General features: G+C 43.4%; 1 protein-coding gene across 1 annotated transcript; it reads right to left on the reverse strand.

Moving 5' to 3' along the window:
- Positions 1-14,038: 14,038 nt before the first annotated feature.
- On the reverse strand, positions 14,039-17,196 carry LOC128134105 (vacuolar cation/proton exchanger 2-like). The gene is made up of 10 exons (XM_052771525.1): positions 17,089-17,196; positions 16,628-16,711; positions 16,448-16,505; positions 15,713-15,909; positions 15,533-15,631; positions 15,402-15,454; positions 15,173-15,290; positions 14,992-15,088; positions 14,337-14,401; positions 14,039-14,119 (listed from the first exon to the last, which is right to left on the reverse strand). Exons 1-10 carry the CDS (start codon positions 17,194-17,196, stop codon positions 14,039-14,041), a joined length of 960 nt encoding a protein of 319 aa, XP_052627485.1.
- Positions 17,197-72,089: the final 54,893 nt, after the last annotated feature.

Raw genomic sequence — 72,089 nt, forward strand, 5'->3', positions numbered from 1 at the left:
TTTGTGAGACCCCAATCGATCCTGAGAGCATAAAGATAGAGAGAGAGAGAGAGAGAGAGAGAGAGAGAGAGAGAGAGAGAAAGATAATTTTCATCATCATGGTGAATTCTTACAAGGAAAAAGATATTTTGCAAGCTATCTTGGCTAGAGAGGTTCAAATCTACTTCCATTCCCATCTAAGCTACTGTTCAAGGTATAAATCTATACCTATTTTCGTATGATTAGTAGATCTCATGAATTAGGGTTTGTTTACCCTTTTTTAGTTGAATTTATGATGCATATGAACTCCCTTTGAGTCCTATACTTCAGATCTGGACCTTGAGAGGTCCAGAATGTCCCATGATTCAAGCTTTATGTAGTTACATAAGAGTATTAGGTCTAAAACACCATTATGAGAGTTATTTTGTCAAACAGGGCTAGATTTGCGATGCATGGACGTAAAAATTGGACCTTTACGTAACTATTGGGTGCTAGAAGCCTAGATCTATAAGCTAGAGTATGGATCTGACCTCAGCAGGCTAAATGAGAATTTCAGGGGGTTTACTTGCCGAGTCTGTAGGATGACTCGACGAGTCGTAGCGGGTTTGACCTGATATCTTTGACTCAGTATGAACTCATCGAGTTGAAGGGAAACTTGACGAGTTGAGTGGAACCTAGGGCGAGACTCGAAGAAATGCAACTGGAATCGCCGAGTGACAAGTGTGCACTCGGCGAGTCAGGTCGACCTGAACAGATTGAATTTTTCTGACTTCAGTTGATTAGTCAATAAGGGTTACTTGAGACCACGGAGGGGTAAAATGGTCTTTTACGCATTCCGAGAGATAGAAAGAGAATGAGAGGTTTTATGTGTAGAAGGATGGATAATGTACTATGGTGTTTGTCTAAATATGTTAGGCTGAGGCTAGTTCAAAAATCCGAGAGATTGACTATATTCATCTAGCTGCAAGGTGAGTCTTCTCACTATACTTTACCTGGAATGGTAACTATGTGTGACCGAAAGGTCTTATGTATTTGTATGAGTTATGTGACATATGTGATATGTTTATTATGATATGTATATGCTGTATGAATTGGGTAGAAGGCATACAAAGTTGGGGCCGAAAGACAAGTCATGGTAGGGCCAGAAGGTCTACCAAAGTTGTGGGACCGGAAGGTCCCACTAAGACACATTGACCGGAAGGTCATACAATGATATAGCCTCGAGACGCTAATATGTGTATGTTGTATTTTGGGGAACTCACTAAGCATTTATGCTTACCATGTCGCGTGTTATGTGCTTCAGGTACTTCAGAGGATCGCGGGAAGGCACCGACATGATTGTACACCTGCAACGAGATGGAGTTAAGATCCTGGATTTGAATGATTGTTTGGAAAATTATGATTTGAATGTTGAGAATTGATGATGTGACATGTGTTTTTATGAATTTAAAATTGAAAATTTTGGTTGAAAATTTTGGTCGTTACAATTTGGTATTAGATCCTTGGTTCAAAAGAAATGATTTTCCAAAAAAAATGAACAAATAATAATAAGAGATTTTAATAGTAAGAGGAAACGAGCAGTGTGTATAATCAGCCAACGCCCAAATGGTGATTCCGAAAATACCCTTACTTTAATTGTCATGAACTTATATGTGATATTATATGCATGCTAGAGAATAGGCTAAGTATTTCATGATTTATGAGTAGAGTGGCCTGATTTGTGATGCCTTAGCCTAGGGGTTGCTATCTGTGATTTGCTTGAGTGCAAGTAGGAGCAGTAACGAGCATGTGATAGATCTCCTATGAGAGTGGTTGATGCTTGATGAGATATAGAGTAAATATGAGCTAGGATCATAGGAGGAAGACTTGGAAGAAATATAGATGCGGTGTGGAAGGTAGTATTGGGCCCATACTACTGAAAACACCGGGTCAGTGCATATTCCAAGTAAGAATCCTTAGTGTGTGAAGGAACAAGGGGGAGTGAGTGATCTCGATCGAGTGTCTGATTATTTTATGTTGTGTTCTAGAGACATCATGGTGGTTACGCGCCACAACGCTGGGGGCAGCGGTACCAGTGGTACCACTGATGAGGAGATACACCGGATGATTTATGAGGAGGTGGCCGTAGCCATCCGTGAGGCTATCTCGGAGATGTTAGGATCTATTAAGATCACACTAATTGAGACATTTGATTAGCTGCTACCAGGCCTTAGGGGGGTGACTCGTTGCTGTACCTGGAGTTAAACAGCACGAAGCCACCATAGTTAGATGGGACCTAGGATCCGATTGCCGTGATAAGGTGGATATCTAACATGGAGGGATGTTTCTACACTTGTTCCTGCCCGGAACATCTAAGGTTACGGTTCGCGCTGAACCAGCTTCGCTTGGGAGCGAAGGACTGGTGGAAATTTGTCACAACTGGTTTCACTCTTGCAGAGCTCACTGGAGTGACATGGGAGAGGTTCACCACTATGTTTTGTGACGATTATGTCCCTACGGTGGAGAGGGAACGGTTAGCCCATGAGTTCTTGTCCCTCAAGTAGGGGATCGAGTCTGTGACAGTGATTACGAGGATGTTTCATGAGAGGGTGTTGTTTTGCCCTGAGAACATGTCTTCTGAGCAAGCATGGATGAGCCGATACTTGAGCATACTTAGAAGGGACATTCGTGAGTTCGTGGTGAACTCGTCATACCGGACATTTGTTGAGCTTTAGGAAAATGCCCAGAAGAGGTAGACTGAGCTAGAGACTCAGGCCAGGGAGGATGCGGAGTCTCAGAAGAAGGATAGGCAACCGACATAGTCTCAGCCGGAAGCCAAGCGGGCAAAGCTTGCCGATTCAAGGACTAGAGGCCACCAGGGCCGCACTTGTGGGAAGTGCGGCAAGGGACATGATGGGACTTATCGGGCGGGTGCTTGCTACAAGTGAGGCAAGGAGGGGCATATAGCCAAGGAATCCCCCAAGGGGTTCGTGGTTTGTTTCCACTGCAATCAGACTGGCCACCGGAAGGCCGAGTGCCCATAACTAACGCAGGGACCCACACATGGATCTGCCCATGTTTCTGCACAAGCTACAGAGAGTCAGCCAGTAAAGGTCGAGGTTCCGAGGACTCGCGATAGAGCTTTTCAGTTGACCGCGGAGGAGGTCTGCACAACACTTGATGTTGTGGCTAGTATGTATTCTCTTACTCATTCTGTTACTGAAAATATTATGCTTATATTATTATATGTATAGGTACTTTTCTGGTGAATTATGTACCTGCTTTGGTGTTATTTGACTCGGGTGCGAGTCGATCCTTCGTGTCGATAGTCTTTAGCCGTCACATTAGCATCCGACGAGAGGTGATGAGTCGACCTCTTTGACTTTCCATAGCCGACGAGCGCGCAGTTAATACTGTTGATGTGATTCGGGGATGTATACTTGAAATTTTCGGTGTTGAGTTTTCGATAGATCTGGTACCGATTGCGATGGGAGATGTCTGTTTTATTGTGGGCATGGACTTGTTGAGTCGATTCGGAGCGGTTATGGACTGCGAGCGTCTGTTGGTGATCATACGAGATCCTAGTGGGGGAGTGCTTACGGTGTAAGGTGAGGGTACTAGGTCCGGATCAGTCTTCTATTCTGCAGTCCGAGCGAGACTGAGTTTGCAGCAAGGTTATATGGGTTTCCTACCGTATGTGATGGATACGCGGGTTGCTAATGCCAGATCGAGTTCTGTTTCTGATGTTTCGATAGTGTGTGAGTTTGCTTTTTTTTTTTCCCCGAGGAGTTGTCGGGTGTGCCTCCTGAGAGGCAGGTGGAGTTCTGGATTAATCTGATTCTCGGTGCGGTGTCGATTGTCAAGGCACTGTATCGCCTTGCGCCACCAAAGATGCATGAGTTATCCTCTCAGCTTCAGGAGCTGCTGGGGAAGGGGTTCATTAGACCAAGTAGCTTACCATGGGGAGCTCCGATCCTTTTTGTGAAGAAGAAGGATGGTTCACATCGGATGTGCATTGCCTACTGGGAGTTGAACAAGTTGACAGTCAAGAGCCGTTACCCGCTACCGATGATCGACATTCTGTTCGATCAGTTGCAGGGTGCGTCTTGGTTTTTCAAGATTGAATTGAGATCTGGGTATCATTAGATGAGGGTGCGTGATGTGGATATTCAGAAGACAACATTTAGGACTCGTTATGGGCATCACGAGTTTGTGGTGATGCCTTTTGGGCTCAACAACGCACCGGTAGCGTTCATGGATCTCATGAACCGGGTGTGCAGGTCTATGTTGGATCGATCTGTGATCGTGTTCATCGACGATATCTTGGTGTATTCGAGATCCAGTGAACAGCATGAGGAGCATTTGAGAGAGATTCTTGGGGTATTGATATCGGAGAGGCTTTATGCCAAGTTCTCCAAGAGAGATTTATGGTTACGAGAGGTCTAGTTCTTGGGGTACCTCGTTAATTAGAATGGGATTTTAGTCGATACGGCCAAGATTGAGGCTGTTATGAGTTGGGAGGTACCGAGATCTCCCACCGAGATCAGGAGTTTTCTGGTGTTGATTGGTTACTATCGGAGGTTTATTAGAGATTTCTCGATGATTGTCGTTCCTCTCACCAGGTTGTCCCAGAAGGGTGCTTCTTTTGTTTGGGGTCCCGAGTAGCAGACCTCATTCGAGACTCTTCGCCAGAGATTGTGCGAATCGCCAATATTATCCCTTCCTGAAGGGATGGAAGATTTTGTGCTTTACAGCGATGCATCTATATCGAGTTTGGGTGCAGTGCTTATGTAGAGAGGGAACGTGTTTGCTTACGCTTCAAGGCAATTAAAGCCTCATGAGACGAGGTATCCTACCCATAATTTAGAGCAGCCGCACTAGTGGGAAGTGCGGGAAGGGTCACACTGGAGTTTATAGGTCCAGTGGTGCGTACCGCAAGTGCGGGAGAAAGAGGCAGTATGCGAGGGATTGTCTTCAGTCAGCCCCAGTTCAGGATATGAGGATTTGTTATCAGTGTCATCAGGTTGGTCACATGAGGGCCTACTGTCCACAGCTTGCTGCAGGACCGGTGCAGGCTCTAGCACCGGCCTCCTTGAGGATTACAGGTGGAGGTCAGGGTGGAGCAGAGCCCCCAAGGGCTCATGGGCGTGCTTTTCAGCTTATAGCATGGGAGGTCAAGGCAGAGCCGGATGCAACTGCGGGTATGTTTCCTTCTTGATATCTTGTTATCTTATGGTTGTTATGGAGTATTATATCTACTAGTCTTGTTCGCATAATTTATGGTATTGTATTCGTTCGATCATTCGGGTTTATGGTATTATTGAGGGGTCGGTAGTTAAGGGTTGAAATCAGTTAGCATCCAAGGGATTGATGGTCAGAGTTTGGTTGATTGGTCTTGTTGTCGGGTATAGCAATTGTGATTTGAGAAGTGTTCAACGGGGAGTCGAACTCCCTTTGAGTTCGAGATGCGCAATGCCGGTTGGGACACTGCTGGTCGGTAGTCAGTGCTCTAAGTGGGGAGAATTGGAAAATTCTCAGGAGGATCGACAAGTATTTGAGGTTAATTAGCTGTTTGGGAGTCAGCGGTGTTTCATTCAGCCAAGAGTGTGGGCCAGTTTGAGTAAGTGGCAGACTAGTGGGAACAGGGAACAGATCATGGATTCAGGACAGATAGTGTTTGATGTTAGGCCTGGGTTTAGGCCATAGAAGTGATTCCGGGATTGGACCGAGAGTTCGGAACCCCTAAGGGGCTAGAACAGTATGAATGGGAAGGATTCCCCGGAAGGGTAGTTGGAATGATGTATGATAAGTTGCGCAGACCGGGAAGACTGAAGGTCGGAAGGCGTACCAGTCAGGTCAAAGGCTCGGGAGAATGTTCCAGATAGGCTGAAGGCCCAGGAGGGCGGTCCAGACATGTTGAAGGTTCTGAGAACGGTCCAAACAGGCTAAAGGCCCAGGAGGGCAGTCCAGACATGCTGAAGGTTCCGAGAGTGGTCGGGATAGGCCGAAGGCCTGGAGGGGCGGTCCAGCCATGCTGAAGACTCTGTACGTGTTAGTGGATTGGTATGAAGAGAATGAGGAAATGCGTCGCTAGGGAATGATGATTGATATGGTCTAGCCCCAAGTGTTGATCATGTTAGTGGAAAGCAGTACATGGAATCGAGAGTCCTTGCGAGCAGATTTAGAGCATGTGCGATGCACGGAGTAGTAGTTACTCTACATGGGATAGTGTAGAGTGGGGTGTGAGCACCGTGGCACTTGTCTGAAGTGGCAAAGGTGGCAAGTAGATTTCCTTGGATAAGGAAAGGGAAAGATATGTAACTCCGGGAGGGAGTGTTAATTCGCGGAAGTGAAAGCCGTAGTGAGAATGGATGATTGAAAGTATTTCAATTATGGTTGTTGAGCACTGTGATGATACCAGTGGTATGCGAGGACATCCAAATTGGGTGTCTGTTAAGGTTGCGAATGAATTCCCAGTGGTATAGAACCAAAGGAGTTCGAAAGGGAGGACAGGATGGAGCCTTGAATTTTCAGTATGGTTGTGATCAGGACGTTATGTATTTAGCGGTAATTCATCATGGGGATGTTTGGAGGTATCATCAGTGTGTCGGGTTTTCCAAACCGAGGATGTTAGAGCAAGTTCAGCATGTGTATGTGATTGCAGAGGGGAGCTCATGGGAGGTGCTCAGGAGCTGAAGGATGTATCATCCTGTCAGCGTGGAAAGAAAAGAGTTGGATTCGGAATGGAAGTGGGATGAGTCCCTGAAGTGAATTCGATAAAGGTTATGCTAGTCAAAGAATGGGATACCAGTTTGGTACCGGGTCAGGACCCGGTGGTTCAAGGTGATGCCTAGCTTTGTGAAGGGCAAGTGGTGGTTGTGATCTGGGGTGGTGAATGTATCCTCGGGTGACCATTGGTTAAGGAGGGTTGTTAGCAGAGAAAGAATCCAATGGACGGCTTGAAGTAGTTGTCGTAACTCTGTGAGAAAGAGTTGGTCTTTATAGGGGTTTGATAGCAGTGTTTGTAAGAACTTGAGTTGATTTAGAATCGGAGTCTGCAGTGCGAGGGTTTGTTCTGAAGTGTATGCAGCAGTAGGCTTTGGGGACGAAGCCTAATTTAAGTAAAGGAGAATTCTAACATCCCGGAAATTCAGAAGTGTAGTTGAGGGGCTAAAGTGTAAATAAGAGGGTTGACTCGGCGAGTCGATGGATAGACTCGGCGAGTCGAGTCGCGTTACGGGTCGCGTGTTAAGTGACCAACTTAGCGAGTCACATGGGTGGACTCGACGAGTTGGTGTTGTATGGAGAAAACCCTAATACTGGGGGTTGTGCCCTATATAAAGAACATATCATCCCTTCTTCAGCCTCCATACCACCCTTGAGAGCCTGCAAACCCAAGAAATCGAGTGGAACTCCATTGATAGTGAAATTGGAGCTTTGGGAAAGGAAATCTTTAAAAGGGAACTTGATGACTAAGGGATTACAGCATGGGAGTGGTATAGATTCGAGGTCTACTCTAGTGGGAACTTACATTGGAGGTAATAGATCTGTTCTTGAGATTTTGTGCATATAGATCTATCAATTGTGGGGTTTTTGGGGAATAAATGAGGTCCATCTCGAGTTTTGTGTGGGATCTGAGGTTGCTACCTCAGATCTAGGCTTGTAATGACCCAAGGAGCCATAACTCTATGTTCAAGAGATGTTGGTGAAGTTCTTTTGTCCCAAACCTTAGCCCAAGTGTGTTTTATGCTTAGATCTCTTTGGATTCACGTAAAGTTTGCCACTTTACGTGATGGATGGGTTGTAGGGGAGTGGATCTATGGTTTGGAGCCCCTGCATGGCTTAGAAAGCCACTGTATGGATTAAGAACTAGAGGTACTCGGCGAGTTGGATGAAGATGGGAAGGAACTTGACGAGTTAGAAGAACAACTCGGAGAGTATGTTGAATGTTTCCTTGAACTCGGCGAGTCTATTCTTGGACTCGGCAAGTCTGGTCATGGAGTCCTAACCTTTTTGGTTGAGCTGTGAATCGATGAGTCGAGGGACAACTTGGTGAGTTGAGTGAGAACGGACTTAGAGTTTGTTGGACTCGGCGAGTCTTGGGGTGACTCGGCGAGTTGAGTCGTGAATTAGGAGTTTTGAGTATAGGGACTAGACGAGTCAGCGGGTTGACTCGGCAAGAAGAGTCAGTCAGGAAGGTTGACTTTGAATGAGTTTGACTTTGACCAAGAGGTAACTAGTTGACTTCCAGGGGTATTTTGGTAATTGTTGGCATTTATTTTGAGTTTAGTGTTTTGGTGTTGGCTAGTGGTGAAGATCGTGTCAGTGGTCGGAGTAGCTTGGTCTTATCTTTTCAGTCGACAGTTGTAGGTGAGTTATCCTCACTATATCGACAGGGTCTATGGCACCAAGGCCGACCCTTTATCGGATTGTAGTCCGGGTTTCGTTGTTATGTTATTGCTTTGCTATGTTTGCATCCTGGTAGTTAGGATGGTATATGTTAGAGACCTGGTTAAGTTCGGTATCCTGGTATATAGGATGATGCTATGCTAGTGACCAGTTAGGTCGGTATCCTGGTTAGGATGATGTTATGTTATGTGATCTACTAGATCGGATTGATTGGATGCGAATTTTTATATGATTGAATGTTTATGAGCATATGGTTGTTGGACTGGGGTTGGGTTGAGGTGGGTCCTGCTTTGTGTTGTAGGCCAACATGCCCAGGGCGGGCCCGTTATCCCGAAGGCCCAGCGAGTGGTCCAAATAGGCTGTAGGCCCCAAGAGGGCGGACCAGACGTGCCGAGGATCAGAGAGTGGACCTGGACGACCGAAGGCCCGGTGCGGGCAGACCAGTCATATTGTAGACTCAGAGAGTGGACCAGGTGGATTGAAATCCCGGTGCGGGCGGACCAATCACACTCGGAGGGTGGACCAGGTGGACTGAAGGCCCGGTACGGCAGACCGGTCACACAGTAGACCCAAAGTGCATGGCTTTTTTGTGTTCTGTTATGATATGGCATGTTATGTGTATGGTATATGTGGTTGGTATTTTGGGGGTATCTCACTAAGCTTTCGTGCTTACAGTTGTGGTTTATATGTTTCAGGTACTTCAGGAGACCGTGGCAAGGCAAAGGCGTGATCGTACCGCTCCTAATGTTTATGTTTTATGACATGGTTCTGGGAATACTCTGATAATAAATGTATTGAAAACCTTTTTATAATGAATTAATGAAAGTGGGTTGTTTTTGAAAACTTAAATTGGGTTGAATTTTTAGAGCGTTACACTAAATATGTTACGTTGAGGCTAGTTCAGGAGTCCGAGAGATTGACTGTATTATTCTAGCTCTGAGGTGAGTCTTCTCACTATACTTTACCTGGAATGGTAACTGTGTGTGACCGAAAGGTCTTATGTATTTGTACGAGTTATGTGACCTATGTGATATGTTTATTGTGATATGTATATGTTGAATGAATTGGGCCAGAAGACAAACAGAGTTGGGGCCGGAAGGCAAGTCATGGTAGGGCCGGAAGGTCTACCGGAGTTGTGGGACCGGAAGGTCCCACTGAGACACATTGACCGGAAGGTCATACAATGATATAGCCTCAAGACGCTAATATGTGTATGTTGTATTTTGGGGAACTCACTAAGCATTTATGCTTACCGTGTCGCGTGTTATGTGTTTTAGGTACTTCAGAGGATCGCGGGAAGGCACCAGCATGATTGTACACCTGCAATGAGATAGAGTTAAGATCCTGGATTTGAATGATTGTTTTGGAAAATTATGATTTGAATTTTGAGAATTGAGGATGTGACATGTGTTTTTATGAATTTAAAATTGAAAATTTTGGTTGAAAATTTTGGTCGTTACAATTTGGTATTAGATCCTTGGTTCAAAAGAACTGATTTTCTAAAAAAAATGAAAAATAAAATACTAAGAGATTTTAATAGTAAAAGGAAACGAGCAATGTGTACAATCAGCCAGCACCCGAATGGTGATTTCCCAAAACACCCTTTTAGTTGTCATGAACTCATATGAGATATTATATGCACGATAGAGAATAGGCTAAGTATTTCATGATTTAGGACTAGAGTGGCCTGATTTGTGATGCCTTAGCCTAGGGGTTGCTATCTGTGATTTGCTTAAGTGCAAGTAGGAGCAGGAATGAGCATGTGTTAGATCGCCTATGAGAGTGGTCAATGTCTGATAAGATATAGAGTAAATATGAGCTAGGATCCTAGGAGGAAGACTTGGAACGAATACAGATGCGGTGTGGAAGCTAGTATTGGGCCCGTACTATTTAAAACACTGGGTCAATGCATAGTCCAAGTAAGAATCCTTAGGGTGCTAAGGAACAAGGAGGAGTGAGTGATCGAGTGTGAGCGATCTCGGTCGAGTCTCTAATTATTTTATGTTGTGTTGCAGAGACATCATGGTGGTTATGCGCCACAACATTGGGCGCAAGAGTACCAGTGGTACCAGTGACGAGGAGATACGTAGTATGATTCATGAGGAGGTGGTTGCAGCCATCCGTGAGGCTATCTCAGAGATGTTCGGGTCTATTAAGACTATACTGATTGAAACGTTTGAATAGCAATATGATGCTGTTACTTAGGCGGCTGTTGTTGCAGCCACCGCAGCAGTCGCTGCTGCCAGGCCTCAGGGGGGTGACTCGTTGCTGTACCTGGAGTACAGCAACACGAAGCCACCAAAGTTCGATGGGACCCAGGACTCGATTTTCGCGATGAGGTGGATCTCTGACATGGAGGGATGTTTCTACACTTGTTCCTGCCTGGAACATCTAAGGTTACGGTTCGTGCTGAACCAGCTTCACTTGGGAGCAAAGGACTGGTGGAAGTTTGTGACAATTGATTTCACTCCTACAGAGCTCACTACAGTGACATGGGAGAGGTTCACCACTATGTTTCGTGACGATTATGTCCCTCCGGTGGAGAGGGAACGGTTAGCCTAGGAGTTCTTCTCCCTTAAGCAGGGGACCGAGTCTCTGACAGTGATTACAAGGATGTTTCATGAGAGGGTGTTGTTTTGCCCTGAGCACGTGTCTTATGAGCAGGGACGGATGAGCCGATACTTGAGCATAATGAGGAGGGACATTCGTGAGTTTGTGGCGAACTCGTCATAGCGGAAATTTGTTGAGCTTCAGGCAAATGCCTAGAAGTTGGAGATTGAGCTAGAGACTCCGACTAGGAAGGATGCGGAGTCTCAGAAGAAGGATATGCGACCGACATACTCTCACCCGGAAGCCAAGCGGGCAAAGCCCGCTGATTCGAGGACTGGTGGCCAGAAGGGCCGCACTTGTGGGAACTACGGCAAGGGACATGATGGGACATGTCGGGCGTGTGCTTGCTACAAGTATGGCAAGGAGGGGCATATAACCAAGGATTGACCCAATTGGTTCATGATTTGTTTCCACTGCAATCAGACTGGCCACTGGAAGGCCGAGTGACCACAACTGACGCAGGGAACAACACATGGATCTGCCCCTGTTGCTGCACGAGCTGCAGAGAGTCGGCCAGTGAAGGTCGAGGTTCTGAGGGCTCGCTGTAGAGCTTTTCAGTTGACTGCGGAGGAGGTCCGCGCAGCACCTGATGTTGTGGCTGGTATGTATTCTCTTACTCATTTTTTTATTGAAAATATTATGCTTATATTATATGTATAGGTACTTTTCTTGTGAATTATGTACCTGCTTTGGTGTTATTTGACTCGGGTGCGAGTCGATCCTTCGTGTCGATAGCCTTTAGCCATCACATTAGCATCCGACGAGAGGTGTTGAGTCGACCTCTGCGACTTTCGATAGCCGACGAGCGCGCGGTTTATGCTAGTGATGTGATTCGGGGATGTATACTTGAGATTTTTGGTGTTGATTTTTCGATAGATCTGGTACCGATTGCGATGGGAGATGTCTGTGTTATTTTGGGCATGGACCGGTTGAATCGATTCAGAGCGGTTATAGACTGCGAGCGTCATTTGGTGACCATACGAGACCCTAGTAGGGGATTTCTTACGGTTTAAGATGAGGGTACTAGGTCCGGATCAGTCTTCTATTCTGCAGCCCGAGCGAGACAGAGTTTGTAGCCCGGTTGTATGGGTTTCCTAGCGTATGTGATGGATACGCGGGTTGCTGATGCCAGATCGAGTTCTGTTTTTGATGTGCCGATAGTGTGTGAGTTTGCGGATGTTTTCCCCGAGGAGTTGCCGGGTGTTCCTCCTGAGAGGCAGGTGGAGTTCCGGATTAATTTGATTTTGGGTGCGACGCCGACTGTAGAGGCACCGTATCGGCTTGTGCCACCAGAGATGCATGAGTTATCCTCTCAGCTTTAGGAGCTGCTGGGGAAGGGGTTCATTACACCAAGTAGCTCACCATGGGGAGCTCCATTCCTTTTTGTGAAGAGGAAGGATATTTCACATCAGATGTTCATTGACTACTGGGAGTTGAACAGGTTGACGGTCAAGAGCCGTTACCCACTACCGAGGATCGACGATCTGTTCAATCAGTTGCAGGGTGCGTCTTGGTTTTCCAAGATTTACTTGAGATATGGGTATCATCAGACGAGGGTGCGTGATGAGGATAATCAGAAGACAGCATTTAGGACTCGTTATGGGCATCACAAGTTTGTGGTTATGCCTTTTGGCACTACTAGAAAAACAGCCTTTTACGACGCTCATTGCGCGTCGTAAAAGGCTCAGACGACGCGCAAATGCGCGTCAAGGAAGGCCCTATCATAAAGAGAGACGACGCGCATTTACGACGCTCATTTACGACGCGCAATTACGACGCGCGTTTACGACACGTAATGCGTATCAAGGAAGGCCCTGTCATAAAGGAAGACGACACGCGTGTTAATGACACGCAATGCGTATCAAGAAAGCCCCTGTCAAGAAAGGCCATGTCATAAATAAAGATGACACACATTTTTGCGTATCGTAAATTTAAATGTTTAAAAAAAATAAATTTATATATTTATTAATTTTTAAATTAAATTTGCATTTAATTTCTTATAATAGAAATAAAATACAATATACAAAAAATACAATCCATTGCATAATATAAAATAAAATTTTATACTCAAAAAATAAAATAAATTGCACAAATTATAATGTCATACAAAGAATCATTCAAATGTTAAACAAAAATAATACATTGCTAACATGTGTTATACATTCCTATAAAACTAACAAATAATCATACAACTCTGTTTCTTATTGGAAAGGAATGCCAAACATGATTACAAGTCTCCCTTAATCTTGATTACTCACCTACTTAAGTAGAATGCTGTTGTTGAAAATGTTACCTAGGAACAGAGAAAAACACAATACCTCTCCCACAATCACAACATCATTAACAGAAAAGGGTTGTCAATTCGAGTATTTTTTTTACCAAATTTTCGTCCTTCTTCCCTCATATCCTCTAATATTTCTTCGTATTCTCCATCATCCATCAATTTATCAGCATTGATCACCTTCATTGCACCAAAAAAACCATGCTTGCTTTTACCAAAATTATTCAAAAATATCATATTTTCTCAAAATGAGGTTTTCCACATTAACCAACTCCTAACATTTTCTCAAAAATATTATTTAAACATCATTTACATTTTTTCTTTTTAAAAAAGAAAAAACATAAGGTACCTCAGTTAAACACAAAACTTTAGTTGGAATCTCATCAGGTAATCTAGGTAATCCGGGAAGATTAAACCCTCCAACTTGTAAGGCCATTTTCGACGAATAAAAACATGAAGTTTCAAAGAATTGAACATACATAAATAATAATAATAATAATAATAATAATAATTCATAATAATAATAAACTCTGTAGTACCTGCATAGCTATACGTTGTTAAGCCTGGGCCATAATGGTCTCCTGTTCAGATTTCATCTGCCCGCTGCATAAAAATAAAGAGCACCAAAAACATCAGATTTATCATAAACTTGTTCATAATAATAAAGCCAACATGGATTGAGAAAAAATTAAATTAATAATAATAATAATAATAATAAAGAGGGGCAAAAACGTCTTTTTGACTCTCATTTACCCAGGGGTAAGCCCATCAGCAGCTAAATTAAGGTTTGGATTTGGTTGACTGGGGCACCACCACGATAACCACCACCACCACGTCCACGATTCCATTACCAAAGACTACCTAGAAAAGATTCCAGAAAAATTAATAATGAAGAAACTATAGGAAGACTGAAGATAATATTATTGAAAATGATTATGTAAAGTGTGAACAAAGGGGAAGAAGATTCTCTGTTGTAACTTGTTTCTTAGAGGAGATTCTCTGTTGCTAACTTGTCTCTTTTTAGACTCTCCACCTTGTTCTCTTAAACCAAAATGAAGACTTCAATGAGGATTCACACAACATCCATTGATAGTAGCAAATCAGGAAGCACAATGGTCCAATCCCATTCAAGTTTCTTTGGACCTATCAGCAAGATAAGAATACAAAATTCTTGTCATGATGGAAAGATTAAAAGCTAGTAAGATGCATGGACCATTGTATTTGGCAGTAAGTAAGCAGCAACTGATAACCACAACATGAAACTTTTCAAAGAATTCAAATAGATACGAAATAATTTGGTCCGAGAACGTTCCTGGACCAAATGTCATAGTTGTTCCTGATGATTGAACTGAATTCATAACAATCCATAAGTAAGGAATCAAACCAACTAGATGCTTATAACTGTGTGATACTACATGCATTGAATATAAAATCACCGAAAGCAAAAAGGAAATATTTATCTGTTTTCACAAATCCTACTACCAAAGCCCTAGGCAACATTGCAATCCATTCATCTCGGTTAAGGTAGTAGTAGTATGCAATAGTAATAACTATATGCCATCAAGGAAAGTCAAACTAGAACATACAATTGACTTGAAACTCTTTATGATGGATTCAAAGCTTTAAGGTCTATCTTGTGCAAAACCAGAGACAAAAGTCAGTTCCATAAACAATGTAGAAGAAAAAAGGTCTAGTCAAAAGTCAAATGAAAGAGAACAATGGCTATAACTTACGTATAGATAGAGGGTCTATATGTACAAAGAAACTTGCAGCAACTATCAAATAGCAAAACACAAGCATTACTCCCTTGAAGTAATTGGATGTTCCATCCTACAAATATATAAAAGAACCATTTTTATATGAAAATTTTAATTTAGTCAAATTTTTGTAAAAATATATGAATATGAGGCTTACTTGCAACATGAAAGCCACTACTAGAACTGTCATAATAAGAGTTGTTGTCTCAAAAAGTTGAAAATTTAGGTCCAAAGGATGCCCCATGATCCACCCAACAACCACACAAAATGGAATTTGCAGTTACAAACACAAAAATTTTAAAATAAAAGTTAGTATTTGTTTAAATTATGTTGCTATTTCTTTAAATTAACCTTTCTTTTAATATACAGAGAAAAAAACACGTACAACAAACATAGATATTTGTGTTGAGGAGCCAATCGCGACTCTTAAAGAGATATCCTGCAAAGATTGTAACTAAAAATATTTAAAAAAACTAAATAAAATGAATTATGATTCTTGTAATGACTAATAACTTACAAGCTTGTCATTCATGACAAACATGATGGCACTTGCATGTTCTGCTGCATTTCCAAGAATAAGAAGAAGTAGGCCCCATATGTAATAAGCATTACACAACTGCTAAATCTTGAAAGGGCCAATTCTGACTTTCCAAAATGCAATTTAGTGTGTGTGAAGTAAAGAATAGCAGGGAATAACAGACCCATCACTGCCATTAACAGCAACCCTGAGCTCATCACAACTAGGCTGCAAAACGTGTTCCTTTTTAGGAAGAAAGATTCCTCCACAGAAAAACGTGCATTCAAGAACAAGCAACATGTTTGCCAAAATTGACCCTAGTAATGATTGTTGCACAACACGTAGCATACCATGGAATTGAATTCCTTCACCCTCCCCTAGGAATGGTGAAATACATCAAATAAGGAATTAAATTGTATCTCGAATATGTCAAAAACATAGATTTTTTTTTTTTTTTAAAAAATGAAGCAAACAAACAATCAAGCTTAAGTGGTATAAAAAGAAACTGAATTACTATGATGCATTTGTCAAATTCTTGATATTTTTAAGCAAACAGACTCACCCAAACTTGTTTTAAGCTTCAAAAATATTTCATCCCGACTCTTGCTTGAAACTTTACTAAGCCTATCCTATAATGAGTGTCGAAGAGAACCTGCTGGTGGACAAAAAGAGCATTCAGATTCAATAATTATACACACACGCACACACACACACACATATATATATATATATATATATATATATATATATATATATATATATATATATATATATATAGAACCCTATTACTAAATGTGTGTGTATGTGTGTGTCGAATTGGCTTATGCCCTTAAGTATGACATGAGGACTCATTTGCAGACACAGGTTGGGATTTTCTATCAATCTGCATTACAATTGATTTGCTGCTTAAGTTACCATCCCTCTTTAATTCAATACATATAGGCGCGCGAGTTGCACCACCTTCACCAGTTGGCTGCTCAAGTTAATTTGAAATTTGAAATGACTTGTTTTGTTATCATAATGAATTAGAAAAAACATAAAGTGAATATATATGTCCAGATTGAATATGAAAATAAAGAAAAATGAAGGTCGTACCAGAGCAAGATGCCCAATCAAACTGTTCAAAACTGCTGATTTACCTGCACTCTGAACAATTGGTAGCCCATAATTAGAAATGAACTATTTAAGATCCATAAATTGGTAAAGCTGAAAAAGCAAAAGGGTAGGCTAGCAAGATCAGATTGGCTCCATGATTAGCTAAACAGTAGACCCCTAGCTGTTGATGAGTGGAGCCTGATATAGTCGAAAGCCTAATGCAAATTAATACTTCGATATATGGCATTAAGCAACAGTAGATGTGTTTCTGCTGCAAGCAATAGTTTTGAATCACCTATATGCTAAATTGGAATCTAAGCAAAAATAGTTCCCAACTACATTTAGAAAAAGATCCATCAAAAATAGGGATCGCAACAAAAACATATCGAGAGATCCACTAAATGTCAATCAACACAAAAGCAAGTAGTCGGATCAGAAGAGATCATGTAAGATAAACTTACAGTATTGCCAAGAGCAACAAAATTAAGAAATGTGGAAGGGCGTTTTGAAGAAGACGATGAATTTGCATCAACATCTTCATCGTTAAGCAAAGCCACAGCCTGCCGCATCGAATCCGCAAGTTGAGCCAATTCTTCAATCTACCAAGCTTGCACTGAGGGACTATAAGGTTAGGGAAAAAAAGTTGGATTGCCAGTGAAACAATCACCTGCGAATCAGAAAAAAAAAATAATAAGAAGGGAGAAAAAGGGTTGTAATCGAACCAGAGGAAGAAAGAGGAAGAATAGGCACATCTTTTCTTTCTTCTATTTTTCTTTTCGCTCTCAAACTCTGGCTGTAAATAGAAAAGCACGAGAGATATTGAGAGAATAGACACAAGAGAGATAGAGATATTGATTCAGGTATGGTTGAGAGGTAAGAACATTTAATCATTTGAAGAAGAAGGAATTTGGATGGGAGAGGTGGGGACGAGGAAAACTTGTTTCCTGTGAGATCCAAAGCACAAAAGCCCTAGTTTTTCCAATTTTGGGATGGTGTGTCTTTAACATGTGAGAACGTGGGTGAATGCGGGGGACCTATGGCTTCTTGTTAGAGGCGCTGGAGGTGGGTGAAGGCGGAGGCCCTAGGGCTTCTTGTTGCTAATTCAAAGATCAACATCGATGGTAGAAGGTGGAGGCATCCATAGAAGGATCAAGGTAAAAAGAGAGGAGATCGAACCATTTGGTGTGAGGGTCGATTTGGAAGAAATCTCAAACCCTTAACCTTAAACATGATGTGAAGCAATTGATCCATAATATTCTTCGTCTCCGTCAATTCCTTGGGCTCACATAATCAGACGATGGTGGTAAATGAAGCATTATTCGAGAAGGAAGGTGCATCGCCGTAGTTTGAGGCTAGAAGAGGAAATGAGGATTGGAGGTAGTGGATGTGGATGAGGGGTGGAGACGAGGGAGAAGAAGGTGGAAGTTTAAAAAATTTGGGGATTTCATTTTCCCTCGGACATGCGCGTTTCTTAAAAAAAAATATAAAAAGACATTCACAGACGACGCACAAGTGCCTTCCGTGTTTTTAATATTTTTACATGAGACACTAATTTAAGGGCACTCAGTAATGCGCGACCTAAATCCTTAAAATTTTTGAAGAGATGATACTTTTTTAATGTCACTCTCTAATGCGTAACATAAATCAAAGAGCATCGTGTTTTGCACGTCGTAAAAGGCTGTTTTTCTAGTAGTGTGGGCTCACGAACGCACCGGCATCGTTCATGGATCTCATGAAGCGGGTGTGCAGGCCTATGTTGGATTAATCTGTGATCATGTTCATCGATGATATCTTGGTGTATTCGAGATCTAGAGAGCGGCATGAGGAGCATTTAAGAGAGATTCTTGTTGTATTGAGATCGGAGAGGCTTTATGCAAAGTTCTCCAAGAGCGATTTCCGGTTACGAGAGGTCTAGTTCTTGGGGTACCTCGTTAATCAGAAGGGGATTTTGGTCGATCCGGCCAAGATTGAGGCTGTTATGAGTTAGGAGGTGCCAAGATCCCCCACCATGATTAGGAGTTTTCTGGGGTTGGCCGGTTACTATCGGAGGTTTATCAGAGATTTCTCCAAGATCGTCGTTCCTCTTACCAGGTTGACCCGGAAGGGTGCTTCTTTTGTTTGGGGTCCCAAGCAGCAGACCTCATTCGAGACTCTTCGCCAGAGATTGTGCGAAGTGCCAATATTATCCCTTACTGAGGGGATGGAGGATTTTATGGTTTACTGCGATGCATCTATATCGAGTTTGGGTGCAGTGCTTATGCAGAGAGGGCACGTGATAGCTTACACTTCAAGTCAATTGAAGCCTCATGAGACGAGGTATCCCTCCCACGATTTGGAGTTGGGGGCGGTGGTGTTCTCCCTCAAGATCTGGCGCCACTATTTGTATGGGGGTCGGTATACCATATACACAGACCACAAGAGCTTGAAGTATCTTATGGATCAGCCTAATGTGAATATGTGCCAAAGGAGGTGGTTGGATGTAGTAAAAGATTATGATTATGAGATTTTGTATCATCCAGGAAAGGCTAATGTGGTAGCCGATGCCTTGAGCCGTAGGGAGGAGAGTGCCCCGATTCGAGATATATGCATTAAGATGACAGTGATGACTCCGGTATTGGATACCATTCGAGAGGCCCATGCGGAGGCTGTGAGACCGGAGAACCGCAAGAGGGAGCAGGTTGTTGGGCAGATATCCGAGTTTGTGATGGATAGTCGAGGACTTATGACCTTTCAAGGGCGGATTTGGGTGCCCTACACAGGCGGAGCACGTAGCATACTGATGCAGGAGGCGCACAAAACGAGGTTCTCGATCCATCCCGGGGCCACTACGATGTATTTAGACCTGAAAAGAGATTATTGGTAGCATTGCATGAAGAGGGATGTTGCATGGGTAGTTGAGAGGTGCTTGACCTACCGTTGGGTCAAGGCAGAGCACCAACATCCACACGGTCCATTGTAGCCTTTGGATATTCCCCAATGGAAGTGGGAATAGATCACTATGGATTTCATCACCAAGTTACCGAGGACGGAGCACGGAGTTGACGCGATTTGGGTGATTGTGGATCGACTGACCAAGAGTGCTCATTTTCTTGCCATTAGTGAGAGCTCTTTAGCCGAAAGTTGGCTGAGATTTATGTGAAGGAAGTGGTATCTCAGCATGGAGTTCCAATCTCGATTGTGTCAGATCGAGATGTGCATTTTACTTCCAGGTTTTGGAAGAAATTTCACGAGGAGTTGGGCACGCGCTTGCATTGCAGTACTGCATACCACCTACAGACATATGTACAGAGTGAGCGGACAATCCAGACGCTCAATGATATGTTGCACGCTTGTGTCATGGACTTCGAAGGAAGTTGGGACACTTATTTACATCTGGCCGAGTTTTCGTACAACAACAACCATCACTCTGTAACATCCGGATTCCCAGGTATCCTTTGTTAAGTATTTATAATGAATTTATGAGGGGAACTCGGCGAGTAGGCGCTCTAACTCGCCGAGTGGCATCGTGTCTTTTTGGTCTCATTTAATGAGGGACTCGGCGAGTCCATCAGTGGACTCGGCGAGTCCATACTGTTTAATGAAACCCTAAATCCTTGAGTTTGGGACCTATTTAAGGACCCTTATAGCCACCATTTGTGGCTACCAGACCTTTGAGAGAAACCCTAATAGTGCCTTAGCGTTTGTGAGAGAGAAGAAGCCATTATTGGACTTTTGTGGGTTTGTTTTGCAAGAGGAAGTTGATTCCAGCTTAGAGGAGGCCAGGGAGGTTGCATATTTGTGGATTTCAAGCAGAGGGCATCATCTTTGAGGTAGCATATCGACCCTCTTTTTGTTTTGTTAAAGAATCCATGGATCTAGGGTTTCCTATACGCTTTATTGGGTTGATTTGTTGAGAATAAGGTCCCTTATCATGTCTAGACTTCAGATCTGGACCCAAAGTGGTCTAGAAAATGTTATCCATCTTGCTTTATGTTGGGTTATGGAAGAAATGGACTTAGAGTGTTGTATTTGGGACTAAATCATCAAGTAGTGTCATTTGCACGTTGCATGAGTATCAAGTTCGAACCTTTACGTTCTTATTGAGCTTGGGGAGGTTATATCTAAGGATTAGAGGAAGCAATCTGACCTCTGAAGGCCATTTAAGTTTGAGCATGGCAGCAACTCGCCGAGTCCATAAGTGGACTCGACGAGTCGAGTCGGGGTTGACCCGCGATTCGTGTCATATGTGAACCTTCGAGTGGAAGGATGACTCGGCGAATCAAGAGAGGCTAAAAGGATTCAGAGAACCCACATGGACTTGCCGAGTTGCCCATGTTCACTCGACGAGCCGGGTCAAAGTTTGACCATTGACTTTTGTTGATTTTAGGGTTTTGGTCAAGACTAATTCAAGAGTGTTCAGGATCGGGTAGAATTGCCTTCTACCCAGTTCTAGAGATGAGATCAACAGAGAATTCTGATCAGGATGTTATTTGAATAATAGGAGGAAGCTAAGTCAGGACGTTGAGCACGAGAGTTTATCCGACTACATTGAGGTGAGTCTTCTCACTATACTGTACCTGGAAGGGTACCTGTGTGTGACCGGAAGGTCTTATACGCTATGAGATGTATGAGCTGTATGTTGTTTTGTGATATGTATGTGTTATGAATGTTATGTATGTTACGGACCGGAAGGTCAAGAGGTAACGTACCAGAAAGTCGATACGGATATGACCGGAAGGTCTACCGGGATTTAGGACGGAAGTCCCCTGAGACATATGGATCGGAAGATCCTACTGAGTTATGGCCTGGAAAGACGTATGTGTGTATGTGGTATATTGGGGAACTCACTAAGCATTTCTGCTTACAGCTGTTGTGTTATGTGTTTCTGGTACTAGCGAGGATTGTGGGAAGGCGCCGGCATGATCCGTACACACTCATAGAGATTATGTTGAGATTCTGGGATTATTTTTTTATGATAACATTGGATACATTATATTTTGGTATGGTTTTGATGATTAAAATTGTGATTTAAAAATGAAAAATTGTTTGGAAAATTTACGTTGTTACAAGTTGGTATCAGAGCCTTGGTTTGAGGGATTCGGGTGCATCTTTGGATGAATCTGAACTCAAACTGAGGATTTGAGAAAGTTTTCATAAAATATACAGTTTTTCTAAGGGAGTAAAAGATTTTGAAAGACAGAAGGAAGCAGTGTGTACGATCAGCCAGCGCCCGAACGGTAGTTTCCCAAATTACCCATACATTATGTGTTATGAGATATGTTATGATATGATATGCATGCTAGAGATGGTTAGGTACTTATATTAGGACTAGAGTGGCCTGATTTTGTGATGTCTTAGCCTAGGAAGGATTTTGCTGCTATGTGACGCTTGAGAGCGAGTAGGTAGCAGTGATGAGCTAATGAGAGGCCTACCGAAGGGTAGCCTATGCCAGTGAGATATAGAGTACTTGTGATCTGGGATCCAAGGAGGACGACTTTGGTTGAATACTGATGCGGTGTAGACAGTAGTATAAGGGCCCATACTACTGAAGACACCAGAGTAGTGCACACTCTAAGTAAGAATCCTGTGGGTACTAGGGAACAGGTAAGGTCGAGTTATCGAGTGCGAGCATGCTCGAGCGAGTATCTGGTAATATTATGTTGTATTTCAGAGACATCATGGTTGGGACACGCCACAGACCGGAGGCGAGCGGTGTGTGTGTGTAAGACCGTAAATTTCAAAACAAAATTTTCAAATTTTATAAAGCATAATTCCCTTAATACTCATAAAAACAACCATCATGTTTAAAATTTAATTTAAGTTATACAAAAATCCCAAGATCACATAATCATAAAATCTCATGCGTGTGTACTCATCAAGCCGGCGCCTTCCCACGGTCGTCACTAGTACCTGAAACAAATAACACCAAACATTGTAAGCGTAAAGCTTAGTGAGTTCCCCAAAATACCACATATAACACATATTAGCCACTCGAGGCTATAACTCTGTGGGTCCGTGCACCCAAACTCTATGAACCCTTAGGTTCTTACTCTGTAAACATTCAAAGCATAAATCACATAGAATAATGCAGTGCAACACATAACACATATATATATCATACAAACACTGTATCACATAACTCTAGTTACCTACTCAAGGTAAAGTATAGTGAGAAGACTCACCTCGTGAATCTCGCTAACTCGCAAATCCCGGAAATCACTCGTGCTCGATCCCTCGAGCTATAATCCTCTTATAACAGAATATATATCTCTAATTAACACTTTCACAACTAACGTTGACTTCCCCTATCAAGTCAACATTAGTCAACGCTGGTCAACGGTCAACTTTGACCGCACTCGGCGAGTGCACCGAAGCGACTCGACGAGTCTATACGCGTTCACTGACTCCCTCGGATCCTCTCCTGGCACGTCGAGTACTTCCCTGACTCGACGAGTTCCACCTGGCATGAATCGTGGGGCCACCACGACTCAACTCGCCGAGTCTCAAGAACAACTCGGCGAGTTCCAGCTTGACTCAGTCCACTAGTCAACCTTCTCCGACTCTCCCTGACTCACTAAGTCAACCCTTAACTCGGCAAGACCACTCACAGATTGGTTAAGGACAACCTTCATGCTACTCGTCGAGTCTGTTCTTCGGAATCGGCGAGTCTACACCATGCATGAACTCAAACTCACTCCTGAGGTCAGATCCGCTCCAAAAACCCATAGATCCAGTCCTTCCAAGCACATATACCACGTAAAGTTTCAATCTTGGTGCTCATGCAAAGGTCCAAAGGCCTTATTTGATGATGTGGTCTTTAGAATGCCATTCTAGGCTCATGGCCTCCATTAACACCCATAAAACTCGAGGGAAAAAGGTCTCTGGACATCTTTGGGTCCAGATCTAAATTACCAACACCAAAAAGAGGGCAATTACTCCATGGATCTTTCCACAAAGAAACCCTAACTCTAAGATTTACACCAAGGACTGAGATAGGAACGAATGGTTACCTCAAATGAAGTCTCTGAGCTCAGAAATCACTAGACTAGCACCTCCTTTGGTCTCCTCTTGCCTTGATCCTCTTCTAAGAGCAAAAACACCCACAAATAGCCAAAGATCTTTCTCCTCTCTCTCACAAATCGCTCAAGGACTCTTTAGGGTTTTCTATGGGGTTGGTGGCCGCAAATGACGGCCATAAGCACTCTTAAATAGGTCTCATACCCCGGAAATTAGGGTTTCATTAAACAGCGTGGACTCGTCGAGTCCACCTTTTGGACTCGCCGAGTCCAAACGCAAACCCACGTCCAAACCGTGATCCTACTCGGTGAGTTTGAGCTCCAACTCGCTGAGTCCCCTCACAAATCACAAGAATAAATAATACCTGGAAATCCGGGCTGTTACAATTCTCCCCCACTAGAACTAGACTTCGCCCTCGAAGTCTCGCTCTACAAATAACTCCGGATGCTGCTCACGCATCTCACGCTCCGGCTCCCAGGTCATCTCGGACCCCTTCCGATGCTGCCACTGAACCAAAACCAAGGGTACCTCCTTGTTCCTCAGAACCTTGACTTTTCGATCTCTGATTGGCACTGGTCCCTCGGCATAATTTAGGCTCGCATCCACCTGAATATCCTCCAACGGAACCACTGCCGACTCATCGGCTATACACTTCCGCAGCTGCGACACATGGAAAGTGTCGTGAATCTGCCCTAACTCTGCTGGCAACTCCAAATCATAGGCTACCCGGCCTACCCTCGCGATCACTCGGAATGGACCAATGAATCGGGGACCCAACTTGCCCCTCTTCCTGAATCGAATCACTCCTTTCCAAGGTGAGACCTTCAGGAGCACAAAGTCGCCGACCTGAAACTCAAGCTCGGACCGACGTCTGTCCGCATAACCCTTCTGACGACTCTGAGCGGTCAACAACCTCTGCCCGACCTGCTGGATCTGCTATGTTGTCTTAAGCACTATCTCTGTACTGCCCATCACGCGCTGACCAACCCCTCCCCAACAAATGGGGCTCCTGCACCTCCTCCCATACAACAGCTCAAAGGGCGGCATACCAATGCTCGAATGATGGCTGTTGTTGTAGAAAAACTCTGCCAAAGGCAAGTACATATCCCAACTTCCCCCGAAATCCAACACACATGCCCGAAGCATGTCCTGGAGCGTCTGAATCGTCCACTTACTCTGCCCGTCCGTCTGGGGGTGATAGGCGGTACTAAAATGCAGTCTAGTACCCAACTCCTCATGAAACTTCTTCCAGAATCTGGAAGTGAAACGTACATCCCGGTCTGAGACAATCGAGATCGGGACCCCATGCCGAGATACCACTTCCCTCACATACATCTCTGCTAACTTCTTTGCGGAAGAACTCTCGCTGATAGGAAGGAAGTGAGCGCTCTTCTTCAATCTGTCCACAATCACCCAAATTGCATCAACTCCCCTAATTGTCCTTGGCAATTTGGTGATAAAATCCTTGGTGATCTGTTCCCACTTCCATTCGGGAACCTCCAACGGCTGCAACTTCCCATGTGGTCTCTGGTGCTCGGCCTTAACCCTACGACAGGTCAAGCACCTCTCAACAAACCACGCAACATCCCTCTTCATACAGGGCCACCAATACTCTTTCCTCAGGTCCAAATACATTTTAGTGGCCCCCGGATGGATCGAAAATTTCGACCAATGAGCCTCCTCCATCAAAATGGTACGCATTCCTCCCACAAACGGCACCCAGATATGCCCCTGGAATGTCATAAGCCCCCGACCATCGGTAACGAACTCTGAAATCAATCCAATAAATCGCTCCTTCTTCTGCATCTCGGGTTGCACAGCCTCGGCCTGTGCCCCACGAATGGCGTCCAACACTGGAGCTATCATGGTCAATCTGAAACATACATCTCGCAGAGGGGTGCTCTCCGCTCTGCGGCTCAGTGCATCGGCTACCACATTAGCCTTGCCTGGGTGGTACAGGATCTCACAATCATAATCCTTGACCACATCCAACCACCTTCTCTGATGCATATTTAGGTTGGGCTGATCCATCAAATACTTCAAACTCTTGTGGTCCGTGTATATCGTACACCGAACCCCATACAGGTAGTGACGCTAAATCTTGAGAGCGAACACCACTGCCCCCAACTCTAGATCATGGGTGGGATATCTCGTCTCATGAGGCTTCAGCTGCCTCGATGCATATGCTATCACATGCTCTCTCTGCATCAGCACCACTCCCAACCCCAAGATCGACGCATCACAGTATACCATAAAGTCCTCCATTCCTTCCGGGAGGGCTAACACCGGGGCCTCGCATAACCTTTGGCGAAGCGCCTCAAAGGAGGCCTGCTGCTCGGGGCCCCATGAAAAAGCGACACCCTTCCGGGTCAACCTGGTGAGTGGCACTGTGATCTTAGAGAAATCCTTGATAAATCTCCGATAATAACCAGCCAACCCTAGAAAACTCCTGATCTCGGATGGTGACCTCGGCACCTCCCAACTCATCACCGCCTCAACTTTGGCCGGGTCGACCAATATCCCTTCCTGGTTAACGAAATGTCCCAGGATATGGACCTCTCGCAACCAGAAATCACACTTGGAGAATTTGGCATAAAGCCTCTCTGATCTTAAAACTCTGAGGATCGTCCTCAAATTCTCCTCATGCTGCTCTCTAGATCTCGAATATACCAAGAAGTTGTCGATGAATACAATCACTGACCGATCCAACATCGGCCTGCACACCTGATTCATGAGATCCATGAACATTGCCGGGGCATTGGTGAGCCAAAAGGGCATCACCACAAACTCATAATGCCCATAATGCGTCCTGAACGCGGTCTTCTGGATGTCCTCATCTCGCACCCTCACCTGATGATATCCAGACCTTAAATCGATCTTGGAGAACCAAGATGCTCCCTGCAACTGATCGAACAAATCGTCGATCCTCAGCAACGGGTAACGGTTCTTGACCGTCAACTTGTTCAACTCCCGGTAATCAATACACATCCAGTGTGAACAATCCTCCTTCTTGACAAACAGGATAGGCGCTCCCCACGGCGAGCGACGGCCGAGTAAATCCCTTCCCTAGCAGCTCCTGAAGCTGCGAGGATAATTCTTGCATCTCTGGAGGTGCATGACGATAAGGCACCTTGGCGATAGGTGCGGCCCCCGAAACCAAATCGATACTGAACTTCACTTGCCTCACGGGAGGCACACCCGGCAACTCCTCTGGAAACACATCCGGGAACTCATGCACTATCGGAACCTCCGCCATTGACCTTGCCCTCTCGGAATCAACCCGCGTATCTGACACGTACGCCACAAAACCCTTACAGCCTTGCTGTAGACACTGCCTCACCCTAGCGGCCGAACAAAACGTTGATCCAGAACGGGTACCTCGCCGTACACCATAAGAACTCCCCCACTAGGGTCTCGTACGGTCACCAACTGTCGCCCGCAGTTGATAACCGCACCAAATCTGCTCAACCAGTCCATGCCCACCATGACACATACATCACCCATCGCAATAGGAACCAAATCAATCAGGAACTCAACACCGAAAATCTCGAATACGCACCCACGGATCACCTCCGTGGCATATATCACCCTCTCGTCAGCTATGGAAACCCTCAGAGGCCGACTCAGCGCCTCGCGACTAACACTGATATGCTGACTAAAAGCCAAAGATACAAAAGACCGACTCGCACCCGAGTCAAATAAAACCAAGGCAGGTACAGAATTCACATGAAAAGTACCTACGCATAACATAATATAAGCATAATATCTCAACATCAAAATAAATACACGAAAGAATACATACCAGGCACGACATCGGGTGCTGCGCGGACCTCCTGCGCAGTCAACTGAAAGACTCTCCCTCGTGCCCTCGGCGCCTCGGCCTTCACTGGCCGAACCTCGGTAGCTCTGATTGTGGCAGTGGCAGATCCTTGAGGTGCTCCCTGAGCTGATCCCTGCAACTGCGGATACTCCGCCTTCCGGTGTCCGGTTTGATTGCAGTGAAAACACACTGCAAACCCCTTGGGGCAGTCCTTGGCCATATGCCCCTCCTTGCCACACTTGTAGCAAGACCCAGCTCTACAAACTCCATCATGACCCTTGCCGCACTTTCCATAAGTACGGCCCTTCTGGCTCCCAGATTTGGGATCAGCGGGCTTGGCCCGCTTGGCTGCCGGCTGGGACTGTGCCGGTCGCCAATCCCTCCCCTGAGACTCAGCCTCCTCCCTGGCATGTGTCTCTAGCTCAATCTCCCTCTTCCGGGCATTTACCTGAAGCTCGGTAAATGTCCGGTACGAGGAGATTGCCACGAACTCCCTAATGTCTCGCCTCAAGATACTCAGATATCGGGTCATACGTGCCTGTTCCGTAGACACGTGCTTAGGGCAGAAGATCGTCCTCTTATGGAACATCCTGGTAATCACCGTAACAGACTTAGTACCCTGCTTGAGGGTTAGAAACTCCTGGGCTAAATGCTCCCTCTACATCTGGGGAACGTACTCGTCTCGGAACATGGCAGTGAACCTCTCCCAGGTCACTACCGCAAGCTCAGCAGGCGTATAGTGCGTCGTCACAAACTTCCACCAGTCCTTCACTCCCAAGCGAAGCTGGTTCAGCGCGAACCGAACTCTCAAATGCTCAGGAGATGAGCAAGTGAAGAAAAACCCCTCTATATCAGAAATCCATCTCATAGCTGCCACCGGGTCCTGGGTCCCATCAAACTATGGTGGTTTTGTGTTGCTGAACTCTCGGAACAACAACGCATCACCACCCTGCGGCCTCACAGCAGCAACAGCTGCGGTGGCCGCCGCAACTGCAGCCTCAGAAAGAGCAGCATAACGCTCGTCGAAAGTCTCAATCAGCATGGTCTTAATAGACCCGAACATCTCTGGTATCTCTGCCCTGATGGCCGTAACCAGCTCCTCGTGGATGATCTCACAGATCTCCTCATCACTAGCCCCACTGCTCTCTGGCATATGACATGTCCTCACCATGATCAACCTCTGAAATACAACATACGATAAATTAGAATCCATTCGAGCATACTCACACTCGACAACTCTTCCCTCCTTGATCCTTGGCATTTCGAAGGTTCTTATCTGAATTGTACACCGCTCCGGTGTTTTCAGTAGTACGGGTTAAATACTACTGTCCGCACCGTTTCAGTATACACCCCAAATCTTCCTCTTCGGACTCCAAGTCCCAAATACTCTATCACTCTCTAACAGATCTCTCATAAGCTCCTCGCTGCTACCTATTCACTCTCAAGCATCTCATAGCAGCTCACCTTCCCCTAGGCTAAGGCATCACAAATCAGGGCACTCTAGTCCTAATAGGAATACCTAGCCTGCTCTAACAAGAGAATACATCATATCAATCTCATAAACATATAATATAAGGGTATTTTGGGAAATCACCGTTCGGGCGTTGACTGATCGTACACACGTTTCTGCTATGAGTTTCTCTAAAAATCTTTTATTTCTTTTATAAAATTTGGTTCTCTTTTGAAAATATTTCCAAATCCTCAGTTTGAGTTCAAATACCCCCGAAGGTGTACCCGAATCCCTCAAACCAAGGCTCTGATACCAACTTGTAACACCGTAAACTTCAAAACAAAATTTTCAAATTTTATAAAGCATAATTCCGTTAATACTCATAAAAACACCCATCATGTTTAAAATTTAATTCAAGTTATACAAAAATCCCAAGATCACATAATCATAAAATCCCATGCGTGTGTACTGATCAAGCCTGCGCCTTCCCACGGTCGTCACTAGTACCTAAAACAAATAACACCAAACACTGTAAGCATAAAGCTTAGTGAGTTCCCCAAAATACCACATATAACACATATTAGCCACTCGAGGCTATAACTCCATGGGTCCGTGCGCCCAAACTCTGTGAACCCTCAGGTTCTTACTCTGTAAACATGCACATCATAAATCACATAGAATAATGCAATGCAACACATAACACATATATAGCATACAAACACTATATCACATAACTCTAGTTACCTACTCAAGGTAAAGTATAGTTAGAAGACTCACCTCGTGAATCTCGCTAACTCGCAAATCCCGGAAATCACTCGTGCTCGATCCCTCGAGCTATAATCCTCCTATAACACAATATATATCTCTAATTAACACTTTCACAACTAAGGTTGACTTCCCCTATCAAGTCAACATTGGTCAATGCTGGTCAACGGTCAACTTTGACCGCACTCGGCGAGTGCACCAAAGCGACTCGGCGAGTCTATACGTGTTCACTGACTCCCTCGGATCCTCTCCTGGCACGTCGAGTACTTCCCTGACTCGACGAGTTCCACCTGGCATGAATCGCAGGGCCATAACGAATCAACTCGCCGAGTCTCAAGAACAACTCGGCGAGTTCCAGCTTGACTCAGTCCACTTGTCAACCTTCTCCGACTCTCCCTGACTCACTGACTCAACCCTTAACTCGGTAAGACCACTCGCAGAGTGGTTAAGGACAACCTTCATGCTACTCGCCGAGTCTGTTCTTTGGACTCGGCGAGTCTACACCATGCATGAACTCAAACTCACTCCTGAGGTCAGATCCGCTCCAAAATCCCATAGATCCAGTCCTTCCAAGCACATATACCACGTAAAGTTTCAATCTTGGTGCTCATGCAAAGGTCCAAAGGCCTTATTTGATGATGTGGTCTCTAGAATGCCATTCTAGGCTCATGGCCTCCATTAACACCCATAAAGCTCGAGGGAAAAAGGTCTCTGGACCTCTTTGGGTCCAGATCTAAAGTACCAACACCAGAAAGAGGCCAATTACTCCATGGATCTTTCCACAAAGAAACCCTAACTCTAAGATTTACACCAAGGACTGAGATAGGAACGAATGGTTACCTCAAATGAAGTCTCTGAGCTAAAAAATCACTAGATTAGCACCTCCTTTGGTCTCCTCTTGCCTTGATCCTCTGCTAAGAGCAAAAACACCCACAATTAGCCAAAGGTCTTTCTCCTCTCTCTCTTACAAATCGCTCAAGGAATCTTTAGGGTTTTCTCTGGGGTTGGTGGCCGCAAATGACGGCCATAAGCCCTCTTAAATAGGTCTCATACCCCGGAAATTAGGGTTTCATTAAACAACATGGACTCGCCAAGTCCACCTTTTGGACTCGCTGAGTCCAAACGCGAACCCGCGTCCAAACCGCGATCCTACTCGGCGAGTTTGAGCTCCAACTCGCCGAGTCCCCTCATAAATCACCAAAAATTACAAGAATAAATAATACCTGGAAATCCGGGCTGTTACAAAGTGATGAGGAACTTTGTCAGATGATCCATGATGAGGTGGCAGCGGAATCCAGGCCGAGATTCCGGAGATGTTTGGGTCTATCAAGACCACTTTGATTGAGACCTTTGACGAACGTTATGCAGCGATGGCTGAGGCTGCAGCTGCTACAGCTATGGCTGCTGCCAGGCCTCAGGGAGGTAAATCATTGTTGTTTTGGGAGTTCAACAATAGGAAGCCACCTGAGTTTGAAGGGACATAGAATCCTATCGCTGCGATGAGATGGATTGCTGATATTGAGGGATCCTTCTACACATGTTCATGTCCGGAGCATCTGAGGGTATGGTTCGCGTTGAACCAGCTTCGCTTGGGAGCGAAGGACTGGTGGAAGTTTGTGACGGAAAGCTTCACAATTGAAGAGATTTCAGAGGTGACTTGGGAGACGTTCACCACCTTGTTCAGAGATGAGTATGTTCCCCCGGTGGAGAGGGAACAGTTGGTTCAGGAGTTCTTGACCCTCAAGTAGGGTATTGATTCAGTTACTATGGTTACCAGGAAGTTTCATGAGAGGGCGATGTTTTGCCCTGAGTAGGTGTCTTCTAAGCAGGCACGTATGAGTCAGTATTTGGGCGTTTTGAGGAGAGACATTCGGGAGTTCATGTCAAACTCGACTTACCGGACATTTGCTGAGGTCCAGGAAAATGCCCAGAAGAGGGAGATTGAGTTGGAGACTCAGGCCAGGGAGGAGGCCGAGTCTCAAAGGATGGATCGGCGGCCGACAACCAAGCGGGCCAAGTCCGCTGATACGAGATCTGGAGGCCAGAAGGGCCGCACTTGTGGGAAGTGCGGCAAGGGACATGATGGGGTCTGTCGGTTGGATGCTTGCTACAAATGTGGCAAGGAGGGGCTTATCGCCAAGGGTTGCCCCAAGGGATTTATGGTTTGCTTCTATTGCAACCAGACTGGCCATCGGAATGTCGAGTGCCTGCAGTTACATCAGGGATCAGCACAGGGATCTGCACCTGCTGCTAAGGTTACCGAGGTTCAGCCAGTGAAGGTCGAGGCACCGAAGGCTCATGGGAGAGCTTTCCAGTTAACAGCAGAGGAGGTCCGCGCAGCACCCGATGTTGTGGCTGGTACTTTTTTTTGTGAATTTTTTACCTTCTTTAGTGTTATTTGACCCGGGTGCGAGTCGGTCATTGTTTCCTTGGAATTTAGTCAGCACTTTAGTATCCGACAAGAGGCGTTGAGTCGACCTCTGCGAGTTTCTATAGCTGACGAGCGAGCGATGTAAGCTACGGATGTGATCTGAGGATGTATACTTGAGATCTTTGGTGTGGAGTTCCTGATAAATCTGGTCTCGATTGCGATAGATCTTCGGTGTGATCCGAGGATGTATACTTGAGATATTCGGTGACGAGCTTTGGATCGTCCTTTGATAGTTGGATTAGTGTCTAAGTCCATAACTATTTTGGTATGTACTTGACCCGATGGTGCATGGTCCTTTTGGGTTGCCTTCACCAAAGCAACTTGATAGGATGAATTATGGAGAGAGAGGATTAATTATGATTTATTAATATATTATGAGAATAATATATTAAAGGAGAAATCATATTGTTTAATTAAATATTAATCAAGAATTAATAAGAATTGACTTTGTGGCTAAAAGACATTAATTAAATAAAGGGGCCTAGAACTGTCAATTGTGTGATAGTTTAATATTAGGCTAATGGATTTCATACAGGATGGAGTGGACGAATTCTATGAGGAAACCCATTAGAAATCGTCCAAGGCCTCTAAGGAGGGAGTGCATGGGTTACATAGGGCCTAAGCATTCAAATTAGGGTTTCCTCGTTAGATAACCCTAATAGCCTCACTATTTAAGGACCCCTAGGGCACCAAAAACGTGGCCAACTGATTCCTTAGGATTTCTACACGTTTTTGGGTGCCTCCTCTCTTGTCATTCTTCATCCTCTTGCTCTTGGTGTTTACGAGCCATTAGAGGAGTGACACTTGTGACTCTAAGCTTTCTAAAGCCATTACAAGGAGGATTTGAGATTGTTATTGCTACATAACAATCAAGGTAAGATCTAAAACCCATTCATATGTTAATATGATTAATTGTATGCTAGATCTAGGGTTTATAACTTTGGATATTCAATTGCATGTTAATTAGACAAACTAGATCGAAAAGCTATTATGGTTGCATGTACACCATAGGAATGATGTTTTGCTCATAACCCATCAGTGGTATCAGAGCCATGGCTGTTTGTTTGATGTATTTGATGCTATTGTGAATTATCCTTGCTTAAAGATCGAAATTTAGGGATTTTGGGGGCTGAACTCGCCGAGTCCATAGATGAACTCGCCAAGTTCTTGGTGAACTCTCCGACTCCATCCCTGACTCGACGAGTCAGCTGGTTAGAAAGAGGGAAAATTGGGATTTTGTGTTATTTTAGCTGTGGGATAGTTACCAAATCGTCTTTTATTGATATAAATCATATTTTTATGATATTGGGTGATTATCTTTGCCAAAATTAATGATAACTTCATATTAGTTAGATGATTATTTCCTTATATGATTAGATTTAATTATTTGAATTATTTGGTGAATTATCCTGCAAGAATTTGGACTAGGTCAAATTAGATAACCACCAATTAATTGTTAATTTCCTTATTTGGATTTTGTGATCTAGAATATTCTTAACAAAGTTTGGAAAAGTTTCAAATTAATCCCTTTAGGTTTTATAGTTTAAATTTGAACTTAAAAGTTTTGTTTTTGAAAGTTAAATAAGTTAAACCCTAATGTTTTGAAATGTTTCAAAACTTGCCCTCAAGTTTTGGAATTTAAAAGTTGATTAAAAGTTTAATTTAGAAATGTTAAATTCTAAAACCCTAGTATTGTTTTGAAAAGTTAAAATCGCACCCTTATGGTTTTATTAATTAATTAAGGTGTATAATTAAAAGAGATTTAATAAATCCATAAAGTTTTGGTTTACATTTAATTAAATTAAAAGTATAATTATTAAATTAGACCACCTAGTATTTTAAAAGTGTAAAATGTACCCTATACTATGTATAACATTAAAAGTCTAGTATTATATATATGTATGAGTAAACAGTCAGTCTTACCATTAGTAGGCCTCATTCACGAAGCTAGTCTATAAGGGGTGTTTAAGGAAATTGCCTATCAAATGGCGAATGAATGGGTATCCACTCTTACCCACCGCACTCTTGACTAGTGGACGGTCGTGACCCGAACGGATAGGATAGCACAGAAACCTTCCATTATAAGTATAAAGAAGTACAAAATTAACTAAATGCTTTTACAAAATTCCCAATCATAGTTACTTTAGGCAAAAGTGAATTGATGCAATTCCATGAAATTACACTTTGTGCCCTTGCAAAGACGTTAATGGAGCGTGTCTGGTTAACCGGCACACTAAATGGTTCTAAGTAAAGGTAGCAAACGGTGACTCATTGTTTTGTCATAGTTCGGTGGAGCGTGTGTGGTTAACCGGCACATCGAATAAGTGATTTTAACATTGAGGGTACCATGTAAGTTTGCATGGTTATTCACACGCTGTTTTGTGATCCTAGGCATCCTAGTCACAAATCGAGGGGCATATCGAGATTTAAATATGCCATTGAAAAGTTCAATGAATCTCAAAAGATCTAGGAATTTTCAATAGATTTAAAACTTAAATTAATTTTTCGTTTTTCATGGTGGAAATTGGTAAATCGTCATTTACCTACCTTCAAATATTCTACAACTAGATTTCGGCATCCCTCTTCTAGGTTGTAGAGTTTTGTGTTGTATCCTAGCCTCGATGTTTCATTTGGGTGTCACATCGAGGATCCTAATCAACTTAACTTGAATTTTCTCCTGTTTTGTAGATGTCAAAGTATGACACCTATGGTCTTCCCAAATCCCGTGGAACAAGCTTTCCACATGAAGATGATATTCCACGATTCGATCGGGGAACAAGAGATCATGCTTCACTTCCTCCACCTCCTCCAATTATTCTCCCTAACCCACAAGTTCGATGGCTTGAAAAGTTCAAGCTCACTCAAGCCCTTTTGGCAAGTAAACATGGGAAACCTGTGTGTGTACACGTCATAAAGATGAAGTCACACATTGAAAGCTTAAGGACGTTGGGTGTTGAGATTTTAGGTAAGTTGGTTGTTGACTGGGTTCTTCAGTCGCTTCCTGAATCATATAGTGAGTTCGTTAGAGAGTACTATATGATGAATGATGATGTGATCCTCATTGATTTGACCGGTTTGCTTATAGCTGCTGAATCAGCAATGATTTGGCGAGCTGGTCGAGCAAATTTGTCTGGTGAATCAAACTCCCAAACTTCAATGGATATTGAAAATGGTGACATTGGAGATCCAGAAAAGGTAGATTCTGAGATAGTTCCTTGTGCCATTCCAAAAGAGTCCATTTGCTTCTACTTCCAAGAGAAGGGCCATTGGAGACATAGCTGCCCTATTTACCTAAGAGATCTAAGAGATGGGAGAGTTAAAACGTATGGCTCTACTTTAGGTAAAATGCATTAACTAACTCTTTTAAGTTCCTACTCTAGATTCTTAATACATGATGTGATAGGATTACATTTGGTGTTTTGTAGGATCATAGAAAAGAGAGGAAGCTTAAGGGAAGAAGTGAGTGGAATCTAATCATGAAGAAATGGTTTTCGATCATTGTTTGAAGATTAGATTTTGAGCTACTACTTGGAGTTAGAATAGATTGCTAAGAAATATGTAGTAACATAGTTGTCAATTGAATTGAATTGCAATGACAAATTTTTCTGCAATAAAATAAAATTTGATTTTATATTATTTATTTATCCATGCAATGGCATGTATGAAAAATTGATGTTTGAATGTTTCTATTATTAGCAATAATGGATTTGATTCTTAATAATGTTATTTGTGGAAATGTCAAGAATTTACCAAAAAGGGAAATTTTCTCATCGCCCAAGTTTCAATTGGACAGAAACTTGGAATCATACAACTTGGTTGCATGATGAATGAGAAATTTCATATTTGGAAATTAGACTAATTCATTGACAAAGTGTCAAGGAGATCAAGTACACAAGGTAGTGTATTGATCAAGTCCACCGCAAGAGTAACAAAGATATTCGTCATGATTTACTAAGGTTAAGTAAATATGATTATACTTATAAGATTAAGTGTAATTCTGAGTTGATTGAGAGAGTTTCAATCAATACCAGAATGAATAAAAGGAATCAAGAAGGCAGAAAGATAAAAGTTTCTCTATCTAAGAAGAAGGGAGAGTAATTTTTATTATGTTTTATGATAGCTCTTAATGATTAAGAACCATATCTCAATTAATCCTCTATGTGAGTCTTAGTGAAATTGTATGTCTGAGAAGAGGAATCAAGAATTGAAGAAATGGTTAAATCAAGAAGTCAATCATACTTCGTTCAAAAAACAAGTCTTAGAGCTAAGATTGTGACATTAAGTGACAAGTCTAAAGATGGTTTATAACATTCATCAAATGTGGAATTTGGAAAAGGGTTTTCCTATTCTTACACATTCGAAATTGGTAAGTTGTGATGTCTTGGATAAGACAAAGACCAACTAGGACCAATTTTGTGAAGTGTTTTGTCTTAATAAAAGATACACTAACTCTTGAATATTTGTTTGTCGAGAAATGTTTATTGACAAGAGAATCTTATATGTCAACAAGTCAGTGGGAGTCTTAATGGTCTTGAAAGGTTTCAATAACTAATCAAGAATAAACCTTATCGATCATCACTAGCACACGACTTGAGGTTTACAACCTATCGTGTTGACACTATTTTATTTCCGTGCCATTCCAATTGAGTTAATTATGCATGTGAGTTCTATGAGTTCTCATTTGAACGCATAAAAGGCAAGCACCTTGATCAATTAAAAATACATTGATAGGAAAGGGTGAGTTGCTTAACTACTTGGAAGACATGATAGGCACTCGTGTTACCATAAGGCAAGAAATCAATATTGAGAAAGTTCAGTCCATATGAGTTGGGATTTGTCGCAAACTTTGGTTTTGACAAATTCGGATGGATAGGGACATATACACCATTAAAATCTAAGTGTCATAAGATTCCCTCCTTCATGAAAGTGATTGTGAGGAAATGCTTTCACTAAGTGAGATTTTAAGAAGATAGTGATTGTGAAAATTGTATTCTCAAATTCAATTATGGTTACGGTATCCCTTTCCATAATTCGAATTGTGAGATTTGGCAATTAGTCTGAATTGTTTAGACACACATATGAGCTATCTAAGACAAAGGTGTATACGTTTGAGAAGCTTAGATAACGGATTATCAAAGCATTAGGTATTAGAAATATGAACTTAAGAAATTCAATAGGTATTGTTTTCTGGAAGTTAAGCTGTTTTCTAAATACATGTTAAAGCTAGTGGGAGCATAAGTGTTGTGCTTATATGATAATAGTCATCATGATAATGGGTGCATAAATGTTGTGCTTGTATAATTATTAAGGCAAGTATCGCAAGTTAGCAATATTAATTATAAAAAACAAGAGTTATACTTTGCAAAGTCGAAAGGGTTGAATAGTTGTTTTGCTATAATTAAGGGAGAGATTTATATTATGCTTCATTTCAAATCTAAAGGCTTAGGCTATGGAATGTTAATAAATTTAGTCAAGGATACATAGTGTGTTCTCAAATTTCGATTATGATTATGGCATAGTTCGAATTGTGAGAATGTGGCACATAAAATATTATGGCAGAAGATTGATAAAGTATCAGATCTTTATGTAAGACATTATGCATCATGTCCCATACGCTTCGGATAAAGGATTGATTGCAGATGCTATAATATTTGACCATTCTAAAATTTTCCAAATGTCTGGCGCATTAAGAGGGAAAAAGTACAAGAATCGGTTTTTGACTAAGATAATTAAACAACTATCAAAGGACGATCCAAAGCCCGCTAAGGATTGGTCGCTTGTGAGTAGTTGGAAGTATGGTATTGGATGGATCATATCGACATTATTATGAATAGATAAGATTCTATTAAGAATGAGTTGTCATATAGTAAATATGGAAATGTTTCCATATTGGGAGTTGGATATTGAGAATCTATGTCTAGATTAGAAACTTTTATGCAAGAAAGGTGTTCAAAGGAATGTACTTTGAGTAAGAGACATAATATCTATAGAATTGTTACTGATAGAGATTGGCCGAGTCTTGATGATTTTGAGCTATGACTTTACGAAAGGATCATTTCATAAAATGTTAGAATCTAGGATATTCTATAAGTGGCAAGAATTTGATATTCTTACACTTGTGATAAGGATTAGGAGCTGTGAAATGAGTATGATTGGAAATGTGTTCATTTGATCTATTTCTCAAAGTAAGGACCGTAGGTAAACATTGTGTGCATGATGAGAGCATAGGACAAGTGTAGTAATAATTAAAGTAAGAAGTTGATTACCCGAAACAACAAATAATGAGTAATCGATATGGTGATAAATAAAAGGTGTTTTATTTATACTCAAAGGTTTGGGACCATATAGGATTAGTATTATTCTTTTGTTTCACTTTGCATGTTTTGACTTCCTGAATAATTAATTGGTTCAGAACAATCAAATTATTCGAACAGACCACATTCGTTCATATGTTGGAAGTAGGTATGAATGAAGACTGTCGTGAATTGGTGTGTGGATTGTCTAAAGTGTATTAGACATAAGCAAATGTTTGCTGCAACGTTCATTAGTGATTATGAATATGATTTGAGCATTGGATTAAACCCACGCTCACAAGAATCACTTCATGGATTTTATCACGAGTGATTGTGAGTCGATAATATTGTATATTCTTAAAACCAAGATGTGTGAGTTGTTATTTGCTGGTCGGTTGCACATTGATGATAAGTAAACGCACCAGTAACTTGGTGTCATAAAACTTATTGTTGTGGGTGATTCGGTAAGTGAGTGCAAGAAAGCATTGAATCAAAGTTTATCCGTTCCTTTTATCTAAAGTGGGATAAAAGCGATATATGTGGGCCCCTCGATGATTTAGTGATGGCATCTAAGAGCTTGGTCAAGCCGGGACTAATTTGACGTGTTCAATTATAGTCTGTTGTCAGTCGTCATAAATCGGAAATCGGGAAACAACACATAGACAGAGAGAATGATTTAAATCCATGCCTCAGTCTATACGATATCTAGAATGGAGGAATATATGATCCCTTATCTAAAGGACACGTTTCTGATAGGATCAGAGTTGACAGCAGTTTTTGAAAGCTACGATTGCAGATCAGGATCTGAAGTCATACGCAGAATAGTTATTAGACTTATCCATGTGGGAGACTATTGGATTAGTGCTAAGTCCATAACTATTTTGGTATGTACTTGACCCGATGGTGCATGGTCCTTTTGGGTTGCCTTCACCAAAGCAACTTGATAGGATGAATTATGGATAGAGAGAATTAATTATGATTTATTAATATATTATGAGAATAATATATTAAAGGAGAAATCATATTGTTTAATTAATATTAGTCAAGAATTAATAAAAATTGACTTTGTGGCTAAAAGACATTAATTAAATAAAGGGGACTAGAACTGTCAATTGTGTGATAGTTTAATATTAGGCTAATGGATTTCATAGAGGATGGAGTGGACGAATTCTATGTGGAAACCCATTAGAAATCGTCCAAAGCCTCTAAGGAGGGAGTCCATGGGTTGCTTAGGGCCTAAGCATTCAAATTTGGGTTTCCTTGTTAGATAACCCTAATAGCCTCACTATTTAAGGACTCCTAGGGCACCAAAAACGTGGCCAACTGATTCCTTAGGGTTTCTACATGTTTTTGGGTGCCTCCTCTCTTCTCATTCTTCATCCTCTTGCTCTTGGTGTTTGGGAGCCATTAGAGGAGTGACACTTGTGACTCTAAGCTTTCTAAAGCCATTACAAGGAGGATTTGAGATTGTTATTGCTACATAACAATCAAGGTAAGATCTAAAACCCATTCATATGTTAATATGATTAATTGTATGCTAGAACTAGGGTTTATAGCTTTAGATATTTAATTGTAAGTACATTAGTCAAACTAGATCCAAAAGCTATTAGGGTTTGCATCTACACCATAGGAATGATGTATTGCTCATAACCCATCAGGATGTATGTGTTATAGTGGGCATGGATTTGTTGAGCCGATTTGGAGCTGCTATAGACTGCGAGCATCAGTTGGTGACGATACGAGAGCCTAGTGGGTGATTACTTACGGTGTACAGTGAGGGTACCCGATGTGGGTCAGCATTTTGTTCGGCTGCCAGGGCGAGACACAGTTTGCAGCAGGGCTGTAATAGGTTCATAGCCTATGTGCTGGACACGCGAGTGGCCGGTGGCAGGCCAAGTTCGATTGATGAGGTTCCGATAGTGTGTGAGTTCCCGGATGTTTTTCCCGAGGAATTGTCGGGTGTGCCTCCTGTGGCAGGTGGAGTTTCATATTGATTTGGTTCTGGGAGCAGCGCCTATCGCCATGGCGTCTTATCGCCTTGTGCCGCCAGAGATGCAGGAGTTATCCTCGTAGCTGCAGGAGATGCTGGGGAAGGGGTTTATTCGACCGAGTAGCTCGCCATGGGGAGTGCTGATCCTTTTTGTCAAGAAAAAGGATGGTTCACACCGGATGTGTATTGATTACCAGGAGTTGAACAAGTTGACGGTCAAGAACCATTATCCCTTACCGAGGACTGACGATCTGTTCCATCAGTTGCAGGGGGCGTCTTGGTTCTCCAAGATAGATTTGAGGTCGGGTTATCATCAAATGAGGGTTCGGGATTAAGATATCCAGAAGACGGCATTCAGAACTCGTTATGGGCATTACGAGTTCGTGGTGATGCCTTTTGGGCTCACCAATGCACTAGCAGCGTTCATGGATCTCATGAACAGGGTGTGCAGACCGATGTTGGATCGGTCGGTGATCGTGTTCATTGATGATATTTTGGTGTATTCGATATCTATAGAGCAGCATGAGGAGAATTTGAGGGAGATCCTCGGAGTTCTGAGATCGAAGAGGCTTTATGCCAAATTCTCCAAGTGCGAGTTCTAGTTACAAGAGGTCCAGTTCTTGGGGCATATCGTCAACCAGAATGGGATTTTGGTCGAGCCGGCCAAGTTTGAGGCAGTCATGAGGTGGGAGGTGCCGAGATCGCCAACCGAGATCAGGAGCTTTTTAGAATTGGCTGGCTATTATCGGAGATTTCTCAGGGATTTATCCAAGATCATCATGCCACTCACCAGGTTGACCCGGAAGGGTGTCACTTTTTCATGGGATCCAGAGCAGCAGACCTCGTTTGAGACACTTCGCCAAAGATTATCCGAAGCCCCAGTGTTATCTCTCCTGGAAGGGATGGAGGATTTTGTGGTGTATTGTGATGCATCGATATCGGGGTTGGGTGCGGTGCTTATGCATAGAGGGCATGTGATACCATATGCATCGAGGCAGCAGATGCCTCATGAGGCGAGGTATCTTACCCACGACCTGGAATTGAGGGCAGTGGTGTTTGCCCTCAAGATTTGGCGTCATTATCCCTATGGGGTTCGGTGTACCATATACACGGACCACAAGAGCCTGAAGTACTTGATGGATCAGCCCAATCTGAATATGCGTTAGGGGAGATGGTTGGACGTGGTAAAGGATTACGATTGTGAGATCCTGTAGCACCCGGGCAAAGCCAATGTTGTAGCTGATGCGCTGAGCCGAAAGGCGGAAAGTACCTTGATTCGAGGCACTTGTATGAGATTGTTTGTGATGACTCCGGTGTTGTACACCATTCGGGATGCCCATGATAAGGCCGTGAGATCGGAGAACTATAAGAGGGAGCGGTTGATTGGTCAGATACCTGGGTTTGTTACCGATATTTGAGGGTTGATGACCTTTCAGGGTCGGATTTGGGTGCCATATGCAGGCGGGCACGTACAATTCTGATGGAGGAGGTGCATAGATCGAGATTCTCGATCCATCCCGGGGCCACAAAGATGTATTTGGATCTGAAGAAAGATTATTGGTGGCCTTGTATGAAGAGGGATGTCGCGTGGTTGGTTGAGAGGTGCTTAACCTGTCACAAGGTTAAGGTCGAGCACCAGCGTTCGCATGGCAAGTTGCAGCCACTTGAGGTTCTCCAATGGAAGTGGGAGCAGATTTCCATGGATTTCACCACCAATATGCCGAGGACTGCGAGGGGTGTCGATGCAATTTGGGTGATCGTCGACCGGCTGACAAAGAGCGCACATTTTCTTGCTATCAGTGAGAGCTCTTCTGCCGAGAGGTTGGCAGAATTGTACATGAGGGAGGTGGTATCACATCATGGGGTACCGATATCGATTGTGTCCGATCGAGATGTATGTTTCACTTCTAGGTCCTGGAAGAAGTTCCACGAGGAGTTAGGTACGAGGTTGCATTTCAGTACCGCTTACCACCCAGAGACGGACGGGCAGAGTGAGCGGACGATTCAGACGCTCGAGGACATGCTCCGAGCATGTGTGTTGGCCTTCGTAGAAAGTCGGGACACATACCTGCCGTTGGCTGAGTGTTCGTACAACAACAACCACCATTATAGTTTTGGTATGCCTCTTTTCGAGCTGTTGTATATGAGAAGGTGTCGGACTCCCATTTGTTGGGAGAGGTAAGGCAGCGTCTGATGGGTAGCACTGAGATAGTGCTTCAGACAATAGAGCAGATACAACAGGTTAGACAGAGGTTACTGACGGCTCAGAGTCGTCAGAAGAGTTATGCGGATCGACGGCGATCCGAGATGGAGTTCCAGGTGGGGGACTTTGTACTCCCAAAAGTATCTTGTTGGAAAGGAGTGATCCGATTTAGGAAGAGGGGCAAGATGGGGCCCCAGTACATCGGTCCATTCAAGGTGACCGCAAGGGTGGACAACGTAGCATATCGGTTAGAACTACCTGCGGAGTTTAGCCAGATTCATGATACCTTCCACGTGTCGCAGTTGAGGAAATGTATAGCCGACGAGTCGGCGGTGGTATCTTTGGACAATGTTCAGTTGGATGCGAGTCTGAATTATGTGGAAAGGCCAATCGTGATGCGGGATCGGAAGATCAAAGTTTTAAGGAACAAGGAGGTGTCACTGGTGCAGGTCCAGTGGCAATACCGGAAAGGGTCCGAGCTGACCTTGGAGCCGGAGTTGGAGATGTGGGAGCAGCATCCAGAGTTGTTTGTCAAGCAGGACGTGGAGGGTGAAGTCTGATTATATTGGGGGAGAATTGTAACATCCGGATTCCCATGTATCCTTTGTTAAGTATTTATATTGAATTTATGAGGGGAACTCGGCGAGTAGGTGCTCTGACTCAATAAGTGGGATCGTGCATTTTTGGTGTGATTTAATAAGGGACTCGGCGAGTCCACGCTGTTTAATGAACCCCTAAATCCTCGATTTCGGGACCTATTAAAGGACCCTTATAGCCACCATTTGCGGCTACCAGACCTTTGAGAGAAACCCTAATAGTGCCTGAGCGTTTGTGAGAGAGAAGAAGCCATTATTGGACTTTTATGGGTTTGTTTTGCAAGAGGAAGTTGATTCCATCTTAGAAGAGGCCAAGGAGGTTGCATATTTGTGGATTTCAAGCAGAGGGCATCATCTTTGAGGTAGCATATTGACCCTCTTTGTGTTTTGTTAAAGAATCCATGGATCTAGGGTTTCCTATAGCCTTTATTGGGTTGATTTGTTGAGAATAAGGTCGCTTATTATGTTTAGACTTCAGATATGGACCCATAGTGGTCCAGAGAATGTTATCCATCTTGCTTTATGTTGGGTTACGGAAGAAATGGACTTAGAGTGTTGTATTTGGGACTAAATCATCAAGTAGTGTCATTTGCACGTTGCATGAGTATCAAGTTCGAACCTTTACGTTCTTATTGAGCTTGGGGAGGTTATATCTAAGGATTAGAGGAAGCAATCTGACCTCTGAAGGCCATTTGAGTTTGAGCTATGCAGCAACTCGTCGAGTCCATAAGTGGACTCGACGAGTCGAGTCGGGGTTGACCCGCGATTCGTGTCATATGTGACCCTTCGAGTGGAAGGACGACTCGACGAATCAAGAGAGGCTAAAAGGATTCAGAGAACCCACATGGACTTGCCGAGTTGCCCATGTTCACTCGACGAGTCGGGTCAAAGTTTGACCATTGACTTTTGTTGACTTTAGGGGTTTGGTCAAGACTGATTCAAGAGCATTCAGGGTAGGGTAGAATGGCCTTCTACCGAGTTGTAGAGATGAGATCAAGAGAGAATTCTGATCAACATGTTATTTGAATACTAGGAGGAGGCTAAGTCGGGACGTTGAGCACGAGACTTTATCCGACTACATTGAGGTGTGTCTTTTCACTATACTGTACCTGGAAGGGTACCTGTGTGTGACCGGAAGGTCTTTTTTGCTATGAGATGTATGAGTTGTATGTTGTTATGTGATTTGTATGTGTTATGAATGTTATGTATGTTACGGACTGGAAGGTCAAGAGGTTATGGACCGGAAGGTCAAGAGGTTATGTACCGGAAGGTTGATACGGGTATCACCGGAAGGTCTACCGGGATTCGCGACGGAAGTCCCCTACGACATATGGATCAGAAGATCCTGATGAGTTATGGCCTAGAAAGACGTATGCGTGTATGTGGTATATTGGGGAGCTCACTAAGCATTTATGCTTACAGCTGTTGTGTTATGTGTTTCAGGTACTAACGAGGACCGTGGGAAGGCGCCGACATGATCCATACACACTCATATAGATTATGTTGAGATTATGGAATTATTTTGTTATGATAACATTGGATACATTATATTTTGATATGGTTTTGATGATTAAAAGTGTGATTTAAAAATGAAAATTTGTATGGAAAATTTACGTTGTTACACACTCGAGCAATGGTGTGCCTCCCTTTGAGCTCCTGTATTGGACGACGTGACGTACTCCCATCTGTTGGGGAAAGGTGGGGTAGAGAGTGTTGGACAGCACGAAAATAGTGCTGAAGATGACCGAGCAAAATCAGCAGGTCAGACAGAGGTTATTGACGGCTCGGAGTCGTCATAAGTTTTGCACAGACAGGCGATGATCCGAGCTTGAGTTTCAGGTCGGAGATTTTGCGCTCCTGAAGGTTTCCCCATGGAAAGGGGTGATCCGGTTCAGGAAGCGGGGCAAGTTGGGGCCTCGACACATTGTACCACTTAGGGTGATCGCCAGGGTGGGCAACGTAGCCTATCAGTTTGAGATACCTAAGGAGTTGATCCTGATTCATAACACCTTCCATGTATCCCAATTGAGGAAGTGTGTGGCCGATGAGAAGGAAATTGTCCTGCTGGAGGACATTCAGATCGATGCGAGCCTGAATTATGTTGAGAGACCGATCGTATTGTTGGATAGGAAGGTGAAGGTTTTGAGGAATAAGGAAGTGCCCCTGATTCACGTCCAGTGCCAGCATCGAAGGGGATCTGAGTTGACTTGGGAGCTGGAGTCAGAGAAGCGGGAGCATCATCCCGAGTTATTTGCGGAGCAGGAATTCGAGGGCGAAGTCTAATCCAAGTTGGGGAGAATTATAACATCTAGATTTCCAGGTATATTATTTTATTTAAATATATTGGAGTTTGGGGAGGGACTCGATGAGTTGGTGCCTCAACTCGTCGAGTAGGATCACGCCTGATGATGTGTTTAATGAACGGACTCAACGAGTCGGTGGGCTGACTCGCCGAGTCAGCGCTGCTGAGGAAAACCCTAATTTCTCGGGCCTGTGCCCTATTTGAAGGAGCTTATGGCCTTCATTTTCGGCCACACTCCCTTTGAGAGACCCTAATCGATCCCGAGAGCATAGAGAGAGAGAGAGAGAAAGCTAATTTTCATCATCTTGGTTCATTCTTACAAGGAAGAAGGAGATTTTAGAAGCTATCTTGGCTAGATGGGTTCAGATCTTCCTCCATTCCATTCTAAGCTACTGTTTAAGGTATAAATCTATACCTATTTTCGTATGATTAGTAGATCTCATGAATTAGGTTTTGTTTACCCTCTTTTAGTTGAAGTTATGATGCATATGTAGCCCCTTTGAGTCCTATACTTCAGATCTGGACCTTGAGAGGTCCAGAGAGTCCCATGATTCAAGCTTTATGCAAGTCACATAAGAGTATTGGGTCTAAAACACCATTATGAGAGTTATTTTGTCAAATAGAGCTAGATCTGCGATGCATGGACATAAAAATCGGACCTTTACGTAACTATTAGGTGCTAGAAGCCTAGATCTATAAGATATAGTCATGGATCTGACCTCAGAAGGCTAAATGAGAATTTCAAGGGGTTTACTCGCCGAGTCTATAGGATGACTCGACGAGTCGTAGCGGGTTTGACCTGATATCTTTGAATCAGTATGAACTCATCAAGTTGAGGGGCAACTCGACGAGCTGAGTGGACCTGAGGGCGAGACTTGAAGAAATGCAACTGGACTTGGTGTGTCACAAGAGTGCACTCGGTGAGTCAGGTCGACCTAAACAGATTGAATTTTGCTGACTTTTGTTGATTTGTCAATAAGGGATACTTGAGACCATGGAAGGGTAAAATGGTCTTTTACCCATTCTGAGAGATAGAAAGAGAACGAGAGGGTTTTATGTGTAAAATGATGGATAATAATTGTGGTGTTTGTCTAAATCTGTTAGGCTGGGGCTAGTTCAGGATTCCATGAGATTTAGTGTATTCTTCTAGCTGCGAGGTGAGTCTTCTCACAATACTTTACCTAGAATGGTAACTATGTGTGACCGGAAGGTCTTATGTATTTGTATGAGTTATGTGACCTATGTGATCTGTTTATTGTAATATGTATATGATGTTTGAATTGGGCCGGAAGGCAAACAGAGTTGGGTCCGGAAGGCAAGTCATGGTAGGGTCGGAAGGTCTACCAGGGTTATGGGACTGGAAGGTCCCACTGAGACACATTGACCGGAAGGTGATACAGTGCTATAGCCTCGAGAGGCTAATATGCATATGTGGTATTTTGGGGAATTTACTAAGTATTTTTTCTTACCATGTTGCGTGTTATCTGTTTCAGGTACTTCAGAGGATCACGGGCAGGCACCGGCATGATTGTACGCCTGCAGCGAGATGGAGTTAAGATCCTAGATTTGAATAATTGTTTTGGAAACTTGTGATTTGACTTTTGAAAATTGATGATATGACATGTGTTTTTATGAATTTAAAATTGAAAATTTTGGTTGAAAATTTTGGTCGTTACAACTCAAGTAGAATAACATACCTTTTAGTAGCTTGGAATCCTTGATGACTTTGTGAGCCTAGCACCCCAAATGCGATGCATCAAATGCTTCACACAACACCACAATTCTTGGAATAATCTTGAGAGAAGTTCAATATAATCTAAAATCGGTTAGCCCTCTTACTTGCTTGTATTAGTATCGATTTTGCTTGCAATGGACTCTTTATATAGTTGTGACACAAGTAGGGTTACACCATGTAAACCTTAATTGTCATGGCTTTCAATATTCCATGATCCATGGGTTTGTAAGCTCCATGGACTATCCATGGAGCACCTTATGGGTTTTAACCCAATCCATACAAACCATGGATCATTAGCCCACTATACAAGAATAGATTATTTACACAATCAACCCCATATATTTAATTAGTCTCCTTTTGATCACTTAATTAATTCTAGATTAATTCTTTGATCAATACTAATTAAATAATATTATTAATATATTAGTATTTATAATATATTAATAACAATTATTGTCCTTTCTCTCATTGTGTTCTATCCAAGTATTGCAATGCCATGCAACCCAAATGGACCATGTCGGGTCGGGTCAAGTACATACCAAATATAGTTATGGACTTAGACACTATATCCAACACATCTTGGTTTTCCAAGATTGATCGATGATTGGGTTATCACCAGATGCAAGTCAGGGATGAGGATATGCAGAAGACAGGTTTTAGGACTCGCTATGGTCATTATGAGTTTGTGGTGATGACGATTGAGCTCAACAATGCTCCAGTCGCGTTCATGGACCTCATGAACCGCATGTGCGTATCGATGCTAGATCGATCCGTAATAGTTTTCATTGATGACATCCTTGTTTACTCCAAGACTCAGGAGCATCATGAGGAGCACCTAAAGGAGGTGCTGGAGACACTTAGGAGGGAGAGACTTTTCGAAAAGTTCTCCAAGTATGAGTTCTGGTCGCGCGAGGTGCAATTTCTCGGGCACCTTGTCAACCTGAATGGTATTCTGGTTGATTCGGACAAGATAGAGGCTGTGATGTAGTGGGAGGTTCCGAGGTCTCCAAATGAGATTCAGAGTTTCCTGGGTTTAGCGGGTTATTTCCGGAGATTTATTCAGGACTTCTCTAAGACTGTTGTTCCTTTGACCCGACTGACCAAGAAGTCGGTGACCTTTCGCCGTGGGTCTGAGCAACAGCCAGTCTTTGAGACTCTTAGACAGAGGTTATACGAGGCACCGATACTGACTTTGTCGGAGGTCTTTGATGACTTTGTGGTATACTATGACGCTTCTATCACAGGCATGGGTACAGTGTTGATGCAACGAGGGTCACGTGATAGCTTATGTTTCGAGGCAGTTGAAGCTTCACGAGGATAACTATCCAACGCATGATTTAGAGCTTGGGTCTATGGTTTTTTCCCTCAATATTTGGTGGCATTACCTCTATGAGGTCCATCGTACCTTTTACACGGACCACAACAGTTTATGGTACCTTATGGATCGGTCGAATCTGAACATGAGGCAGCGTCGGTGATTAGATGTGGTGAAGGACTACAAATGTGAGATCATTTACCACCCGGGCAAGGCCAACGTGGTGTTCGATGCCCTGAGTCGCAAGGCAGTAGCTGCCCCTGATTCGAGACATCTCTTTGAGGATGAAGGTGATTACTCCATTGCTGGAGCAGATCCCAGAGGCGCAGGGTGAGGGCCTGAAAGAAAAACGCCGGAAGTGCAAGCAAATCATAGGCCAGGTGGCTTCCTTTGATCATGACAGCCGAGGGATGTTGACCCTGCATGGGAGGGTCTAGGTATTGTACTGGGGCAGAGTGCGGCAGATTCAGATGGATGACGCCCACAAGTCCAAGTTCTCCATTTATCCTGGGGCGACGAAGATGTATAGAGATCTTTGTCCTGATTGCTAGTGGCCCTACATGAAGCCGGATGTAGCCTAGAACGTTGAGAGATGCTTGACCTACAGGAAGGTCATGGCAGAGCACCAGAGGCCCCACAGGAAGATGTAACAGTTAGATATTCAAGTTTGGAAAATGGGAAGATATCACCATGGATTTCATCATTAAGCTTCCCAGGACCGCACGCGGGGTTGATTCAATATGGGTCATCGCGGATCGTTTGAACAAGAGCGCTCATTTTATCCTGATCCAAGAGAGTATATTGGCCGAGAAGCTGGCCGAGATTCACGTGCGTAAGATGGTGACACGACATGGAGTGCTTGTATCGGTGGTGTTAGACCGAGATGTCTGTTTCACTTCCATATTCTGGAAGTGGTTTCATGATGAGATGGGTACTCATCTCCGCTTCAGCACCATTTTCCACCCTCAGATGGACGGACAGAGCGAGAGGATGATACAGACTCTCGAGGACATGCGACGCACATATATCTTGGATTTCGGTGGTAGTTGGGATACGTATCTTCCGTTAGCGGAATTTTTGTATAACAAGAGTTACCACGTCAGCATACACAGACCTCCCTTTGAGATGCTCTATAGGAGGAAGTGTAGGACCCCAATCTGTTGGGGCGACGTTGGTCAGAGACTCATGGGGAGTACTGGGGTAGTACTCAAGACTACAGAGCGGATCCAGCAGGTCAGGAGCAGGCTTCAGACTACTCAGAGTCATCAGAAGAGCTACGCTGACAGAAGCCGATCGGACTTGGAGTTCCAGGTCGGCCCATAAGACATATGTTGGGCGTAGCCTTGGTGTACGCAAGGTGTAGAGAAGCATTGATGCAGGGGGACGCATGCACGTTGTAACGACCCGTCTCCGGTATGATGATTCCATGGTATTTATTTTGAAGTTTGCAAGAGGGACTCGGCGAGTTCATAGCCTGACTCGCCGAGTAGGGACGGGATTTCGAGCACGTGTTAGTCGGCGACTCGGCGAGTCCATATTCGGGACTCGGCGAGTCTGCCTATCTGGATGAAACCCTAAATCCCTGGGTTGCTCACTATTTAAACGACCTTTCAGCCCCCAATCTCGCCTCCTTCACCCTCAGAGAGCTGTGAGAAAACCCTAATCCATCCTTGAGTGATCTAAGTGTTCTTGTGTGAAATTGTGAAGGCTTGAAGAAGAAGAAGAAGAAAGGAGCAAGGAGAAGAGGAGTAGAGCAAAGATCCAAGGGCAAATCAGAGTTCTTTGAGGTATTCTTCGGATTTCCTCCCCTTTTATGCTTCAAATTTCCATTAGAACTCTTCTAGTAATAGTTTGATGCCTTCTCAAGCCTTATGATCGTATGGATGCCTTAGTAGATCGAGATATCCTTAGATTTGTTCATCTAGGAGTTGTAGAGCTCGGATCTATTGTCTTTTGATGATACCTTGCATGAAAACCCTAGATCTAGCCTTTTCTTTATGCTCTTGAGCTATTTTATCTTCATGGATGCATATGGGCACGTAAAGATAGAATCTTTACATGCTAATCGAGTTAAAGGAGTCCAGATCTATAAGTTCTATACACTGGATTCAAGCAGAATCGAGTTTTGAGTCGTTGCATGAAAGCGACTCGGCGAGTCGGAAAAAAGACTCGGCGAGTCGAGTCGCGAGTCCCCGATTTTTTCCCCTTTTGAGTGATGCCGAGTGGGACCAGTGAGTGGTAGAGTGGACTCAGCAAGTTTGAAGTCAAACTCAGTAATGGAGGGACTCGGCGAGTTGTTCATATAACTCGGCCAGTCCAAGGCAATCTTCTTAGCCCGAAGAACAACTCGTCGAGTTGTTCATACGACTCGGCGAGTCGGATGCAGATTGCCTGAAGTTTTAGATTCGGAAGGGAACTCGTCGAGTTGATGCCATACTCGACGAGTAGCAGCGAGTAGGGTTGAAAAGTGAGAATAGGGACTCAGCGAGTTGGCGGCCCAACTCGGCGAGTCAGGTCAACTATGGGTTGACTTTGATCAGGAGAGTTGACTTTGACTAAGGGTAAAAGAGTAATTTTACCCCAGTTCAGGGATTAGCATTTGATTGAGTGTGTTATGGATTTGTAGCCTGGGAGATACCGGAGCAGCAGCAGTTAGTTTCCAGAGCCATACACACAGCAACCAGTTCGCGAGGTGAGTTTCCTTCCAATAGGAATAGGGTCTAAGGCCTCCATGTCGGCCCGTTCAGTTAGCAATAGTTTCAGGACTTCGGTCCAACGTAGTTGTAAGTACGTTTGACGCCTCCGTGGCTCAGACGGGATTTATGTGTTGATGCTAGTTGTTATGTTATGCTATGTTATGTTCAGTCAGTTAGCTTCGGACTTCGGTCCGATGGAGGGGACAAGGTCCCAGTCAGTTAGCTTCGGACTTCGGTCCGATGGAGGGGACAAGGTCCCAGTCAGTTAGCTTCGGACTTCGGTCCGATGGACGGGACAAGGTCCCAGTCAGTTAGCTTCGGACTTCGTTCCGATGTAGGGGACAAGGTCCCAGACAGTCAGCTTCGGACTTCGGTCCGATGGAGGGGGCAAGGCCCCAGTATGTGTCTTGTATGTTATTGCATGGTATGGGGTCGTTTGGGGGAGCTCACTAAGCTTCATGCTTACAGTTTCAGTTTTGGTTTCAGATACTTCCGCAGGCAAAGGGAAGAGCTCGGGATGATGGCATCGCACCCACCACAGCTTCAGTTTTATCCTGGGATTGATTCAGTTTCTTGATTTTGATATGTTACAGTTATGATTCAGTTTTCCTCACAGTATTTTTACCATGGTTGAGATACATAGTGTGTGGTTTTATGATATGATACACAGATTTTATGGTTTTTGGTTATATTGAAAAATTAAATTTTTGGGTCGTATTTTTGGGTTGTTTCAAGTTGGTATCAGAGCCTTGGTTTGAGGGATTCGGATACACTTCTGGGTGTATCTGAACTCAAACTAAGGGGAAGATGAAAAGCTTTTTTTTTAAAAAAAAAAATGTTTTCTAAAGAATTTTGAAAGCACTTAGAAAGAAAGAAATTTTCAAACGAGATAAGGGTGTGGTGCATGTGATCAGGCGAGCTCAAGTAAGTACTCCCAAATTACCCATACAAGTTATTTGTTCAGTTTCAGTTTCAGTAGAACAGCATGCTAGTATAGGACTAAGGATTTAGGAGGATGCCTTATGTGCCTGCTTTATGTGTTACAGCTTTATGAGTATTGCATGCTAGTATTGAGCAGACAGCAGTAGGATAGCCTGTTTAGGTTATGCCTAATAGTATGAGCTTAGCATTGTATGCTAGTACAACTTCCTCGTTATGGGGATAGGATTGCTTGAGTAGTTCTAGTGTTCGAATGTTGCTTACTTTGTGCTTTGTGGGACTCTGAGTGATGGGAGTTAGCCATTAGGTGAATACGTCACACCACATGTGATCAGGGTTGAATAATCTCAGAGTGCTGGAATTGGCCCTATTGTGCAGTTCTTGTCTGAGTCCAACCATTATAGGGACGAGTCTTTTACTTGAAGGATTATCTGAGCCTCGTCACATGTGATGGTGTTCAGGTGGTGGCTAATTAGCATTATAAGGAGGCCTTCAACAGCTGAGGACTGGTTCAGTGGAGTCAGAGATTTCCCTAGGGCAAGCCTAGGATCAGAGTAGTAGAGATCAGTAGTAGTAGAAGTGACTTGGTCGGGTCAAGGCAGTTCTTGAAGAAAGTACAGATATATGTGGAAGGTAGTATGGGCCCGTACTACTGAAAGCATAGGATCCGTACTCGAATCAAGGAAGGTCGAGACAAGACCAGGAAACTAGTTGTAGTGTCAATGATCCCTTGAGGTATTTCAGTTTTCTGATGTCGTTATGATGTGTTTCAGCATGGTGGTTTTGTGTTCGAGACCAGCAGCCGGCAGTGGAGGTGCCGGGGAGGGATCAGGTTCAGGCTCGGGGGACGAGCGTATGGATGAGCAGACCAGAGAGTTTCTCTCTTCAGAGATTACTCGTATCATTGTAGAGCAGACTCCTGTGATATTCGGTTCGATCAAGGAGGGTATCCGAGAGCTGATGGATGAGAGATTGGGCACCTTCCGTGCTGAGGTGGCGGCCATGATGGGGTCGCGCACCCTTACATTCAGGGAGTTCAGGGCATGTGGTGCTCCAGACTATCATGGGGCGCGGGACCCCATAGCGAGTACTAGATGGTTGGCGGATGTGGCCAACGCTTTCCGCACTAGCAGGTGTCCCGAGGGGGACAAGGTTAGATTGGCATCCTGTCTCCTGAAGTACAGGGCACGGGATTGGTGGGAGGAGGTCGGACATACCATTGGAGATGATGCAGCATTGGACGCCATGACCTGGGCTAACTTCTCTACCAGGTTCAGGGCGGAATTTGCACCTGTTATTAAGGTGCAGCAGTTAGCTAGGGAGTTTCAGGACCTCACCCAGACTACAGAGACAGTGGCGGAGATCACCGCCAAGTTCAGGGAGAGGGCTCTTCTCGTTCCTTAGTATGCAGCCGATGAGGAGATGAAGAAGGCCCGTTATCATGAGATGTTGCGGAGCGATATCCGCCAGTTTGTGAGCCGGTCCAGCTTTAAAACGCTGGATGACATGATTGCCAGGGCTCGGGAGAAGGAGATTGATCTCGAGAAGAGAGAAGAAGCGGAAACCGAAGGCGGTTTTGGGTTCAGGCAGTTCGGGAAAAAAGCCCAAGGTTTCAGATCACAGGTCCAGGAGTCAGCCGAGCCACAGTCGATGTGGCAGGTGTGGGAAGATGCACGATAGGGTGTGCAAGGCAGGGAGTTCCGGCTGCTACAAGTGCAGTCGGATTGGGTATTTGAGCAGGGATTGTACGGCCCCTGCTACTGCCGTTGCAGTATCAGATCTGATTTGCTTTCAGTGCAATTAGAGGGGACATAAAAAGTCCCAGTGTCCGAGTTTAGCTGTAGCAGGGAAGGTGGATGTACCTGCCCCTGCTACCTTGAGGATTACAGATGGCCGGCAGGGCCGAGCCGAGACGCCAGTGGCGAAGAGTAGGGCGTTTCAGATGACAGCAGAGGAGGCGCGAGTGACTCCTGATGTGGTGACGGGTATGTATCTTCCCTTCATCTCTTTATTATTATTGATTGATTATTGCTTATGATTGTATGTTTTATTTAGGGTTGTTCTCTGTGAACAGCATTTCTGCTTTGGTATTATTCGATTCGGGGGCTACCCGATCATTCGTATCGCTTGCGCTTAGCAAGAGATTTAGTAGAGCTCCAGGGGAGCTGGATTGTCCATTAGAGGTTGAGATAGCAGATGATAGGACCGTGAGGGTCGGCAGAGTGCATAGAGGGTGTTCTCTTCAGTTGTTTGATGAGCAGTTTTCAGTGGACCTGGTTCCTATTCCCCTGCGAGGGAATAAGGTTATTGTGGGCATGGATTGGCTAAGCCCCAATGGGGCGGTGATTGATTGTGAGCTTCAGCTAGTGAGGGTTCGCACTCCCAGTGGGGGAGAGTTAGTGATTCAGGGCAAGAGGCCACAGCGCGGACCGACCTTTTGTTCCGCCATAAGGGCAAGGCGCTATGTTCAGCAGGGTTGTGCCGGTTATGTAGCTTACGTCTTGGATGCCCGGGAGAAGGGCAAGACGACAGTTGATGATGTTCCTATAGTGCGAGACTACCCAGATCTATTTCCCGAGGATTTTCCGGGGATACCTCCTGAGAGGCAGGTTGAGTTCAGGATCGACCTGATTCCTGGTGCGGCTCCGATAGCCAAGGCACCGTATCGACTAGCTCCCCCTGAGATGCAGGAGTTGTCTACGCAGCTGCAAGAGCTGCTAGACAAAGGTTTCATTTGGCCGAGTAGTTCGCCTTGGGGAGCGCCGATCCTATTTGTGAGGAAGAAGGATGGGTCGCATCGTATGTGTATAGATTATCGGGAGTTGAATAAGGTAACGGTGAAGAACCGTTACCCACTTCCGAGGATAGATGATTTGTTTGATCAGCTTCAGGGAGCGTCTTGGTTCTCCAAGATCGATCTACGCTCCGGTTACCATCAGATGCGGGTTAGAGATGAGGATGTACAGAAGACTGCTTTCAGGACTAGGTATGGTCATTATGAGTTTGTGGTGATGCCATTTGGGCTCACCAATGCTCCAGCCGCGTTCATGGATCTCATGAATCGCGTGTGCAGGCCGATGCTAGATCAGTCAGTGATAGTATTCATAGATGATATCTTGGTGTATTCCAAGACGCAAGAGCAGCACGAGGAGCACCTGCGGGAGGTGCTGGAGGTTTTGAGGAGGGAGAGACTTTTCGCAAAGTTCTCCAAATGTGAGTTCTGGTTTCGCGAGGTGCAGTTCCTTGGTCACCTCGTCAACCAGAAGGGTATTTTGGTAGATCCGGCCAAGATAGAGGCCGTGATGCAGTGGGAGGTCCCGAAGTCTCCATCTGAGATTCGGAGCTTCTTAGGGTTGGCAGGGTATTACCGGAGATTCATTCAGGATTTCTCCAAGATAGCAGTGCCTCTCACCCGACTGACCAAGAAGTCGGTGGTATTTCGTTGGGGGCCTGAGCAGCAGGCAGCGTTCGAGACCCTCAGACAGAGATTGTGCGAGGCTCCGATCCTTACCTTGCCAGAGGGAGTAGAGGACTTCGTAGTCTACTGTGATGCCTCGATCACAGGTATGGGAGCAGTGTTGATGCAGCGAGGCCATGTGATAGCTTACGCCTCGAGACAATTGAAGCCTCACGAGGCTAATTATCCTACCCATGATTTAGAACTGGGGGCGGTTGTGTTTGCCCTCAAGATTTGGAGACATTATCTTTATGGGGTCCGTTGTACTATCTACACGGATCACAAGAGTTTGAGGTACCTTATGGATCAGCCGAGTCTGAACATGAGGCAGAGAAGATGGTTGGATGTGCTAAAGGATTATGATTGTGAGATCCTTTACCATCCAGGGAAGGCCAACGTGGTCGCCGACGCCCTAAGCCGCAAAGTGTCAGCAGCCCCTATCAGAGATCTGTGTTTGAGGATGACAGTGATCACTCCATTGTTGGAGTGGATCAAGGAGGCTCAGGTTGAGGGCCTCAAGGAGGATAGGCAGAAGTGTGAGAGGATAGTGGGCTGAGTATCCTCGTTTGATTATGACAGTCGGGGATTGCTGACGCTTCACGGGAGGGTGTGGGTACCGTACTGGGGTGGGTGTTGATGGACGAGGCTCATCAGTCTCGATTTTGTATCCACCCAGGGGCGACGAAGATGTATCGAGATCTTCGACCCGATTATTGGTGGCCCTGCATGAAGTGGGACGTCGCCTGGTATGTTGAGAGATGCCTGACCTACAGGAAGGTCAAGGCGGAGCACCAGAGGCCTCACGGCAAGATGCAACCGTTAGACATTCCCGTGTGGAAATGGGAGGACAAAACCATGGATTTTGTCACCAAGCTTCCTAGGACCGCACGAGGAGTAGATCGATATGGGTAGTAGTGGATCGATTGACGAAGAGTGCTCATTTTATCCCGATCCAGGAGAGTATATCGGCAGAAAAGTTAGCCGATATCTATGTGCGTGAGATCGTGACACGTCATGGAGTGCCGGTATCGGTGGTGACAGACCGAGATGTCCGTTTTACATCCAGATTCTGGAAGCGGTTCCACGACGAGATGGGTGCTCTTCTCCATTTCAGCACCGCTTTCCACCCTCAGACGGACGGGCAGAGCGAGAGGACGATTCAGACTCTCGAGGACATGCTCAGGGCTTGTGTTTTAGATTTTGGTGGCAGTTGGGATACGTATCTTCCGTTAGCGGAATTTTCGTATAACAACAGTTATCATGCGAGCATTGATTGACCTCCCTTTGAGATGCTTTATGGGAGGAAGTGTAGGACCCCGATTTGTTGGGGCGAGGTCGGTCAGCGAGTCATTGGGAGCACATAGGTGGTGCTCAAGACGACCGAGTTGATCCAGCAGGTCCGTAGTAGACTACAAACTGCGCAGAGTCGGCAGAAGAGCTACGCCGACAGGAGGCGTTCAGACTTGGAGTTCCGAGTGGGTGATATGGTCCTTCTGAAGGTCTCACCTTGGAAGGGTGTCATCAGGTTCTGGAAGAGGGGCAAGTTGGGTCCCAGGTTTATTGGTCCTTTCAGGGTTTTGGCCCAGGTGGGCCGGGTTGCTTATCGGTTGGATCTTCCTGAGGAGCTTAGTCAGATCCACAACACTTTTCATGTGTCTCAGTTGAGGAAGTGTTTGGTGGATGTGTCAGCAGTCGTCCCCCTAGAGGATATTCAGGTTGATAGCAGCCTGAATTATATTAAGAGGCCGGTCACGATTCTGGACCGAAAGACAAAGACCTTGAGGAACAAGGAAATTCAGTTAGTGAAGGTGCAGTGGCAGCACCGGAAGGGGTCTGAGTGGATGTGGGAGGCTGAGGAGGAGATGAGAGAGAACTACCCGGAGATATTTGCAGATTCAGCCGTAGCAGACTTTGAGGACGAAGTCTAAGATAAGTGGGGGAGAATTGTAACGACCCGTCTCCGGTATGATGATTCCATGGTATTTATTTTGAAGTTTGCAAGAGGGACTCGGCGAGTTCATAGCCTGACTCGCCGAGTAGGGACGGGATTTCTAGCACGTGTTAGTCGGTGACTCGGCGAGTCCATATTCGGGACTCGGCGAGTCTGCCTGTCTGGAAGAAACCCTAAATCCCCGGGTTGCTCACTATTTAAACGACCTTTCATCCCCCAATCTCGCCTCCTTCACCCTCAGAGAGCTGTGAGAAAACCCTAATCCATCCTTGAGTGATCTAAGTGTTCTTGTGTGAAATTGTGAAGGCTTGAAGAAGAAGAAGAAGAAGAAGAAAGGAGCAAGGAGAAGAGGAGTAGAGCAAAGATCCAAGGGCAAATCAGAGTTCTTTGAGGTATTCTTTGGATTTCCTCCCCTTTTATGCTTCAAATTTCCATTAGAACTCTTCTAGTAATAGTTTGATGCCTTCTCAAGCCTTATGATCGTATGGATGCCTTAGTAGATCGAGATATCCTTAGATCTGTTCATTTAGGAGTTGTAGAGCCCGGATCTATTGTCTTTTGATGATACCTTGCATGAAAACCCTAGATCTAGCCTTTTCTTTATGCTTTTGAGCTATTTTATCTTCATGGATGCATATGGGCACGTAAAGATAGAATCTTTACGTGCTAATCGAGTTAAGGAAGTCCAGATCTATAAGTTCTATACACTGGATTCAAGCAGAATCGAGTTTTGAGTCGTTGCATGAAAACGACTCGGCGAGTCGAGTCGCGAGTCCCCGATTTTTTCCCCTTTTGAGTGATGCCGAGTGGGACCAGTGAGTGGTAGAGTGGACTCAGCAAGTTTGAAGTCAGACTCAGTAATGGAGGGACTCGGCGAGTTGTTCATACAACTCGGCCAGTCCAAGGCAATCTTCTTAGCCCGAAGAACAACTCGTCGAGTTGTTCATACGACTCGGCGAGTCGGATGCAGATTGCCTGAAGTTTTAGATTCGGAAGGGAACTCGTCGAGTTGATGCCATACTCGACGAGTAGCAGCGAGTAGGGTTGAAAAGTGAGAATAGGGACTCGATAAGTTGGCGACCCAACTCGGCGATTCAGGTCAACTGTGGGTTGACTTTGATCAGGAGAGTTGACTTTGACTAAGGGTAAAAGAGTCATTTTACCCCAGTTCAGGGATTAGCATTTGATTGAGTGTGTTATGGATTTGTAGCCGGGGAGATACCGGAGCAGCAGCAGTTAGTTTCCAGAGCCATACACACAGCAGCCAGTTCGCGAGGTGAGTTTCCTTCTAGTAGGAACAGGGTCTAAGGCCTCGATGCCGGCCCGTTCAGTTAGCAGTAGTTTCAGGACTTTGGTCCAACGCAGTTGTTAGTACGTTTGATGCCTCCGTGGCTCAGACGGGATTTATGTGTTGATGCTAGTTGTTATGTTATGCTATGCTATGTTCAGTCAGTTAGCTTCGGACTTCGGTCCGATGGAGGGGACAAGGTCCCAGTCAGTTAGCTTCGGACATCGGTCCGATGGAGGGGACAAGGTCCCAGTCAGTTAGCTTCGGACTTCGGTCCGATGGAGGGGACAAGGTCCCAGTCAGTTAGCTTCAGACTTCGGTCCGATGGAGGGGACAAGGTCCCAGTCAGTTAGCTTCGGACTTCGGTGCGATGTAGGGGACAAGGTCCCAGACAGTCAGCTTCGGACTTCGGTCCGATGGAGGGGGCAAGGCCCCAGTATGTGTCTTATATGTTATTGGATGGTATGGGGTAGTTTGGGGGAACTCACTAAGCTTCGTGCTTACAGTTTCAGTTTTGGTTTCAGGTACTTCCGCAGGCAAAGGGAAGAGCTCGGGATGATGGCATCGCACCCACCACAGCTTCAGTTTTATCCTGGGATTGATTCAGTTTCTTGATTTTGATATGTTACAGTTATGATTCAGTTTTCCTCACAGTATTTTTACCATGGTTGAGATACATAGTGTGTGGTTTTATGATATGACACATAGATTTTATGGTTTTTGGTTATATTGAAAAATTAAATTTTTTGGTCGTATTTTTGGGTTGTTTCACACGTATACGCAACGTACCAAGGAGCACGCACAACATATGTGATCAAGTTGCAAACCATAATTTTTAGGGTTTAATCCATATTAATACCACATTATGATAGAAACCCTAGCCTACTTACCAACCCCTCATGCTCAGAAACCCTAGCTAGCGTCCCTTTCTCATTCTTGTGTGTGTTTTGGCCTTGTGAAGCTTGTTTGGAGATTTGAAGCTTGAAAGATATAAGGATAAGATAGTGAAGAGGAACTTGAGTATCTTGAGCTCATAGATCCAGGATAACATCAGCCTTTGGGACTCATTGGAGGTATAAAGCTTTAAACTTTCTCTTTGAATATTTAGATCTAGTGTAGTGTTCTTTTGGGGTCTTTATATTTCCAATAATGGGCCTTTATGACTCAAGTTCGTTTCTAGGCCAAGAGGTGCCACTCTCAGTGATATTCATGTCCCATAATGTAACGCCCGCAGATCCGGGCTAGTCAATTTAGAGGCAATAGGGGTCGAAAAAGAATTTTCGATACAAGATTATTTAGAATAAATAATTTGAACCAAGTTGTAGTATATGTCACGAGGTTTCCGTACATATAAAGAACGCCGAAATCCAAGTTATAACAAGGAAGTTATGACCCGTCGAAGTTTCGCGACAAAACCGGCACGGCACCAGGAAGCGTAAATAGTGAATTTACGATAGAGCGAGTTTTAGCCTTAGCGATATAAATGAAATTCGTAGAATACGTTAAACTAAGAACATCGATAAAAAGAACGCCCAAATCTGACTTCGTATGAAGAAGTTATGATTTTTTGAAGTTCTGGATTAGCGGTGTACAGCCCGTAATTCGAATATTAGATCGAGTGATTTTTAGCCGACACAACCTAAAAGAGAATCGAAGATCTCGTTAAGAGTAGCGTAACGTGAAAAATATGGGCGAAAACGGACGTCAGATGAAGAAGTTATGAGGATTTAACGGGCCAATCCTGTCCCGACCTGTTAATAATACAAAATTTAAAATCGAATCAAAATTAGCCAACGGAGTCTAAACAAAAGTTGTAGAGTACGTTCCCACCTTCGCGTGGATATAAAGAACGTCGAAAACGGAGTTCGTACGCGAAAGTTACGAATTTTTAAAGTTGAGTATGCAAATTGTGAAATATGATGCGACATGGATGGCGTGGCCTCATCGCAGCTGTCCATCGCCGGTCACAGAGCGCCCATCAGATCACGCCACGTTGCCTCACTTCGCCTTACGCCCCGCGTAGGAGTTCGGTACGCCCAGCGTACCCTCGATCCTTATCCTCTTCCGAAGTGCGAGACAGCTGGATGTAGCTGGACCCTATCCGAAGTTACGCCCCGCGTAGCCAAGGATTACGCCCAGCGTTGTCCGAGGCCTCACAGGGTATAAAAAGGGGGCGAGGGTTCCGTATTTTTCACACCTTTTTCACTCTCTCTCTAACTTCTTTCTCTCTCTAAGTGTCCTAAACACTCCTAAACCCTAGGGAACCTCCCTAGCACCCGAAGGAAACCCCGAGGCTCCCAGAGTCCCGAGAAAAAGGGTCTTTCGATTTCGAAACACTGCTCCAAATAAAGTTCCATTTTTCGATAAAATTTGTTGTAAGTGAGCTACACTTACGAAATTTTTAATATAGCTTCCAAATAATTATAGTAATATTATTAGGTCCTTCAAATAATTATTTGTGCTATTATTATGAGTTATATTGAGTGTTATTTAACGCTTATATAATAATAATAATAGTCAGACTATTAATTTGTCACGGTTATCGTTAGACTAAACCCTAGTGGTGTTGATACTAGGTTTTATCGAAGGAAAAATTGTTTTGAGAGTATCGAAGCGCTGTTCGAGTACTAAGTCACCGCCTTTCAAGTGAGTGCATGGTCCCCTTCAACTTACACATAGATATGAAGTATTTACTATGTGCTATGTGTGCATATTGTCTGTTTACTTGCTGTCTATGCTCGGTGAAAGATTTTATACATGTTTTAAATGATTTAAACTATATCTGTATTTTATATATACGAAAATGTTGGGGTAAAACATGGGTAGATATAATAGATGAAATATGAGTTGGACGAGGAGTTGATAGGTGATATAGACCATGAGGTATGTGTGAGAGGTGTACGATGTGAGAAGCCTTTTTCCCAAATAATGTCCCTGTCATTCAATAGAGTATAGATGACAAACACGGACTATTCTAGACAGTCCAGTGGAACACTAGCAGGCACGCAACCTGTAGGTGTTGTGAACGATATGTTCACCCGGTGTACTCTAAACCTTGGTGACCATGCAGACTTGGTGCCAAAACCTTGGTGATCATGCAGACTTGGTGCCTAAACCTTGGTGATCATGCAGACTTGATGCCTAAACCCTGGCGACTATGCAGACTTAATGCCTAAACCCTGGCGACTATGCAGACTTAGTGCCCATTGTGTAAACCATGGCAACGATGGACTTCGTGCCAATTCCTTTGGATTAGCCTTAGGAACGAATGAACTAGGAATAAGCTGATTCTTAAAATAGATCCTTAAGAATAGAGAATATAATGGGGATGGGTAATGGGGTTTAATTGCTTGATTGTTTAAACCTAATAATTATATTATTGTGGGTTGAAAAGCCTATGTACTCACCAGGTTTCCCAACCTGACCCACTCAGTTTATTTATATCACAGGTGTTGATATGATGTCACATTACACTGAGAGATTTAAAGAAATGTAGATCACTAGTGTAAATAAATGTAAGTTCTGTTTATGATTATGTTTCTGTATTAACGATGACATCCCAAACGTTTTAAAATGAAAAAAATACGTTACTTCGAAAATGTTTTAATAACGTATTTATCGTGTTTTTCTGGGAACAAATTCCGCAACATTTTTATTAAAAGAAGTACTCTGATTTTTTATAAAGCATAAACAAAATCGGTCTTTTTTGGCCATAAAAAGGGGGATGTCACACAAAAGTAGTAAAGCCTCAACCTTTAAGGTCCTTTTATGTCCCTGCATGAGTTTGGAGTCATTCCATGGAAGTTAGTTGCTATATTCCAAGTTTGGTCTTACTTGGTAGGTTGCAAGCCATCAAGTAATCGGCTTTATGGGTTAGGATGGATTATTGGATTCAGATCTATAATTTGGACTTAGTGTCTTAAGGGATTAAGCAGTTTTGAAGAAAATGGCTTAACAGAGTAGTACGTTGGGCGTACACGCCAGTACGCGCAACGTACAATCCATGCAAGCTGTACACGTAGCTTACAGAGGAGTACACTCAACGTACTCTCAGATTTTTGGCTTTGTGACATTTGGGCCTCTGTTTGGGCCAATATTTAGGCTTAGTAGATGTTGGGCTGAAATAGGCCATTAGAAGTCAAATAATCGACCATGGACATGTTTGGGCTTAGGGGAACGCCAATTTGATGAACTGGGCCCAATTTTGAAAATTGGATCATTAGTGGGCCTTTAGTAGGCCATTAATGAGTTTGGAAATATTAAAAGGAGTTGGGCTTAGGTCATGGTCCAAATTAGATCACGGGGTAAAATGGTCATTTTACCCTTAGAAGGATTTTCAGTTTTTGACTAAGTGTTCCTTGTGAATTTATAGTCGGGTAGTCGTTGGAGCAGCCATCGGAGATTCCTCACTTGAGATATCAGCAGCCATCTTATGAGGTGAGTCCTCTTCCAGTAGGAACGGGTCTAAGGCACCAAGGCCGACCCGTTTATGTATGTTAGTGTATACCGGACTTAGGTCCGATGCTGGGTTAGCCCGATGTAGTTTGTATGTTATGTGTTCCGGTCTTCGGTCAAATGTCGGGCGGGGCCCGATGAAGGTCTCTATGCTTAATGTCTTTGTGATTCTTTCATGTATTGTTAGGTGTTCCGGACTTCGGTCCGATGCCAGGGCAAGCCCGAGGAAGGTTTAGTTTATACGTTCATGTTACGAGTTATATTATGTGTTTGTTGATATCTTATATGTATACAAGACTTTGGTCCGATGTCGAATTCTTCCGATGCCGAGCAGGGCCCGATGTAGTGGGTGAGGCTCAATGTATGCTATTATGTGTATGGTATGTGGTAGTTTGGGGAGACTCACTAAGTTTCGTGCTTACGATTTTCAATTTTGGTTTTAGGTACTTCCGGTAGCAAAGGACAAAGCTCGGGATGACTGAATGACACACACCACCGTTTTCAGCTAGGGATATTTTAGACTATGATATTTTGATACATGGTCTCGATACAGTATTATGATATGATGTTTGAAATACACGATTTTGGATTTTATTATGTTGTTTTATGAATTATGAGTTTTTCTCAAATAGTTAAAAACATAATTTTTGGATTATATTTTTAGGATGTTTTATCATGCATGTTGTCCCTAAGATTGTTACCGCATAACATGCGCTATTAATTACATACAAAATGGAGACATTGCACATTTTTTGTCATTTGCTTACTTTTTTTTTTTCTAATTATATTTATTTTAACTGTTAAGTACATACAAAATGGCGACATTGCACATTTTTTTTCATTTGTTTACTTTTTTTTTTCTAATTATATTTATTTTAACTGTTAGTACATATTTATCTTCTAACTTGTCAACGGTTCAAACAAATAGGTGCTACATAAGGGTGAGTCATAAGAATAAGGAGGCAACAAAAGACGGAGGCGAAGCAGGGAAAACCACTTTTCGTTGGAAAGTTATAGGATTTGATGGTTTCTCATAAAAGCAACTTAAGAAACGAACAAATAGGTATGCGTCGGTCGTGGCACTTTTGATTCAAAATGGGATATATGGTGGTTCCATTTGGTGGAAATTAGGGGTGTGAGCGGTGTGGTTTATAGTCAAAACCGCAGCGCATGTGCGGTTTGAGATTTTTGGAAACCACGGACCGCACCACGAAGGTTCTAAACCGTGTTATGCGGTGCGGTGTGGGTGGTTTTGGTGCTGTTTGATAAATAACTAAAAATATTGTGTATTTTAGTTTTATATGTATTTGGAGTGGTGTTTACGATACAATTTGAATAACTGTTAGTATTATGTAATTTTAATTCAATATATACGAGGCTAAATCTAGTTATATAGTTCTAAACAACACTACGATAAAGAAAAAAAATAACATGTAAATAGTTAGCAGACTTTTTTATTGTAGTTTGAAGAGTTACGTAATTATATGAATTTCAAATAAATAAAAAAAACTAATTTTAGTTAAATATTCAATTTAAGACCGTATGTCACTTGATCAAATTGTGCATCCTACTCCACTTAGTTTTTTCGCTTTTGTGTATATACTCCTTGCACTGGTAATTAAGTTTAACTTTGAGAAAAATATCAAGTTTACAATTATTGCCAAAGTGATAAAAAAATGTGGCCATAAAATTGAAATATTGTGAGAGCTTCTTACTTTTATACCTTATACAGTCAAACTAATACCATATAAAGTTGCAATGATCCATCTAATGAAAATCAATCATTAGTCCTTTTCATAAATTGCAAGTATAATTTTTTTTTGGCATATCACAATTATTCCTATTGTTTTTTATAGAGCAAGTTTCTTGGAAATTTGTATGTATATGTGTATTATGTGGTGTGGTGCCATTTGAACCGTGGTTTCGTATTTGAAAACTGCAAACAGCACCACATAGTGCGGTTTGAAAGTATTACAAACCGTGAACCGCATCAGCTGCCTCGAAGCGTTTGCAATCACATGTCCGATCTGCATCAACACAACACACAACCCTATAATGGGATGCATCATACTAGACCACAAAATCTTCAACTACCTCAGGGAGGGCAAGTACTATTGCCTCATACAGTCTTTGGCGAAGAGACTTGAATGATGTCGGCTGCTCAGGCCCCCAACTGAACACACCATCCTTCCTCGTCAACTTAATGAGAGGAACATCAATCTTGAAGAAGTCTCGAATGAATCTCCGACAATGTCCTGCGAAAACGAGGAAGCTTTGAATCTCAGGTGGAGACTTTGACACTTCCCACCGCATCACCGCCTCTATCTTGAATGGGTCGACCAAGATATTGTTCTGGTTGACGAGGTGTCCCAGAAACTGAACCTCGCGCAACCAGAAGTCACACTTGGAAAACATGGCATAGAGCCTCTCCATCCTCAAAACCCCGAGAATCTCTCACAAATGCTCCTCATGCTTCTCTCTGGTCTTCGAATAGACTAGAATATCATAAATGAAGACGCTCACCAATCGTTCCAACATGGGTCTGCGTACCCGGTTCATGAGATCCATGAATACCGCCAGTGCGTTGGTGAGTCCAAAAGGTATCACCACGAACTCGTAATGCCTGTAACGAGTTCAGAAGGCCATCTTCCGAATGTCCTCCTGTCACACCCTCATCTGATGATATCCAGACCTCAAATCAGTCTTGGAAAACCTAGATGCCCCTACAACTGATCAAAGAGATCATTTATCCTCGGCAATGGATAACAGTTCTTCACCGTTAAGTTGTTCAACTCCTGGTAATTAATATATATCCGGTGTGAACTATCCTTATTTCTAACAAAAAGAATCGGTGCTCCCCATAGAGAACTGCTCGGATGAATAAACCCTTTTCCTAATAGCTCATGAAGCTGAGAGGATAACTCCTGCATCTCAGGAGGTCTAAGACGTTACAGTGCCATGACAAATGGCGCCGCACGTGAGATCAAATCGATCTGGAACTCTATTTTCCTCATAAGAGGTACACCCAGTAACTCCTCGGGAAAGACATTGGGGAAATCGCAAACAACGGGAACATTAGAAATGGAAACTGATCCCTTCACTTCATCCTGAGTATCCACTACATATGCTACATAACCCCTACACCCATGCTTCCGGTGTCCCTTTTCATTGAAGTGAAAGCAATCTCCTTCAACAACAGGTTTGGGTTTAGGAGTTGGGTTACTATACCCTTTCCTTTCTTAACAGCCTTGCCTTTCCCCTTACCGGTATTATTACCGGTTTTCTTCTTGGAGATTTGACCCTCACAGATCATCAACACTTGATTGTTCTCAGACTTCTTGATATTTTCGTCAGCATTTTTGAGCATGTTGTGAAGCTCATTAATGCTCCTCTCCCAGTCATTCATTGTGAAGTTCATGTGCACTCACAGAAGATCCTTCGGTCGCTAGCTCATCCCCAAATGGGAATCCGAGGCGGGCAAGTTGCTCAACATAAGCTTTCATTTTGAGTACATGTGCACTCACAGAAGATCCGCCGGCCATCTTGTAACCAATGAAAATGTTCAAGGTCTCAAACCTCTCTTGCTTAGCCTGAATTTGAAACATGACTCTCAGTTGTTCAATCATTTCAAACGCTTCATGAAACTCAAAAGTTTTTTGATGCTCATGAGTCATAGTTACAAGCATGATGCAAGCCACTTTGGTCGAATCATTAACATGTTTCGCCCAAACATCTTTTGATGCTTTAGGAGCATTAGCAGGGAGCTCTTCTGGATATGTTCATCAAGGACATAGTCCTTTTTCTCAAGCTTGAGGAAAATTATAAGTTGTCTGAACCAATCAAGAATGTTGGGTCCACTTAGTTTTCTTTTACGAGGATGGATCGGATGGTGAGTGACGAGGTGGTTACAGTTGGGGTAGTCATCCACAAAATAATAAGATTCATTTTAATATCTTCGAAATAAATTCTTTTCAAAAATAATTACTCTTCAAATTAAATTTTGAAAAGCTAAGATCCATGTAACACCCAAATTGTCAAAATAATTTTCGCATTTTATAAAACACATTTTCATTCATAATTGTTATAAAAACTCCATTGTATCACATAATCAAAACATAACATCACATCCCAAGATCAAAATATAAAACTCCTCGTGTGTGTACTGATCAAGCCGGTGCCTTCCCGTGATCCTCACTGGTACCTGAAACCCATAACACAACACTGTAAGCATAAATGCTTAGTAAGTTCCCCAAAATACCACACACAACACACACTAGCCACTCGAGGCTATAACTCTGTTTGACCCTCAGGTCAATGTGTCTCAGTGGGACCCTCCAGTCCCATAACTCTGAGGGCCCTCTAGCCCTAACTCTGTGGACCTTCCGGTCCTAACTCTGTAACTCTATAACACACATAGCATAAAGCACATAGAAATCATATAATGCAAGAACATACAATACTCTGTCTCATAACTCTAACTACCATTCTAGGTAAAGTATAGTGAGAAGAGTCACCTCGGGTAACTCGGTGAAATCTCGAACTCTGTAAAATCCGATCTAGCCTCCGCCTAATCATATGAAATAGACACTCTAAATCAATACATCACTCAAGGCTAGACTATTCCTCCTCTTAGTACTCTCAAAAGGGTAAAAGACCATTTTACCCCTCTTATGTGTCACACCCCCAAACCAAGGATGGCAGAAACGTCCGGGGGTGGAGGACTTCATGTAGAGTATCACAACAACGAGTATAATAGTGCTCAAAATGAATGCAACCATCATAAATATAATTGAAAAAAAAAAGTTACACCAAAGTATATGTTTACATGATTCGAATCAATTACATTATGATACAAAATGAACTGTTTGACGATTTATCGTCCCATCCTCAAAACGTGGTTGATTTCCTGATTCACTGAATTCCTGAGAATACAAGTAGTTTTGAAAAAGTGTCAACACAAAGGTTGGTGAGTTCATAAGCTTTTGACAGTAAGAGTTTGAAAATCGATCTTTGTAAGAAGATGTATGTCACCAAGAAAAATCCAATATTTTCCTTATAAAAGTCATGTAGTCCTAAATACCAGGACCGAAATGAATAAGTATTTTGTCATACTTAAAGCTATAATTGTGGTTTTAAATTGACATAAAACCCCTTTCAGATTTGAGAAAAAATCCCGTAATGAATGATGTGTGGTCTTAAATACCAAGACTGAAAATATACCATAATATCTGTAATTATTGATATAAAAAGTGATTTTAAATTGACATAAAACCCCTTTTGATTTATGCAAATCCCTGTAAACTTATGTTGTTAGATCCCTATGTGAGCTGCTATAATCATACTAATGACCTGTATACACCTGCTACGACGTTTCTCAGGCGTCGCGAAAGTGAAATGACACTTGTCACCCGTAGACCTGCAGGTCCGGCTGTAGCTAGCAGCGAGATGTGGGGTGTCAAACCCAATATAGATCTATACACAACTATCACGTTCTCCCTCCAGGAGAACGTACGGACGAGAATGTTCCACAATTTAGGTTAAGAAGTTTACGTGTGGTGTGCATAAGTGTAAAGCGTTTTCCTGTGGGAATAAAACCTTCCGAAATGTGTTTGTTGTGTTAATGGAAACATAAACCATACCTATTATAGTTTATCCCAAAACGTTTGTAACGTATAAAAACTCTTTTATGAAGACGCTTTTGTAATGAATTTATACTTAACGTAATGAAAGTTCCCTTTTGTATAAATGTACCCTTCTGAAAATATACTTGTATTTTGTAAAGTATCATAAACTATACCTATTATAGTTTATCAAAAACAAGGGTAGAAATAGTAAGGTACATAAACTATACTTAACATAGTTTAATAATACATTTGTATGTAATGGGTGTACTTTAATTATAACACTTGGTTATTTCTATGTATTATCTAGTGAAAATTCATTTGTTAGCTGGTGTATATCTAGATATGAATACAAAAATGTCACATACTATAATAACACATAATCACATAATGATATATACCTTGCTCAACATGTTACAAGGTGAAATGAAATTTATAGTGTTTGTCTATTTATAACATTTTTTGTAGCTGTTATTGGAAAATTTGTAGAAAATTCATAAAATGTCCAAATCAAGTTCTGAAACTTCTGAGAGTTTGGAAAAGGAGTCTAGTTGGTTCATAAATTTTTCCATAATTTTTAGGGACCTCTAACTTGTGTGACCAAGTCCATAATCACAGACTGGTCCGGAGTGGTGTTTGAGATGATAGGCAGTTTTGTAAAAATCACCATAAATTGTAGAAAAATCGTATGGAGATGTGCAAGTAGTCGTTTTAAAGCTAAGAACTGGAAATACTTACACCTAAAACAGTTTTGTAAACAAAAATGTTTAAGTTGTCCAAAACAGTCCATGAATGGGGTCCAACTTTTCTGATGAAGGCTGTTAGAAAAGTTTAGTTTTGTTCTTGTTGTTTTACTTGTATCCCCCCCCCCCCCCCCCCCCCCCCGAAAAAAAACTTGAGAAAACATGAAAATGTAGGGATATGAAATCACCTTGAGTGATTTCAGAGAATGGATGATTGAGAGAAGAATTGTTCAACCCAAGAACACTTGAAGAATCACTTGACGGTTCGAAGATCTAACAAGAATGTGATGGAGTTTGTGTAAGCAATCTATGATTTTGAGTAGGAGGATGTGTAATAGTCATAAGGAGAATGGATTTTGCTTACCAAATGTGGAGGAACACTTGATGATCAGCCTTGGGATCTCGAATTAGAGAGAAAAGTTTGAGGGAAAAGTTGGAGTTGGATCTTTGGTGAAATGAGAGAAATTGAAAGAAAATGAGGAAAGAGGTTGAGTGACCAGGCCTAAAACGTGGTAATGGTTGAAAATAATGAGAAAGGACTTATGAAATGACTAGGGATGGGTTGGTGGTGAATAGTGACATGGAGTGGGTGTGGGAGTGGTTGCTTGTGTCATAAAATAAGGTAAAGTCAACATTCTACCCTTATACTTCACCTACTCTCTTTTGGATAAGGTTTTATCCTTAAAATGTGATTAATCATTAATTAAGGGGTCTTATATGTTAAAATAAAGTTTTGGGTGAAACCCCGTGTTAAAACAATTAAAAACGGGCCTAAAACGCAAAATTAGTCGAAAACCGGGAGAAAAGAGGCTTCCCAGCGATACCTCTCGGTCCTGGCCGAGGCTCAGTCCTCCTATGGCTGGGTTCGGTCCGTAATGCTACTGGGCGCGAAGCGAAGGGGCGAGGGCTCGGTAGGTCTCAGAAGCGAAGGCTCGGTCTTCGGTCTTCAGAAGAGAAAGTGATCAGACCCGAAATGTGCCGAACGTTCGGGTTCGGGTGTGTAAGTGAGGTTCGGGCCCGAGAGGACCTTTCAGGTTCGGTTCAGCAGCCTTCGGCTCAGCCTTCGGCTCAGAAGGGTTCGCTTCCTAAGAGGACTTTCGGGTCCTAAGAAGGGTTTCGGGTCCTAAGAGGGGTTTCGGGTCCTTAAGTCCGTTTTTCGCGTAAACTTCCTTTTTTGGGCTGTTTTCGCCAAATTCGAGGGTCGCGATGCCCCGAGTGATTATGGAAAGTTGAGAGAGATTTTGAGAGAGATTTTGAGAGAGATTCCACATACTTAGAGAGATTTGGGAGAGATTTGACATTCTTGGAAAGATTTCACATACAAAGAGATATTTAGGAGAGATTTCACATTCTTAGAGAGATTTGGGAGAGAATTGACATTCTTGGAGAGATTTCTCATACAAAGAGATATTTGAGAGAGATTTCACATACTTAGAGAGATTGGGAGAGATTTGACATTCTTGGAGAGATTTTTCATACAAAGAGATATTTGGGAGAGATTTCACATACTTAGAGAGATTTGGGAGAGATTTGACATTCTTGGAGAGATTTCTCATACAAGGAGATATTTGGGAGAGATTTCACATAATTAGAGAGATTTAAGAGAGATTTGACATTCTTGGAGATTTCTCATACAAGGGGATATTTGGGAGAGATTTCACATACTTAGAGAGATTTGGGAGAGATTTCCGATAAGAAGAGATGGAGTGATAACGATTGAGAGCGGTTTTGTGTGTGACGAATGTGAGTGTCCGGCTTCGCAATGCAAGGTCCGTAAACCCCATTAAGCCTTGTTTAAGGATCTTGCATACTCCCGATGAGTATGCAACATTGTTTTATCGGTTTGGCTCGCCACGTACCACAGTTTTAGGTTAAGGAGATCTAGATGTACGCACCTTTCGATTTATGATCTCTCATTAAAATAGAGAGTTGTCTAGAAATTACATAACGTAAACTCTAGTACCTATGGGCAAATTGAGTTGACCGGTTTGACTTATTGACTTTAGTTGACTTTGACTTGACCGAAAATTGACGGTTGTCACATCATCCCCCCGTTAGAGGGAATTTCGTCCCGAAATTGTAACAGCCCAGACTTCCAGGTATCTTCTAATCATATAATTTTTGGTGTTTTGTGAGGGGACTCAGCGAGTTGGAGCTCAAACTCGCCGAGTAGGATCGCGGTTTTGGACGCGGGTTCGCGCCTGGACTCGGCGAGTCCAGGGAATGGACTCTACGAGTCCGCGCTGTTTAATGAAACCCTAATTTCTTGGTCCTAAGCCCTATTTAAAGGACCTTATGGCCCTTCATTGCGGTTACCTTGACCTTGAGAGCACCCACATCAGCTGAGGGTTCCTGTGAGTGAGATAAGAGGCTATTATTCACCATATTTGAGTGTAATTGCAAGAAAGGAAGCAGA

Source organism: Lactuca sativa, chromosome 5 (genome assembly GCF_002870075.4).
Source record: "Lactuca sativa cultivar Salinas chromosome 5, Lsat_Salinas_v11, whole genome shotgun sequence".
In the NCBI taxonomy this organism is placed as follows: Eukaryota; Viridiplantae; Streptophyta; class Magnoliopsida; order Asterales; family Asteraceae; genus Lactuca; species Lactuca sativa.

Excerpts from the sequence above, each read along its gene's own strand:
- LOC128134105 (XM_052771525.1), bottom strand. The coding sequence starts at position 17,196 with ATGCGGCAGGCTGTGGCTTTGCTTAACGATGAAGATGTTGATGCAAAT. Across the intron at positions 15,910-16,447 it reads TATTGAATTAAAGAGGGATG|GGGAGGGTGAAGGAATTCAA; the intron begins GTAACTTAAGCA and ends CACCATTCCTAG. Across the intron at positions 15,455-15,532 it reads TTGTCATGAATGACAAGCTT|GATATCTCTTTAAGAGTCGC; the intron begins GTAAGTTATTAG and ends CAATCTTTGCAG.